Genomic DNA, 60,948 nt, shown 5'->3' with positions numbered 1-60,948 from the left:
CTGCCTGCTTTATTGGTTTTTTACACTTCAATACCAATACGTTTTACAAGCATTTAAAATAATAAACGTTGGGAAGGATAGGGCAATTATTGGAGCAGGGTATAATAGATTTTTTTAGATGTTTGTGTTACTTTTCCTTTAAAATGCCTGGGAATTCCATACCACTCAGAAAAGTCCAGCTGCTTTAAATTTAATTCTACTAGATGCTGTATATCATGACCTATCTCAGTGACAATTTTTTTCCAAAAATAATGTTAATGCATTAACTAAAATTCCCTTCTTTTTGCTTTGTGTACAAAAATCAGACACTTTGAATATTTTTATTTTTATTTTATAATTAAAATTAGTTTTTGTTATCAAAATATTGTACAGATTTTCATTTGGAATATGGATAAAAATACAGCTGTGTGAACAAAATAACAGCACACAATAGCTGATAACGTTTACACTGTTCTTTCTCACTGCAGTTTGGTGAACAAGGAGAATTTAACAAAACAACAAAAATTTCAAAAGCAGTTACAGCAAAAGGGCCATATCATCAAAAATCCATAATGTTACAATTATGTATAGGCAGCCGGTGCCTATATACAAATGGGTTAGTGGATGATTCATTAAGGAAAAGGATTAAGCAGCATGTTCCTTCCCTGGTTATTGAACATTAAACTAATCCAAAAACGTATGGCAGTGCTGCTTACTATAATACAAAACATTTTAAGCTGAAGTTAATATAGTTAATTGGAGCAAGTGAAAAATTCTAGCGGAATGTACAAATTCTTAATATTGCAGTGTTTGAGTGTTACTGTAGCATATCTTCCTAAGCTCCTCAGATACCAGTACCAGACTGGTCCATTATAATACTTTATTATGCTATAACAAAAAAAGCCATACAAGTATGAAAGGTCATGTTAAGGAATACAGCGTAGCTAAATGAATACATTTCAGCAGCGTAGCCAGTCATTTTTGACATTTCCAACCTTTACAATCTTCACACTTTTGTCTTCAACTTGAAAGTAATACCAGTCTTTGAAAAAGTAGCTGTACCCTGTGAAATGAAAAGAATATATATTACAAATGCATGACAGTTCTAAATACGTACATTCAGTTCTTTACACTTGTGTGTATACTTTTACCATATATACTCGAGTATAAGCCGAGTTTTTCAGCACCCAAAATGTGCTGGAAAAGTAACCCTCTGTTTATACTCGAGTCCCTCCAACTAACACCCTCTGCTACATGATTCCCTGTGTGCTCCGCTGCTTCCTGGTTCCTTGCCCCGCCCCCCAGCGTGACATCACATGCTCCCTGCTCTCAGCTCCGGTGTCTGTGTCTGAGGGGGAGGGAGAGCCTTTACAAGCAGGCAGGAATGGAACTGTTTGAAGCAGGCAGGCAACGGAACATCAAGCCTGCATGCTATTGAGTTGAGGAGGGAGGGAGAGGGAGGGAGCTCCTTAAAGTAAACCTCAAGCTGAATCCTCTCAGTTTATAATGTGCTCCTTTTGATAGACAGGTTGTGGAACAAGGCATTAATGAGTGATTACTTCTCCAGGTGACCCTGCTAGAGGAGGCAGTAGGAGGGAGCCTGGCATCTCGCATACTCATTCCCTGCACGTATTTGTTCAGTAAGATTGATAAATCCTAATTTTATTGGAATTTATGTTGATTATTGAAACTTAGAAGCTGCTGCATTTCCCATCCTAGGCTTATACTCGAGTCAATAGGTTTTTCCAATTTTCTTAGGTAAAATTAGGTACCTCGGCTTATACTCGAGTATATACAGTATTTATACAATGCTACTTATGTATGCAGCACTGTACAGCAGAACATTACATAAATAGAACAGTTAGAAAACCAACATTTTTCATATTCACTTTCAGTGGATAATCATAGGCTAACAACTGACAATATTTTTTCAAGTGCGAGCTGTGTGAGCTCTAATTTCGCAGTTTGATAAATCAACCCCTAACTGTTAAACACACATATTTCGTTTTTTTGTGGTGGGACATTAACTGCCATGGGTATCCACACAACAAAATATAAATAATAAAAAAATGATTTATACCAGAAACGTATTTTATTTTAGGGAAAAAAATTCAACTGATTTGGAAAACCTCATGTCTCCCAAACGTGCCAATACCAGATATGTATAGTTTTATGGATATTTCTGACTTCTATAGATCAAAAACTCCCAGCAGTAAATTACCACATTTTCAAAGCATTACAGCAGAATACGGCATACTTTAGATTCCAAAACCAAAAATACTGGAACTTTAGGTTTACCCCAGGAAACCATATATTTTTGAAAAGTACACATTCTGCCGAATCAGAAATGGGTAACTATGTCTTTCAACTCCTAAGTACCAAACAACAATGCTTTCCTGAATTTAGCAATTTCTATAAAAAAATTATGAAAATTCTAAAAAATCGCCTCAAAGCTTCCACTTTCAAGCATCGTATCTCCCACATAACATTAGGTACCAAGAGAAAATATCCTAAATATGAAAGCCAAGGGTCCACAGAACAGTTTGATGCCCATTGTGCATAGGATCATTAAAGTATTTGGAATTTAGAGACCCCAAAAGGAAGCTAGTGCATACAAATTGCCCCTGAGATCTCTTTAGCTACTGAAGGGGCCCCTCGGCAATCGCGCCCCAGGCACTTAAAGGGGCACTTAAAGGGTTAATACATTTTTAATATGTTTGACCCAGGCAGTGTTTTTTTGTTTTTCTTTTTCCCTAATGGTGTCAAGGGGAATTTTTGTTCCTATATTAGGCAAGTGGGAAACAGATTCAGATTTTTTTTGCATGACTGAATCAATTAGAAGTAGCAAGGTGTTTTACCATGTTAGGCATAGATCGAAAACAAAAACCATATAGAGTAGGTAATACCTTTTTTCTGATTTAGTGGATTATAAAAACCTTGCTTTGGTGACTAAGTAACCAATAAAAGTAAAAGGGGTCTTGCTTAAAAACAAGTTTAAATATAAAAAGTACCCAAAACCTGACCAACAATTAAACTCTTAAGGTGGCCATACACGTTTCGAAACGAGGTTTTGTACGATATAATCTGTGCGTGTATGGCCATATTTAATTTTAATTTTTATTTGGTTGTATGTGCAAAAAATATATTTTCTGTACACTTTTAAAACTGTGTTCAAAAATTATATTTCATGCAGATTTTTTGTGTGCTAGGTGTCTAGGTCAGAATAAGTGCTAAAATATGTGTTCTCATACAACATTCTTTGTGCACATCATAGTTTTTAACCACAACATTTGTGTGCAATAAGTGCATGGGAGCAAGGCTTGGAACGGACATTATTGACTGGCTAAGATTAAATATCAAATTGGAAGTACTATGTTTAAAAAATACTAATGGAACATATTGCACCAATTTTTCCACCTCAATAAAGTGTTATAAAGAAATAAAGTGCTTACCACTTCCGGTTTGATCCAGCACAGCATCTAAATTATCTGGTACACCATTCCATGCATCTGCAATTAATTTGGGGAAACCAATGTCCATTTTCTTTTTTACTTCATTATATCTAAAAGAACATATGTAAGATAATAAGAATTCACAGTCTCAACAAAATGTTATTTTACAAGTCAATTTGTATTGAATGTACAAAGTAACAAATAAGTCCTTATGCAGCGTCTTTCGTAATTAATAAGTGCTCCTTAAGAGATTACAGACCCCAAGCTGGCTGTAAACAATTATTCAGGTGTGCCTGAAGAAGGCTGTTAAGCCGAAACATGTAGTGCTACGATGTTTCCACAAATAAACAAAACTGTTATAAAGCATAAAGATATGATGTGCTCTCAGGGTCATTGGTCTACGCATTTCTAATTGTACTGAATGTATATTGCCCTTTAATGTAAAGTATATACTAAGGATGCACTGAATGTAGGATTCGGTTCAGGATTTGGCCAAGATTCGTCCTTTTTCAGCAAGATTAGGATTCAAACTAATCCACGCCTGGCCAAACTGAATTAAAATCCTTAAAATCACTAAACTTTTTGTCACATAAACATGTAAGTTGAAAATTTTAACCCTTACGTATCCTAATTTATATATGCAAATTAGGATTTGGTTTGGTTTTCGACCGAATCTTTTACAAAGGATTCGGGGTTTGCCCGAGTCTGAAACTAGTGGATTCGGTGCATCCCTAGTACATGCAGGCATGGGATCCATTATCAGTAAACCCGTTATCCTGAAGCTCCAAATTACAGCATGGCCATCTCACATAGACTCCAATTTGATAAAAAATAAATATTTTTTTTTTAATTATTTCCTTTTTTCTCTGTATTAATAAAACAGTATTTTGCACTTGATCTTAACTAAGATAGAGACATAGCAAGGAGATTGCAGATATACGGTGGGTTAAGGGCTCTGGCACACGGGGAGATTAGTCGCCAGCGACAAATCTCCCTTGTCACGGGCGACTAATCTCCCCGAACTACCATCCCACCGGTGAACATGTAAGTCGCCGGTGGGATGGTACACGCTGCACAGGCGATTTCGGCAAATCGCCAAAGTTGCCTCGCAAGGCAACTTCGGCAATTTGCCGAAATCGCGCCGCCGCGTGTGCCATCCCACCGGCGACTTACATGTTCACCGGTGGGATGGCAGGTGATGGCAACTCGGGGAGATTAATCGCCCGCGAACAGGGAGTTTTGTCGCGGGCGACTAATCTTCCCGTGTGCCAGAGCCCTAATAGCTATTTGAGTCAAGGTTTGTTTAGTTGTGCTGCCTGTTGATTAGATTATTCTGTAACAGCATTGCTAGGGTTAAGACTTGTTAATAATTGGTAATGAATCAGAAGTAAAACTCAAAAGCAGGAAAATAAGATACGTACATACACATATATGAAACTAACTGCAGATTATGAGACTTTTGTAGCTATGAGTATTTGGCTTGTCCAAAAAGTCTACTCTTACAGGTATTAATGGATTCAGCTATCAAAACATTACATGATTTCATAACCTCACTGCCCTCACTGTGAAAAACCATTTCTATTGTTTCAAATAAAAGTTTCTTCTTAAAGTCATACAATATGGCTTTTATTTATTTGGTCTTTCCTATGAGAAAAAATAAATACCCTACTATCTGTCTATAATAAATTTATAATGAGTATTCATGTCCCCTGACAATTGCTTTGTATGCAGAAAAAAACAACCTCAAAGTTACAGATATAGGAGTTGCAGATTGTTGATTATTTCTACATGTTGCCAGTTTTTTTCCTTCAGAAAAATTTTATTGATCCAATGGATTGAACATCACATTATTCTGGGGAAGTGCAAAAACTTTGGCTGAAAACTCATTTACAAGCCAAATCAGGTAGTGGTCAGCCTATTTTTCTTTTGCTTTTTCTTTTTTATTGCAAAGCAAAAATATGGTACACATTGAGGAATATTTATTAAAGAATGAACTTTCACTTTCACTTATTGATAAATCCTTTAAAAATAAATAGAGAGGGACAGAATTTCACTATAGTGGACTGTGGTAAGCTCTAACTTCACTCTTTGATAAATATACCCCATTGTATTTGTGCAAACTTACCTCCAGAACTTGTCCCCAGTAAAGAAGTATGTCTTTTTGTTTTTGCTCCAGTTGAATGCAGCATCAACACGATCAACATCAGGAGGTAGTCCTAAACTGGTCAACTTTTTCGGGTATCCTCTTTCCAAAGTGCTTGATAAGTAGACCCAATACTCATTACCTGGAGACAATATAAAACAGTTAATACTTTAATTAAAACCAAGCAAGGAAAACATTTTGTGGTTAAAATGTTTAACAAGTGACAATTACTGAGTGACAAGTTACTGAAATCAGAGGCCAGTGGGACAGCGAGAAAGTCGTTTTGTCTCCAATATATCATATATATATATATATATATCATATATATATATATATATATAGAAAAAGGCTGAGGCACACACTTATAGGGAAAACAACCTGGGTGCAAATCAGATAAACAATGTAAATATGTAAAAAATGCTGATGCACACCAGGAAAATTTTATCAAAAAAAAGATACTTAGTTTATTTAGATCGACGTTTCGGTCCTCACCTCTCCCGGGTGAGGACCGAAACGTCGATCTAAATAAACTAAGTATCTTTTTTTTGATAAAATTTTCCTGGTGTGCATCAGCATTTTTTACATATATATATTATATTATATTATAATATATATATATGTAACCCTATTTTGGCTACTGTTGTACTTTAAACACGCAATCACCTGCGTGTGGCGCTACAGGAGCCCTGAGCCCCCGCTTATTTATTTATGGGGGACAGGTATGATATAAATGAATGGCGTGCCTCCACCCAGGGTAGGTATAGGTAGAACTATATGTCTCCTCCCTGGGAAATTTCTATGAGGTCCTCCTTGGACCCAGACTCCCGGTCCTCCTTGGACCCGGACTCCCAGCAACTCCCGGTACCTTGCCCCTCCCTTGGGGTAGCTGCTTACCAGGCAGTTGAGGATCCTCAGTATATGAACAGCCAAGACACCGGTTAAAATGGTGAACCAGATGAACTTGTTTATTGTTGATGCAGGCAGAACACTTCAGAGGATGTCACACAGACGGCTCAAGTCACACACTCTCTCTTTGGGCTACCCCCGGTACTCCCGCCGGATGATTCCACCTAGGAACTCACCCCGGTCCACGCATAGGGCCCCTTCACTGGGAACACTCCCAGGTGCTGACTTGGCTCCTCTTACTACACACTACAGGACCTGAACTCCAGCCATGAGTGCTGGGGGGTCTTAACCCCTCACTCTCCTGTTGGGGCTTTCTCTGCCCGTTCTCTCTAGCCTGCCTGTCACTCCTAGAGTGACCTGTTACAGTACCGCCTGTACTAGAACACTAGCCTGTTGTTGACCTCCTTACAGAGGGGTCCCAGGCATAAAGACCTGCTGAACATGGGAGTAATTTTCTTTTATACTTTTAGCACAGCGACATCTAGTGGTTGCTGTTAACTTGCAGGGAAACTCCCTTTTCACACATAAACAGCTAGGACCACCTTTAGGTATCCAAATCTCATAAGGCCACCCTCATGGTGCCTGTCTTAAGGGAACTAATCCTGAAGGGGCCCAATTCTTTGGGGTCCCTACATATATATATATATATATATATATATATATATATATATATATATATATACATACAGTGGCTTGCAAAAGTATTCGGCCCCCTTGAACTTTTCCACATTTTGTCACATTACAGCCACAAACATGAATCAATTTTATTGGAATTCCACGTGAAAGACCAATACAAAGTTGTGTACACGTGAGAAGTAGAACAAAAATCATACATGATTTCAAACATTTTTTACAAATAAATAACTGCAAAGTGGGGTGTGCGTAATTATTCAGCCCCCTTTGGTCTGAGTGCAGTCAGTTGCCCATAGACATTGCCTGATGAGTGCTAATGACTAAATAGAGTGCACCTGTGTGTAATCTAATGTCAGTACAAATACAGCTGCTCTGTGACGGCCTCAGAGGTTGTCTAAGAGAATATTGGGAGCAACAACACCATGAAGTCCAAAGAACACACCAGACAGGTCAGGGATAAAGTTATTGAGAAATTTAAAGCAGGCTTAGGCTACAAAAAGATTTCCAAAGCCTTGAACATCCCACGGAGCACTGTTCAAGCGATCATTCAGAAATGGAAGGAGTATGGCAGAACTGTAAACCTACCAAGACAAGGCCGTCCACCTAAACTCACAGGCCGAACAAGGAGAGCGCTGATCAGAGATCTACAGCTCAGGTGGGGGAATCTGTCCATAGGACAACTATTAGTCGTGCACTGCACAAAGTTGGCCTTTATGGAAGAGTGGCAAGAAGAAAGCCATTGTTAACAGAAAACCATAAGAAGTCCCGTTTGCAGTTTGCCACAAGCCATGTGGGGGGACACAGCAAATATGTGGAAGAAGGTGCTCTGGTCAGATGAGACCAAAATGGAACTTTTTAGCCAAAATGCAAAACGCTATGTGTGGGGGAAAACTAACACTGCACATCACTCTGAACACACCATCCCCACTGTCAAATATGGTGGTGGCAGCATCATGCTCTGGGGGTGCTTCTCTTCAGCAGGTACAGGGAAGCTGGTCAGAGTTGATGGGAAGATGGATGGAGCCAAAAACAGGGCAATCTTGGAAGAAAACCTCTTGGAGTCTGCAAAAGACTTGAGACTGGGGCAGAGGTTCACCTTCCAGCAGGACAACGACCCTAAACATAAAGCCAGGGCAACAATGGAATGGTTTAAAACAAAACATATCCATGTGTTAGAATGGCCCAGTCAAAGTCCAGATCTAAATCCAATCGAGAATCTGTGGCAAGATCTGAAAATTGCTGTTCTCAAACGCTGTCCATCTAATCTGACTGAGCTGGAGCTATTTTGCAAAGAAGAATGGGCAAGGATTTCAGTCTCTAGATGTGCAAAGCTGGTAGAGACATACCCTAAAAGCCTGGCAGCTGTAATTGCAGCAAAAGGTGGTTCTACAAAGTATTGACTCAGGGGGCTGAATAATTACGCACACCCCACTTTGCAGTTATTTATTTGTAAAAAATGTTTGGAATCATGTATGATTTTCCTTCCACTTCTCACGTGTACACCACTTTGTATTGGTCTTTCACGTGGAATTCCAATAAAATTGATTCATGTTTGTGGCTGTAATGTGACAAAATGTGGAAAAGTTCAAGGGGGCCAAATACTTTTGCAAGCCACTGTATTTATATAATATAATATCTGCTTATTGATATGGTCATAGTGACATAGTAATCGTGAAAACTCTCATTCTTAAGGAGGTCAGTCTGCATTGGTTGGATGCTTTAATACTTGGGTATTGCACTAGTGTAAGGGCTACAAACATCGCTATCAGAATAACAGCTATTCATTTCTGTCAGTCAACATATACTAGCAAGCAGATGGTTTTCTCCTGGGTTTTCTCGTTGTTTTCCTCACACATATTAAATTGAGGCATGGTCAGTGGGTTATTGGCTTTTTGTAACCTTTTTTTCCCCCATAATCATTCTTTTATTTGACTATTAACTCTTCCTCTTTTAAGGGCAGTTTTCAGTGGAATAACCACACTTGTACTATTATTTAGTTACTTGTTTAAGGGATACATTTTGCCTAGTTTGGGATAGATAGGAAGGGAGGAACGCCATGTGCTTCGATGTGGGGCTTGTAGTAATTCTACTAACAAATATCAGCATGTTTTTCTTGGTCCCATGACAAATTATACTGCTTTTGTATTTTTTTTGAATATTGCATAATACTGTGTAATGTTAGATATCAAAACATGTTCTCTGCTTTCTTGGAAAGTGCAGGGAATGAATGATAAGAAGAGAAAAGAATAGAAGAGAAAACTACCTCCTGATCATACTTAGATGCTTAATGCCTACATAGTATTGCTGCAAGAAACCCACTTAACATGCAGCAAAATTCTTTCTTTTAAGAGGACATGGATAGGTTTTTCACTGCACATCTTCATCCTATGTGGGAGGTGTTTCAATGCTTATTCAGAAAACCACAAATTTTCAGGTTTTACAATCTGACTCTCTAGAGACATCTATGTCCTACCCCCCTATATAGAAAAATGGCTAATTATATTGCTAATTTCCCACAGGCCCAGATAATCCCTGTCAGAGATTTTAACGAAGTGTTAAATGACAAAGTTCCGGGACTCCTGTAGCTTGCCCCTCTAATCTTCTAGGTTTGATAACTGATATGGCACTCCGCTTTATTTGCTTTTAACCACCTTCCTCCAGGTCAAGTACTGGGCTCTGATGATATTCCATTTAAAATATACCAGTGTTTTCATAAAGATCTGTCTCCTAAATTTAAGGACACAATACTTTGATGTGTGAAGCCACTATTTTCTTTCTGATTAAACCTGGTAAAGATCATATGAATTGTGAGGCATATCGACCTATTTCATTGCTCACCTCTGACAAAATATTAGCTAAGTTATTAGCTCTGTAATGTATAATGCACTTGGTGCATGAAGACCTAACTGACTTTATGCCTAGTAATTATACTGCCATTTGTAGGCTATACACCAGTCTTAGCCTTACACATGTCTGTGCTGGCCAAAGGATTATTGTTGCCTTCGATATAGCCAAGGCATTTGATACAGGGGAGTGGCATTATCTTTGGCATGTTTTAAAGAATGTAAGCTTTGAACCCAAGTTAGCTCTACTTAATCCCTAAAGCCTGTATTTGAGTCAAAAATGTAGCATCAGTCTCCTTTCTCCTACAACAGGGTACCAGGCAAGTTGGTCTGCTGTCATCCATTTTATTTGCTATAGCTATGGAGCCCTTTGCTTAACTGAATGGACACATACTGGGATAAAGGGATTTCAATTAGAAGATACGGTAGAACATATTAAATGAAACATTATGTTAAAATAAAATAAATGGAAGACTTATTATTATATACTGTATATTTACCTATATAGTATTTTACTCTAGTTGACTCTTGAATGAGATGTATATAGCATGTGTGCTAGTTTGTATTACCTGCAAAGAAAACAGTCTTCTCTTCTTGAGGTTCTTCATAAACAGCATCAATCTTATCAGGTAGCTCAGGCCAGAAAGTAGCAACAAGTAGAGGTCCTGTTGGTTTATTTCTTGGGTTTGGAGTGCGCCATATAAATCTGAAAAAAATGTCCCCCATGACTGATATAAAATGGTGACAAATAAATTCTTGTGGGTCAGGAAGCACCCAAAGGAATTAACTTTTTCCTCTTCTAAGGCAAAATAGAGCCATCTTCAGAAGGAATTTTCAAGTTTCTCTTGATCAACTACTATTTAGGAAGGATTTTTTTCAGCCTCTACTGCTGTGATTATGCTGAGTTTGCTCTTAACAGCAATAGATACAACATGTTCAAAACAGCAATGCAAGATGTTTTGTTTAGCTATTTTTACCTGTCTTTGAAAAAGAATGTTTCCCCTCTTATTTGAGACATGGCATCAAGTACAACATCTTTAGAGCACAGATCTGGTGTGACAGGGCCCATTGTAGGGACAGGTCCAGGACGTGGTTTTTCCTTGGATCCCTGACCTAGAAAAAACATAGATATTGTGAATGGAAAAATTATACTTTATGGTAACATATGTTACTAATTAAATTAGTGTGTATATTATTAGAAATCATATTAAAATATAAATGATTTTTTTCCCTTTACAAACTTTGAATTAAAGCTTAATACTAATAATGAGCACAAGACACAAGATAATAACAGATCACCTGCCATAAAAAAGGAAATGACAAGGCTGCATATATATATTGTGTGCAAATGTTGCAGTTTACAGATTTGGTTTGTAACCTGCAAGTCCCCATGCAAAACATTTTGATTTCTATTCTAATACATTTTAATATTTAAATAATGTTTAATTTGTCTAGTTTTTTATGATTTTTGACCTACTATCCAAGGCAAAAGAGGCACTTGCCTAGGGTGCAATGCTGGGTGTGCCAGACAGGTACCTCTCCTCTCTACCCCTGGTCTGCAAGCAGGGGTGAGATTGCTAGGTGGGTTGCCAGTTGGCTTGGCCCACCCCTGCTTTTACCTTTCCATTTCTCTTTTTTGCCTTCAACCTGAAATTCTATATGGTTATCATAGTAGCTGACCCTGACAACAACATAAACACAGATCAAGGAGGGGATTTATTAACATTTGGATTTTTGTGGTTTTATATTTTTTTTTTTCGAAAAATTTTGTGTGAAAAATTTAAATTTGTTGCACAAAAAATGTGACTTTTTCGTATTGTCACATAAAAGCCAGTGTCAAAAAACCCCAAAAACCTCAAATACAGTAACTACAAAGCAAAGAAAGATCTTCCAGTTGTAAAAGGGACATTTGCCATTGACTTCTATATGATCTTGATAGGTTTAAGCTGGTGTATTTTTGCATTCGGAATTGTCGAGGTTTTGTGGCATAATGAATTGTTTTTATTTATCTAGGTCATGATACACAATATCTAGTAGAAATAAGTCTACAGCAACTGGAACTTTCTGAGTATTATTGAAACCGTTTCATATCTGAGTGGATTCTTCAGTTCAACTGATTGGTAGAGAATTCACTACTACTGAACAGAAAAAGCCACCGTAATGGATTAACCGTGCATTCATGCAAATAAAATAATTTTTTTTTATAATTAAAATGTATTATTAATTTTTAACATATTAATCCACATCCATTTAACTTTTAAATACATAAATATTTAGAGAGCTTATGTTATTCTGAAAAAAACAATTAATACATTTCCTAGGTAAATTAAATTTATTTATTGTGGGTTCCCAGGAAAGCGTAAGCACAAAATATTGTACAACTCTTTTTTACTGGAACATGCTGTTTAAAATTATTTGTGCTGGAAAAATAGTGTAACAAGCAATGCACCATAAATGGCGAATTAAGGAAGTTGTGTATTTTATTACACCAACCGTATGGGGAATTTACACAGTTATTTTATACCATTACATATATGGTGTAACATATTCAAGTCAAGGGGAAACATTTTGGAGGTAAGCAAGTTTCTGCCGTAAAAATGCCATAAAAAAAAGTGATTTACTTCACTGGAAGATTACAGGATTTTACAACAAAACTATATGCACAGTTTGATAAATTCTCCATTATTACATGATGATGCCTGGAGATCAGACAGTAATGTATGTGTTTTGGTCACTATTTTTTAACATGGCATGATAAACAGACTCTGGCTTATTCTAATAATATTCTGTACATCCCTAATGTTTTAACTTTATTAAATGTCCCATATTATTCAGCAGCATCTCTTTCAGGAACCTGAACATTCATTGCTGTATTCATTGTTGCTATGTTATTTATTTTTTATCTTCTTAATTTGCTTACTGAGGAACAAAAAAAATAGTACACCTAACTTTTGGAAAGGAAGTCCATAATGGACAAAATAAGAACAAAGTTATTTTTGCTGATACTTACCATAAAGTTCTTGAATCCCCGTAATATCATCTTGTGAAAGCCGAAAGTTTTTTATGAATGTATAAATTGGAGCCATTAATGCTCCAGGATCTTGAGAGTGCTCTAGCCCTAGAGCATGCCCAAATTCATGAGCAGCTACTAGGAAAAGACTGTAACCTAAAGCAAATGGGGAAATTTAATGTTATTTTTGGAATAATATCTCAGGAGAAGGAAGGGAGATTCAAACGGAAAAAGTTTTTTATTAACAAAATAGACTGTGTAGATGTGATGCAAACCACTGTCAATGAGTCGTCCGTTGAGCATGGCGAGTTGGCTTTGGTGGTCCAGTATCACTATAAATTGCCCGAAATACTTTCTGTACTTGAGAAATTCTGGCCTATCCTTACACATGATCCTTTTCTAAAAAATAATTTACCAAAACATTTACCTGTAATATGTAAGAAAAATAAGACTTTAAGAGATATCCTAACGCCCACTGTATTAAAACTACATAGAAAAAACTCTACGTTTGAAGGAGAATCTATTCTAAATTATTTTTCCAGTATCTCGAAGGGAATAGATAGGACAGACAACATGACCTCTAGGGGATGGCATAGATGCGGTAACTGCTCCCAATGTAATTATTGTCCGAAGAAGATTGTAAGCATTAATTACTATAATTCAGAGAAAAAATATCCTATTAAGGGCCATATTTCTTGTTGGTCTCAGTATGTGGTCTATGTAATAGAATGTAGTTGTAACAGAAAATATGTAGGACGCACTATAAGATCTTTTCGCACTAGACTGTATGAACACATTCGGAAAATCAGATTAGGATCTACAGAAATACCACTATATAGGCACTTCAGAGATGTACATACATCAGATGTTAGACACCTTAAGGCCTGGGCGATTGAACATATAGAAGTGGATTATCGAGGGGGAGATAGACTTATGGCCCTAGATAGAAGGGAATCTTTTTGGATGTTCTCACTGAACACTTTTGAACCGATAGGTTTTAATGAAAATTGGAACGTAAAATCCTTTTTAAGTTAACCACTAGATGGCAGCATCACTTGGGGACTAGTGAGGTAACCCCTGGGGATAGCTATGAGAACCGCTTTTAAACTTCAATATTAGGTGTTGCAAAGATTATTGTATATGTTTTTATATGTTGATATAGCAATATATTTATCGGATACAGTTTGGTACCTTTGTTTAGGCAGTCTCATTAATGGTTACGATGGGTAGCTCTATCTGTTGTAATCAATATTTATTATGAGTTATTTTTGATATTGCTGTTGACATTTTTTCTTTGAAGGTAGATCATCTAACCTTGTGGGGCTGTATCATTTTATTTAGTTAGTATTTATAAGTTTATAGGTCAATTTGTAGGGTTTATGATTAGTAGTTTTTAGGTTTACCACCCAAGGGTTAACATTTGTAGCAGGAGAGGGGGGCAGGTCCATGTAATACTGAGGGGTATATAAATGAGAGGCGATCCCTGTGATTGATTAATCCATGATTAAGCGCAGGTGCGCGAAACGCGTCGGATTTTGTAACCTAGGAGGACCCGTAGCTCGATCCTTGGCTCACTGTAGTGACGATCCTTGGCTCACTGTAGTGACGTCATCATCAGGAGCGCAACGGCGTTGCGCCGCGTGTAGGAGCGCGATCCTCCGGAAGGCTTGTAACTCACTGTGACCTGAGTAAGTTCCCGGCCGGGACAGAGGGTGTCACTTTGTTTATTTCTAAGCGTGGGGGATTTTCTCTTTACCTATTATATACACCAGCTCGTAAGTGGTGTTTGTGTGTAAAACATATAGCAATTGGTAACGCTATTTATTACTCCATACACCAGGAGTCTGGTTATTTATTAGAACACTTATCCTCAGACCACTACTTTTTCTGGCTTCTCCTACCTATTGGGTGGTATTCTTGGGAGTTAGTTCCCTATGGGGGTTATCTATACCTTCTAATTACTACATCCGGGGACTAGATATTATAGCAGTTTGTTTTTACTCTTTTGTTATGGATTAGGATATTGGTGTGGTTACCCTATTATATTGAACTTACTATTTGTAATTTTAGTAAGGATTATATCCCTCGATTATCTATATTTCTCCTTTTATGAATTTTTAGACCCACATTCACTCTAGGGTCCCAAATTGTATAATATATCTCTGATTATATTTTTATGTATTTATGTATTGATGTACTTTATTTTTAATGCCAAGATGTATTTCTATATATGAATGTTTTCTATTTCAATTAATTAATAAATAATCATTGGTTTAATTTATCACATTTATTTGATTCGAGCGCCGCCTCTGTGTTTAAACATTTAAACAATTATTTTTGGGTAATGTCATATGAGAGTACTGTTAATGCAAATAATTGCACTGGGTATGTGCTTACTCCACTGCTTCATCTGTTGTAATATATATATTAATTTTTATAAATAGCATTTTTTACAGTATAGCCCTGTGAAAAATGTTCTAGGAAGGAAAGAATGATTATGTAAATAAGTGACCCTGCAATCTGAATCTGAAAAAAGTTGTTTGAATGATTTCTTTATTGACAATTTCTAAAAGAAATAATCAGAAAGTCATAAACTTACAAATCTTAAGTTCCGTAGCCTCAAGGATATCAAAATCAGGGGAATTTGAGGCAAAAGGTTCAAATAGGCCAATAGCATTAATGTCAGAAGCACTAATGAACATTCTTCAGGACTTCATTCCTGAATTATTTCTAGGTGCTTGACAAAATACCACATTCAAAACAGATGTTCCTTAATTGTTTTACACCAATAAACTTATTCATGTTTACTTCATGCCTTAAAAAAATATATAAAGGCCCATTATTGTTGTAACATGATACCAATTATTAGCTAACTAAGTGATGTAAACAAATCAAGTATCCAATATTTAAATTAGGTATTATGGGGCATATTTTCTTCTTGTTTAACTTAGTTATACATCTTTAGTAGCGATTAGTGATTTTTTTTCGGCAGGCATGGATTTGTAGGCAAATTCTGCATTTCAACATCAGCAATTTTTTTCGCTAAACTGTGGCAAAAATTTGCAGTGAAAAAAATTTGCCTAAAATGCACATGTAAAAAAAAAAGCTGTGCACATTTCACAAATTTTTTCCATTTCACAAATTTTTGGCCAAAACGGGACAGATTCACTCATCAGTTATCTTAAGGTACAGGTATGCTCAGGAATGCTTGGATCTGCATGCTTTAAGTTTACTAAGAAATCATTTAAACATTAAAAAGGATTGTTTTGCATCCAATAAGGATTCATTATATCTTAGTTGGGATCAAGTATAGATACTGTTTTACTATTGCAGAGAAAAAGGAAATAATTTCTAAAAATTAGAACAATTTTTTTAAAATGGAGTCTATGGGAGATGGTCTTCTGTATCCTATACCTGTACTTCATCTTGGTTTCTTTGTCTCTGCTTTGTGTTCATAAATTTGGTCATTACAGAGAAAGGTTTATTATGTGAACCCTAACCAAAGATTGCTTCCATTGATGGTTTTCCATATACTGGAAAACCTGTGATTACTCTTATGCCTCACTTCCACATATAAAAAGGCTTCTACCAGACCACAGCTGCACGGTAGATGTATGATTTGTTGTTGAAATGTTCAGTTGTTACATTATACTGTACCAGATGCATAGATTTGTCTTTGTTAGTCATATCAAACATATTGTATATTCATAAAAGAAAAAAAACATCTGAAGAGTACTGTGTGTCACTGCACTCTAAGCACAACATTAATTGTTGATAACAAACCTCAAGACCAAATTAATTCAGCTTTTACTGCAATAAAATAATATTTTATATTTAGTTAATTTGGTCTTTCTTCATGGAAAGCTATACAAATATTTTTGAGTAAGCAGTATAGCATTTTATTTACTCGTAATCCCAAGAATTTATTTGCACTTCTTATAAATACCTTGATCAGGACAGAACCCCCACTTGCGATCATCATCATAGTTACTGCTTGAAGCACACCATAGTTTCCCATCACTGCGGCCAGAGCTAGTGCATGAGTCGTACTTGTTTCCCAGAAAGGTGAAAGGAAAGACACATGGTGAACCCTCAGAATTTCCTCCAACAGTGGATAAAGCTAACCAACAGAGAATGGGACAAACAGACTTAGAAGAGACTTGCAACCACAAGAATTTAAAATATTAGTTACAAAATACAAAATAATAAATTTTATCATTAAGTTTATATTTCTTTTATTTACATAAAGGGGCAGATTTACTAAAACTCTAACATATTTCATATTTTTAAAAATTCGACTAAAACTCATTTCCACTAATGGTCGGATTCAGTTTCTTAGCCGATGCATAGTAATTTTCCCGTGGCTTTTAGTGATAAAAAATCCGAATCTGGAAAAAAAATCTGACAGTTAGTAAATGGCCCCCATAGAGTATATATTTAAATTACTCATTAATTTCTTCAATCCTCTGATTTAGTTTCAGGCACTCTCTGTTATACACAAGTTCTATTGAATGCCGAGTAAGCTCATTTCTGGGTAAGAACAACAGGCTATGGGCTACTCTCTGCTCTATAGTAATTAGCAAATGAACAAAACAATTTGCTGTGAGTGTTATTCCTGCCACTTCTCCAGGGAAAAAAAGTTGTCCAAAAGCCCAATTTGTGGATGTATTAAAATATTTTAAAATATGAAGTTAAACAGAAAAAACACTTCAATAGGGTAAGAAGGGCTAAATGGGGCCGAAGAGCCCTAAACAATGCAAGACATGCAGTGAAAACCTTCATCAAACAGAAGGTGCTCACCACTACTTTGAAACCAAAATTGAAAGGCTTTAAATCTCACTTAAAAACTATAGGAAGAGAAAGGCAAATTACAATTCCCTTTCATAACCCTGCAGCCAGCTATGCATATAAAAGCTCAGAAAGCCTGGAAAATCATAAATTAGGCCCCAGAGTTCATTCTGGTAACTGTGTTTTATCACTTTTTAAAAAGGCATCCAACCCTCTCTTGAAGCTATATTATTTATTTGCCAGTATAAGGTGTTTCTGTCTTGAACATGATGTAAGTCTTAATATAAAGAAAGACGAACAATGAGAATACTTGTTTGACATGATGTTGTGCCCACAACAGCCATGTTTAACTTTGAGCCTAACCAATGTCAACATAAGTCCTACCATATCTTACTGCATATCTTCACAGTACTCCAAATCCAGATGGCTGTACCTTCCTTTAGGAAATGGAAGGATTGAAAAAATGTTGGACAGGCCAGGTCAGGACCACTTTAGAAAAAGAGTGATAATTTTGTCAGGTAAAGTCAGGGCCAAGATATAAAGCAAAGTAACACTAGCGAAGGTAAAAAAAAATATATACCTGGGGTCATATATCAGTAACTCAGACTGAGGTTTAGGTATAAAGTAGTAGTACAGATTACAATTGTATACACAAGCTCTATGTGTATGTATCCTTATCCTTTTTGAGTAGAATGAATAACATCCATTCCACCCAGCTGGTAGGTCAATTTGGTTACTTCCTGGATCACATAAAATTGCAATATACCTGTTTCTGGACAGAAGCCATACAGCTTATCTTTGTCGTAGTCTTCTGTAGTAGCACACCACCTGTAGCCATCTGTTCGCCCTTCAGTGGTGCAGCTGTCAAATGTGCTGCCTTGAAACTTAAAAGGGAATTTGCAGGGCTTCCCTTCTGCATTACCAGCTAAGGTAAATAGCACTGCAGTAAAAAGAAGAATTATATGGCATTAGGCAAGTAAAAAGTAGTTTTAAAGAAACAGTTTGAGAGTCTTTTAAAAAGGCCAGTTAATATTGATGAAAACATGGCTGGCCTTTAGGGTGTTCAGCACATGAAACTGTTTCTGGCACCATAAGGAAAGGGGACATAGGGATAGCTTTTAACTTTTTACATGAACTCTTGAAACACACAAAATAGTCAAAATATTGATTGTATTATATCATCCTCTATGCATACACAGAAATGTAGGAGGTTACTTTAAATACTTTTAAATAGGGATATACTAACCGTAGGGCTAGGTCTCAGTTTTGAAACAAACACCCCACAAACATGTTTTAAAGCTTGCTCCACGGGTCCTCTTTGTTGCATGAGCCAACCAGTAGTACGTGTACCTATTCATGAGTTAATGTCTGCATCTGCACGTGCACGTACATCAGTGACTGCGTATGAGTCAGTAACTTCTGTGTGACTCTGACCTTGTGTGTGGAGATTTAATAAAATGTATTATTCACAAGCACAGCTGCTGGATGTGAGTGCCATCTGTTACATACTATTTATGCTATGACCTTGCTTGAACTAATCTTGCCTCAGACCTTCTATCTGACTCTGATCTTGCTTGAATTCTGCTGGGTCCATTTGCCTGGCCCTGATATTACTGAAAGCAGCCTGCGCTGACCTTAGCCTGTCTCAGGATTTATCACCCTCCTGTTTCCCATTACTACACTCGGGCAGAATAACTAATCCACGAATCCGAGTCCCGAAAGGGAAACAATCGTACTGGAAACGAAAATCTTTTCGTTGCAGTCACGATTTTTCGTATTTGTCGCAACTTTTTCGTCGGCGATGAAAAAGTCGCGGAAAATATACGAAAAAGTTGCGACGGCGACGAAAAAATCGGGGAACATACGAAAAAGTCGCGACAGCGACGAAAAAATACTGATCATTACGAAAAAACGCATTTGGACGCCTTCGGACAGTTCGTGGATTAGTAAATCTCCCCCTCTCATCCTCTGATGTTGTTGCGTTTGTGATGTAGTGCATGAAATACTCTTCAAATCTTGAGCTCTGCCCATCGGGTAACGTGTGACACACACACCCATTTAACAAAAAACACACTTCACTTATTAATCTCCACTTCCATCAGATAACTTGTAACACATGCTCATTTAACTCAAAACATTTTTTCCATAGTTTATATAACAATCAGTGCTGTCACATGAAAACCAGGACAGTTGAGAGGTAAGCAAGTAATTATGGAACATGGCATCTACAGGGGGTAGGACTTGGAAAGCAGCAAAGCAAAAGAACCATGGGCAGAAGTGCAAAAAAGAGCCAAAGAGTCCCTTCTGAAATAAAAGGCAGGCACCAAGAGCATTTTTAAAACAGAGGGTATTTACATACCATATGCTACACACATAGCACTGCCTTAAAACCATAATTAAAGCTTTAACCTTCACTTAGTGATACTGACACCAGAAATTACTGTTTTTTAAAACATATCATAACATTGTCTTCTGATCCCCCATGTTCCGCAAAAAAGTCAGGTTTAGGAACTTTATATAACACTTACAAAAGCAAACCTGTCAGTGAAAAATAATTAACACAACCTATAGGTAACTTTTGATCTACATTAATAATTTGAAAAGTATTTTTTTTGTGTTGTTGTGGCCAATTATGCATCTGGAACCACTGGTTTAATAGCTGGTTAAATAACAATTATGTATAAGAGATTTAATTTTGAATCTCAGATATTGCACCCACTGAGCAAATGAAGGTTGAGAAATAATCAATACCCCCCAGTCTTTCTTGGGCACCAGGAAGGTTTCAGCCTTCAAACTTTGTCTATTATGCAAGGACCTTGATTGGAAAGCTCAACCTTACTCCTGTTGGAGATTTTAAAGTTGCTGGTTCTGTGTCAGCAATCCTGATTTTTTTTTTTAAGGTTCTGATCTTATTATTGCCTTGTGACTGCCAAATGGATTTGTATCTTTTGGAAGCTGTGTTCTAACTGTGTTCTTTTGAATTTGCATTCTCTGGTGTTCAATGACCTTTTCTGAAATTACTTTTTGTTTATTTTGTCTTGAGTTGGGCAGGAAAGCCCCTTTTTACCCATTTACATCTAGTATAGTCTGTTTTGGTCTCAAGACAAATATTACAGAAGGAGATTAGCTTATTTTTGTGCTTTGGCAAATATAATCAATGTGGTTTTCTTTAGAGCTGGACAAATATTTCTAAGATCCTTTTTCTTGCTGACTGAGTCACTTTTTTCTGAGGTTTCTCTTTTCTCTAAACCGTGATTCCTTCAGTTGATAAGCACCATAATATGGGTGGGTAACACAGTAGATTTCAGCTTTTTGAGATGCCTTTTTCATTGCTGCACTACAGAATAATGTAATTTTTTTCAATTTTGCAAACTTCCTTTCTGCTCCTTTCTGCTCCCTAAAGAGACCCCATAATACTTGTCATCATTTAATGCTGAATGGGTGATCCTGTAGCCAACTAAATTAGTAAGACAACATAATTCCTAAACGCTATTGCAAAAAGCAAAAAAGGACATTTCTATAATAAAACAGAGATAATGGGTGGAAAAACAGAATTAGTAAATGGCTGTCACAGGGAGATACAGTCTTCACAAGATTTAAGCCAGTTAATTTTAGAGTATTTTTCAACACATTTAACCACAAAATATTTCCTTTGTAGAAATAATGAATAAGAAGGATAAGTTGAAGGATTTTATTCCCTAAAAAAACAATACACTCTATGGTACATATGTCCCCTCTTTGCAAAAAACACAGTTAAGTAGTACTTACACTCATGTGGACAGAAGCCGTATTTCCCATCCTTGTCAAAATCATATGTAGTAGAGCACCAAAGGAAGCCATCTGACCGACCTGAATCAGTACAGCTGTTGTATTCCTTATCATTAAACATGAAAGGGAACTTACAGAACTCCCCATCTGCATTCCCATACTTTACTTTCACAACTGAAAATGAAAATAAAAAACCATAGTCATGTAACAATACCCAGCATAGCAGTACCCAAAATATACACATAGTATAAATCAACTGCTCAGTCAATACGCAACAGGAAAACCAGAAAACCTGAAACCATAATATAATACCATATAATAAATATATCCAAAAGCTGATAGTAATATTGTTCATGAATTACATTTTCAAAAATCTCTGAATTACCATGGGGGCAATATATAACAAAGGTGTGCAACAGAGTGCCATGTAGGCTTGTATAACTTTAGCATTATATAGCAGAATTAACCCATTTATACCATTATTTCAGAGAGACTGTGACTGAACACTTCGTAAAGAACAAACCAGAGATCCACGAAGGTCCTGCAGGAACATATTTCATTCAACTTCATACCAGGCCCTAAATTGATGAAGTGCAAAAAAACCTCATTGGCTTATTTAACTTTCTACAATTGGGCAGGTCCATGATTAGGGGGGCAGATTTAAGGGCTCTGAAATGGAAAAGTGCAATATATATCAGATTGGCCAGGGTGTTACATTATGGGCATTTTAGCATAATCTGGCTGATTAGGGCATATCCAGCATGAAAGGGCACTTTTTATTTTTCTTTACATTGGGCACAATTTTGCTTGTTGGCAGGGCCTACCAACCAGGGCATCCAGATGACCAGTGGACTAATAATTAGGGTTCCCTGGATGAGGGCCCAACTTATTTAATAGTATGCAGAGCTGTCAACCCCCCCCCCCCCCAGCTTTTTCTTCAGGAGTTACTCAAATTAGGTAGCTCTCTCCCTTTTTCCTGTCCCCCAGATCCATTCTCACTATTTTTCCTGCAGTGAAATTCAGGTAACATTTTTTGGCTTCAGGTGTGATTTTGCGCATGCCCAAAAAAGATGCTCTGGTTGGGTAACTATTAAACACTCAAGCACAGCACTGTGGTATGGATTTCTTTCCTATGAAAATATTGTGAGAAGAACTGACCTGTAAGACCTATGCATTGGTTAGAAGACCAAAACAATGTAACCAGCAAGTAAGGAACCAGTTTATCTGAGCAAATTACCTCTGTACCTTTATTGCTGACTACTTAGCAAACTTCAAATGAAGAGAATCTGTACTACAATTTGCAGGAGCTTGCACATTCATTAAAACTTTAACTGGAAAATTTTACATATGGGGCCAAATAAAGAACACCTATCAATCCCATTTTAAAATACTTACCCTGGATAGTTAATTACTAATAAGAGTGGATAAGGTTTTAAGATGTAATTACTATCAAGCCAGCTGTGTTGTATGAGCTAATATTATCATTGTCCTGTCTTGCACCATGTTTATTTTAAAGGACTACTGTGGTGACTTAAAGGAAAAGTAACACTAACATTTTTTAAGTAAAAAAGCTATTCTACCCTGCACCAATAACTGCCCTATCCTGCAAACCACTTACCGTATATACTCGAGTATAAGCTGAGTTTTTCAGCACTAAAAATGTGCAGAAAAAGTAACCCTTGGCTTATACTCGAGTATATGGATTTGCAGATGTAATGTGCTCGTTGTGCCTAAACCCCCCCCCCTCCCGTGGCCGGACGTGTGTGCGTGCGTACCTGCGCGTGCGTTACATCTGCAAATCCCTTTTACGTCATAACACACAGATACGTAGCAGACACTGTCCGACCAAGTTCTGGCTTCAAATATTGGTAGCACAAAGGTAAAAAGTGAGGTACCAAGATGGAAGGCCAGTTAAGCATAACTATAACTTTTCAAAATTTGTATCACAACTCCCCCACCTTTCCAACTAATCTACATAACATTACACAGCTAATTAATTAACAGTCAAAATGTAATGCTTCTAGTGCAATTATTATTACTGCTAAATTATTGGAGAAAACTCTTTCCTAATTATTATTGCAGGGTTAACCAATGACGTTACAGATTTGTCAACATTTTGATTTGACAAATCCGGACAGGAATTTGAAGTTAAATTGTGAAGCAATCAGCCAATCGCTGATCGCCACAGCATAATCCTGCCATCTATCATCATAATCATGGCCAAAAATATCACAACACCTGCCCTCTTCATCTGCCCTGCCCCCTGCCCGGACTCCCGAACCACAAAAGGTGGCAACCCATAACTTAGTATGCACAATTAGGATAAAATTATAGTAGTACAACACAGCGCCTACTTCAAAATTCAGCTACAGGGATAGCAGTTTTGATTTACAAGGAGCCAGCCTGAAATGGGTTTGTGCATAAGTTTAGCATTGGAATCAGTGCCCATTAGTGTGCAATACTGCTATCACATAGCACACCATAATGTGACGTGCCATAATGGGACGCGCACACAGCACTAATATGATGGGAGCGCACACAGCACTAATACGATAAAAGCGCACACAGCAGGATGGGAGCACACACAGCAGGATGGCAAGTACTTGATAATTAGTATGGCAGCTTCCTTAGCCTTCCCAAACTTGCTTTTGTCTGCTTCTGTAGCATTTTTCTTTCCCTAAAGTTATCTATTATTTATTTATCTGTTATTTATTTGATTATTGAAACTTAGCAGTAGCGGCTGCATTTCCCACCCTAGGCTTATACTCAAGTCAATAAGTTTTTCCAGTTTTCTTATATTCGGATCAGCTTATACTCGAGTATATAGGGTAGTATTTTAAATGCTTTAATAGAAAATACCTGCTAAAACTTGGCTTCCTGTCAATTGAACTACAGCGATACGGCAAAGGAAGGAGCAGCAACCACTATGCGACGATCGATTGATTGAGCCTAGCCTTCTTTCTGTATAGGAAGGAGTCAGGCTAGGCTCGATCAATCGATCGTCGCATAGTGGATGCTGCACCTTCCTTTGCCATATCGCCGTAGTTCAATTGACAGGAAGGCAAGTATTTTCTATTAAAGCATTTAAAATACTAAGTGGTTTGCAGGATAGGGCAGTTATTGGTGCAGGGTAGAATAGCTTTTTTACTTAAAAAAAATTAGTGTTACATTTCCTTTAAGGGTGAAGACACACAGAGTTACTAGTAGCAGCGACTTTTCCAAGGCTACTAAATGCCAGAAAAAAAACCCTGCCATAGACAGTACTGAGAATGGCCTCTGCTAAACCACATGTAGAGACTGTTATCCGTAAATGATCAGCACATTTTAGTAGCCACGACAATTAGCTGCTAATAATAGCATCCGTAAGTCTAAAAATACAAATTTCTCAAAGCCCACTGGAAATAGAAAAAAATGTAAAAGTCAAAAATGCTCAGCGAAGCACCAAGACTAAGTTTATATTTGCGGGCATTGATCCCTTTAAACAACTACCAACTGAATGGTTAATCACTGTGCTATTTGGCCATTCATATCACATAAAAGGAGTTTACTATTAAGTAAACTTTTTAGTTCTAGAAAGAATATTCTTGCAGCATGAAGCATGTTTTTGTTTTCATCTTTCTTTCATCTGTTCTTTGACTTCAGCTTATTCTGCTTTTTTCTTCTTCTTCTTCCACTTCTTTTTATTCTTAGCGCCCCCCATTTTCTAAACGTTACTCCTCCTACAGTTTTAGGGGTACAACACACAAACTCCCCACACTTCTTTGCCCTACAGCGGAGCAGGTTGCTTGTGCTTTTCTAAGCGATTGCGCCCCCCATTGTTTTGTGGCACCGCTCTGAACACCCCAATTTTCCCATTGACTTTGACAGGGAAGATTTTAAAACTGCTGCCATGTTTACAGCTTTGAAGCTACACCCCCCAAACTTGAATAACATAATCATGGGGTCACCCCAAATGAAACAGCGACTTTGTTGGATGACCCCAAAGTGGGAGGGGCCAACAACAGCCCTTAAAATTTTATGCATTGACTTCAATGGGTTTGCTTTGAAGCTACACCCCCCAAACTTGAATCACATAGTCATGGGGTCAGCCTGAATGAAAATATGATGATTGTTGGATGCCCAAAAGTGGGCAGAGCTGTGAACAGCCAATCAGGTTTTACCTATTGACTTGGCGGAAATTCAACCTGCTGCCATTCTCAAAATAATAACACCAGGGTCCCCAAACTATGCAGAGTTAGGCACCAGTAACTGCGGTTCAAGGTTAGAAAAAGTGGGCGGAGCCACCAACAGCCAATCAAATTTTACCTATATAGGTATATATATACAATAGGTAAAATCAGATTTTACCTATTGACTTGGGGGAAATCCAACCTGCTGCCATTCTCACAGTAATAATGCCGGGGTCCCCAAACTTTGCAGAGTTAGGCACCAGGTCACTGCGGTTCAAGGTTAGGAAAAAGTGGGCGGGGCCACCAATAGCCAATCAGGGTTTACCTTTGACTTTTAATGGGTAAATTCAACCTGCTGCCATTCTTACAGTATTAACCCCAGGGTCCCAAACTTTTCACAGTTGGTCACTAGGGGACTGCAGTTTTAGTTTTGAAAAAGTGGGCGGAGCCACCAACAGCCAATCAGATTTCTCCTATTGAATTTTATTGTTTTGATGCCAGGGTTCCCAAACTTTGCACAGTCAGTCACTGGGTGACTATGTTACAAGTTTAGAAAAGTGGGTGGGGTAAAAAACAGCCAATTAGATTTAACCTATAGACTTCATATGTTTAAATTTAAACTGCTGCCATTCATTAAATATTAATACTAAGGTCTCCAAATTTTCAGAGCTGGTCACCAGGTAACTGCATTCAGAGTTAGAAAAACAGCCAATCAGATTTTAACTATTGATTTTCAATGGGGAAATTCAGCCTGCTGCCATTCTTACAGTATTAGCACCAGGGTCCTAGGGGACTGCATTTTTAGGTTTTAAAAAGTGGATGGAGCCACCAACAGCCAATCAGACTTGAACTATTGATTTTTTCTGCCTTTCTCACACTATTTATGTCAGGGTTTCCAAACGTTACACAATCAGTCGCTGGCTGACTACATATTCAGCTGGGCTGAGCCAATCCATTTCCACCCATTACATTTCATTGGTCTATATTTAAACTGATGCCGTTATTTAATTTAAGTATTAATTCCAGGGTTGTTAAACTTTCCAGAGTTACTCACTGGGTATTTGCCATTCAAAGTTCGAAAAAAAAGTAGGCGGAGCCACCAACAGCCAATCACATATCACTTATTTATTTCAGTGGTGAAGTGTAAAATGCTGCCAGTCACACAATTTTTATGCAAAGTGTTTTTTGCAAAGTTGGTCACGGGGGGACTGCACTTCAAAAAATAGGAAAAGTGGGTTGGGCCACTAACAGCCAATCAGATTTCATCCTTTGAATTTTATTTGTTTAAATTTAAAATGCTGTTATTCTCACACTATTTATGCCAGGGTGTCCACTGTTTGTCACTGGGTGACTTCGACTCAAGGTTAGAAAAAGTGGGCGGAGCAACCAACCACCAATCACAATTTACCTATTGACTTTTATTGGTTTAACTTTAAACTGCTGCGATTCTTTAACTATTAATCCTAGGGTCCCTAAACTTTGCAGCCACCAACCGCCAATCAGATGTCACTTGTTGACTTTCAGTGGGGAAATATAAATTGCTGCCATTGAGACACTATTAAAACCAGGGTCCCCAAACTTTGCACAGTGGTTTTTACTATATAACTGTGGTCCAAGGTTATAAAAAGTGGGCAGAGCCAACAAAAGATCAGATTTCAACCCAACATGAAGTTTGTTCTCAAACTTCCCTTTCTAGTTCATCTTCGTCTTAGCGTCCCCCCATTTTCTAAACGCTACTCCTCCTATAGTTTTAGGGGTACAACACCCAAACTCTCCACACTTCTTCTCCCTATAGCGGAGCAAGTTGCTTGTGCTTTTCTAAGCGATCCCCCCCCCCGTCTTTTTGTGGTGCCACTCCGAACCCCCCAATTGTTCCATTGACTTTGACAGGGAAGAGTTTTAAACTGCCGCCACACTTACAGCTTTGAAGCTACATCACCCAAACTTGAATAACATAATAATGGGGTCACCCCGAATGAAACAGCGACATTTGTTGGATGACCCCAAAGTGGGAGGGGCCAACAACAGCCAATCAAATTTCACCTCTTGACTTTTATGGGGAAATAGAAACTGCTGCCAATCTTACAGCTTTGAGGCTTCACTCACCAAACTTGAATTACATAGTCATGGGGTCAGCTTGAATGAAAATATGATGATTGTTGGATGCCCAAAATTGGGCGGAGCTGTTAACAGCCAATCAGATTTTACCTATTGACTTGGTGGAAATTCAGCCTGCTGCCATTCTCACAGTAATAACATCAGGGTCCCCAAACTTTGCAGAGTTAGGCACCAGGTAACTGTGATTCAAGGTTAGAAAAAGTGGGTGTACCCGCCAATCAGATTTTACCAAGTCTGGATAAATGAAGTCAACAATAATTATACATTTATAACCATCTAAATTCACAATCCAATCATATGTCTCATCCCACTGGGTCTCAGCAATACCAGTGATATCCTAATTTTTTATGCCTGCATTTTGCTTGACAAGCTCCATGCATATGCATTCAGACCATGGCTACTACTGTTTGAAAAAGGATCATGAAGTTATATTAAGACATATCCATATAACAACTCCCTTGTGGATACCACAGCAACACCCAGAACATAAGTAAACATATTAGGGATAATATCATAACTATTTCCAAAGGCTAACAAACCCCCAGATAAAACCCCACTAGGCTCATCTCACACAGGCAGGGCAGACAGAGTACAGCACACACATGCAGCATAGGGCAGGCAGAGGATGGCACACACAAGTAGAGTAGGGCAGGCAGAGAGTGCCACACACAGTCAGAGTAGGGCAGGCAGAATATGGCACTCACAGGCAGAGTAGGTCAGGCAATGTATGGCACACACAGGCAGTGTAGGGCAGGCAAAGTATGGAACACACAGGTAGCATAGGGCAGGACGAGTATGGCACACACAGGCAGCATAGAGCAGGACGAGTATGGCACACACAGGCAGCATAGGGCAGGCAGAGTATGGCACACACAGGCAGCATAGGGCAGGCAGAGTGTGGCACACACAGGCAGTGTAGGGCAGGCAATGTATGGCACACACAGGCAGAGTACAGAACACACATGCAGCATAGGGCAGGCAGAGTTTGAAACACACAGGCATTGTAGGGAAGGTAGAGTATGATACACACAAGCACAGTAGAGCAGGCACAGGCAGGGCAGAGTAGGACAGGAAACAGGGAAACCAATCATGACCACGAAATTAGCCAATCAGAACAACTCTAAGATTAACAGTATGTTTTGTACTGTGTACACACAGGCATTGTAGGGCAGGCAGAGTATGAAACACACAGGTAGCATAGGCTAGGCAGAGTATGGCGCACACACAGGCAGGCAGCGTATGGCACACACAAGTAGAGTAGGGCAGGAAGAGTATGGCACACAGACAGCATAGGGTGGCAGGTGGAGTACAACACACACAGGCAGCATAGGGCAGGCATAGTATGGCACACACAGATAGTGTTGGGAAGGTAGTGTATGGTACACACAAGCAGGGTAGAGCAGGCACAGGCAGGGTAGAGTAGGGCAGAAGACAGGGAGACCAATCAGGACCACAGAATTATCCAATCAGAACCACTCTAAGATGTATGTTGTGTACAGTGACACAGTGTTGGTGTCACTCCAACAGTCTGTCTGAGGTGTGAACAAGTAAACAATGCAGGCACTTACAGTCTCAGGTGTCAAAAGTGATGGGTCTGACAAGTGTGAATGCTGCAGGGTCTGGCAGGTGTAAACACTGCAAGGATTTACAGCCTGAATCTGAGGTTTTAAAGCAGGGGACAGTTATTCTCATTACTGATACCTAGCAATGAGCGTTTTTTTCACCAGGCATCAATTCGCAGTGAATTTCCGCATTTCGCCATTGGTGAAACTTCTTCAAAAATTCACAGCGGAAAAATTAGTCGTGCATCAAAAAATATGGTAGTGTCAAAATATGATGCGGGCGACAAAAAAACCACACGGACAACAACAAAAAAATGCACGGGCGACAAAAAAGTCACAAGACAAATGTGTTTTGTGGATTTTTCACTGTTACTCGAATTTTCGCAAATTTTCCGACGAAGCGAAACAGGACAGATTCGCTCATCACTACTGATACCATTTACAGCTTACACAAAGGTAACCAGCCTTTAATAGGAGGCCACAACAGGGGGAGCCGTGGGCTGACAGTTGAACCGCACTGCTATAGATTATAGACAGATTTCATCTGTGTTCCTCTTCCATGTCCCTTATCCCGTGTCCTTATCTACACTAGCATCTTTGGCGCTGGTAAAATGTAAAGATTATATTGGTGGACCTTTTCTTAATCTTAGACCGTTGATTCTTGAACTCATGTTCTAAGGTCTTGCATCTAATGTTATTTTTGTCATTTCTGCAAATATGTACCAACCAGCTGGTTCCCTGGCAGCAGAACCACAATCTGCCTAGGTGTAATCCTGATCTCCTCCACTGCTATAGAGGTTGGTCTTCCAAATAAAAAAAAGATCAGCCCCATCAAGAACTGGCATTCCTGCATTCACAAACTTATATTCCTCATGGAATCTGTCAAACCTGTTGTAATGCACAATTCCAGGACCAGCCGCTGCCTGGAAATGCAATTGTTTAATTGCATTTCCAAGAGGTTGCATACTATTTGTTTCTGGGTAAATTTAAGGGATACACAACATCCGGTAAGGGGTCTTCTGTAATTAGTGTTAGGGTAAACAGTGTTAAACATTTTTGTGTACTGTCAACCTGTGCCTCTAAACACAGTGATGTTTTTTTCATTAATTTTTATTATCTATAGTAATATATCTTACGGATTCCTGAAAGATCATAGAAATGGAGAAAGATAAGCCAAATGGAAATACAATAACCCAACATTGCTTTTGTTTCTCCATAGAGTACTGCATTGATATTTGGAACAGATTGGCCTTCTCCTAGGCCTTACCTTGGCCTTCTCCTAATGTCCAAAGCTCATCATCGTCAAAATGCGAGTCTCCTCCAACACCTGATCCAGGTGCAAATGCATGAGCCAGAAGTCCATCTTTGCCATCAAATGGATATCCATCACCATGTTCTATAGAACAGAAAAACACAAGCTCCAATGAAAAGATGTCTGCAAATTCACATCAGTCATTACAGGTGACCAGATTACCTTGAACTTGTGCGTTTTGACATATAACACCTATGCTCCCCACCAGTTTATTTAGATAAATTGCATGCAGTGTCCTATTGATGCAGGGGAACCCTGGAGCTACTGCTACTTTGATGCTGTTTTTCAGCACAATTTTGTCCAAATCACACTGAAGTGCAATTGTGAGCATATTAGTGCAACTGACAAAGTACAACTACCCCTGGCAGACACAATCATGCTGGTGTTATGGGGAAAATTGTGTATTGTTAGTAAAAAGAAATGGCAACTTGTGCTCAAAATTGCACTTTACACTTTGCACTTGTGGCCCTGAATGAGCCCTTTTATTTTTATTTCATATAAGATGATACCCCATCGTCCAAAATTGATCATGATATCTGCTTCTCCATCATGAATTCGGGTAAACTCCAGTGGTGTGACATCACTCCAAACTTTAAAAGCACGTGCAAAAGCATCATCAACTGTTTCAGAATCCAAATCTGTTGTGTATCCAATAATCCTAGGAATTAAAAATAAAATAAGCAAAGCAGAATTATTAAATACAAATCTATGTTAACAGATATATATATAGGAAAGAAAAAAACTTGCCTGTATGTCAGCTGATTTTTGTCCCATTTGGGTTTTCTGGGGAAGAAGTTGTAGTTGGCTACATCAGGGTTTCCACATCTTGGCTTTTTCATGGTTTCAATGGTATTTTGATCAAACTCCCCAGTTTCAGTAAGACCAAAGAATTTTTGCATTTTCTTAAGGGCATCCTTAAGAACCATCATGTGACATTTATCCTTAGGGCAGCCATAAAATTGATTTAGGTATTGCTGTAAAAAAAAATTCAGTAAGTAAGACCAAATATATTTTTACAGAACAACATTCTGTCTGGTATGTATCTAACTTGAACTTTCTATCCTATATATACCTTGACATATGGTGGCTTACCAATCTTATGATCATAATTTTGTAACTAAAAACCCCTGTTTTTTTGTAAATACATGCACTAGCATAGATAATTTAGGGGGGGCCAGGGAATGTGCATTGATCAATCCTCCTCTCCTTTTTGTATGCTTGTAGTTAATTTGGCCAGATCAGTCGCACCATTGTATTTGTATACTTTTTTTAGCCTTGGAGTGCTCCCACAACCCCACCTATGTGTATATATATATAGATATATATATAAAAAATAGAAATAGTGCTGCACTTACAGGGACTCGATACAAAAGAAAAAGGTGTTTTTATTGAAAAAAATGGATTTTATTTCAATAAAAACACTTTTTCTTTTGTATCAAGTCCCTGTGTGTGCGGCACTCTTTCTATAATATTTTTGTTTTTGACCTGCACCAAGGGCATTTGGACTTGTATAGGGTGTGTGTGCTCCTCCCTGTGTACTATATATATTTAATTGTTAATTGTGCGATCCACAGTGAATAAAGAGAAAATATTGATGTGACCTGGTGCTGGTCCTGTATGTATTTACATGTTTTGACCTAGCACCCAAACTAGTTTAGAGTGCGGACACACAATTTGACTTTATATATATATATATATTTATAAATATAGTTTTTTGGTGCCTACTGGACACCATTGCAGCATGAGAAGCTTTATGCTCATATGCTAAACACAGGAAAAACAAAAACTAGCTTTAACTAAGCAGAAAAAAGACACGCAGAAACTGCTGGGATATACATTAGTTAGCTTCAAGAAGGTTTGGAATGGTTTTTTTAGCAAGTGAGGGAATACAGGGTTATTAAAAATAGCTCTTATTACAAGTTGATCCAGGGACTTGTCCGATTGCCATCTTGGAGCCAGAAAGGAATTTTTTCCCTCTTTGAGGTGAATTGGAGAAACTTCAGAAGGGTTTTTTTGCCTTCCTCTGGATCAACAATTTGGCAGGTTTCATGAAGATGTAAAAGGCTGAACTTGATAGACGTGTGTCTTATTTCAAGCTAACCTATTATGTTATTATGTATTTGATTCTGTTCAGTGACTGACACGAAAGAATCATATTGATGTATCAAATTAAATATCCCCGTGAAGTGTGTGCTCCATATATTTATTGCCCCTAGTATGTAGAGGGCATATGAACCTAGAAGGTAGAATGTTTTCAAGGCTTACAGGCTTACTTAGATTAGATATCTAAAATGTTAAAAATGTTTTAAAAAAAAAAAAATGTTTAAAAACCTATGGCTTTCCCATTCTTTTCCTAATCACTTTTTCTAATGTTAGGCACCCCCCAGTGATTGTAATTGCTCACCTTATACCCTTGTCTGGTGCCCCTGTTAGGAGAAAACTGCACCAGGAGCACCAACCTGGAGTAAGGTAAGCAATTACAATCACTAAGGGGGTGCACAACATTTTGACACCCAGAGATTTTACCTTTTCTTCTCCTTGGATAGTTTTGCATTTTTGGAACAATAAGAGATGTGTACCCATTTTTTATTTCAATGTGTCAGGCATAAAAAGGCATATTCACTATTTTTATTTTGGGGTCTGTACTCTACATGCTAGATACTTTGGAGATGCTATGCTTGGCATCAAACCCCTGCCATTTATATATATATGATATTGTATTTAGGTAGTTAATGACATGGAAAATAAGACACTATAAAATCCAATCTTTGAGATATCTGTCAAAGATTTAATTAAAATCAATTAATAAAGCAAAATGTAAATAGGAAATTAAACAAGAAATATATTTTGCTGTAGTAAATATAAGTCGTGACATTTGTATGCAGAAGGAATATTTCATTTTGGCATGCCACAGTGTTGTATTATCTACTATATATACTGGACATCAAACTTTTCAGAAGACCCCTGGCATTCTTAATAATAATGTTTTGTCTTGGTATCTAATGGCATGTGGGAGATAAAATGCTGTAAAATGCAAGCATTTGCAACATTTCATAAAAACCACTACATTTAGCAAATGACTTCCATGATCTGTATGCACTGTATTGATGTTGAAGTCACAACCTGCAACCTTGCAACTTTGGTAATCTTTTTCATGTATATTCAAGTTTAAAGAAAGCAAGAGGGGGGTAGAGGGTGAAAACAGTCTTATAACATACATCAGCAACTTAACAAGTTTACATCTATACACTACATAGCAGTATTTTGAATCCTGAAATCTAATATTCCTTCATTTCTGGGCTAGGGCCTGTGTTTCTAAGTTTGGGGAAGTGGAAGTTCCATTTATGTGAGAGAGGCCTTATTTTTCCTGGCCTGTATAAGGGTGAGCCATGATTCCCATATATTCCAGTAATCTTTACATTTATTGTGTATTACATGAGTTATTTTCTCTAATTTTCTTACTTCTTCTACTAAGGTAATGTATTTGAAATGCAGTGGAGGCTGAGAAGACCTTCACCATGTGGGTCTTTGCAGTGTGAAGAAGGTGTAAAGTAGGTAAATCAGGTAATGTAGTATTTTTTCGCTTGTTCACTTTGGAGTTAAGTTAAGTATGATGGGAAGACCAATATTCTGAGACAATTTTGAAATTTTTTTTTTTAGTTTTTTAATGATTCCAGTTTTTGTTTAGCAGCTCTCCAGTTTAGAATTTCAGCAACTAACTGGTTGCTAGGGTACAAATTCCTTAGCAACCAGGGAGTGGTTATAATGAGAGAATGCAATATGAATAGGCGAAAATCTAAATAAAAAAAAAGTAATAAAAAGAAAGAAACAACAGTAAAATTGTAGCCTTACAGAGCAACCATTTTTGGCTTCTGGGGTCAGTGACCCCCATTTGAAAGCTGGAGAGGAAAGCAAATAATTTAAAAACTATAAAAAAATAAGGAAGACCTATTGAAAAATTGCTTAGAATTGGCCATTCTATAAGATACTAAATGTTAACTTAACGGTGAACCACCCCTTTAACAGTTATTTTAGTACTTTTCCAATTTGGATTAGAGTTATTAGTAAAGTACCACTACTGTCTGTCATTTGTGGCCCTTTGCTTTAATTTCTTTATAAATGACCATGAGGTTGGCATTGTAATAGCTGACGATACTAAATTGTGCAAAACCATAACTTTCATGGAGGTTGTTGCCAATTTGTGGAGAGATTTGACTCAACTGGAGAAATGGGCAGCAATTGTCAAATGCAAGGTTCTACACATTGGCAGAAATATGAACATAAATGCTAGTTATACACTAAATTATAGCTCCTTAATTGAGAAGGATTTGTGGATTTTTGTGGATAACAAAGTGTGTAACTCCAGCCACAGTCAATAAATGGCTACTAAAGCAAATAAAGTACTCTCTTATATAAAAAAGAGCAGGACGCACCTTGAATATGCAGTGCATTTTTTGAGTACGTAAGATAAATATTAATGAGTTGCAGTTTACTTTAGAGGACATTATAGACTGATAGCAGGGAATCTTTTTTCCCATGGAAAACAAAGCCACCCCTTTTAACCTGAGGAGCTGAAATTTTATTTGAGCGGAAGTTTTTCACAGTGGGGGCAATACAGTTGTTGAATAATCTTCTGGGTGATGTTGTGATGGCATATTCTATTAATCCATTTAAGAGTGGCTTGGATGAACAAACATAATATCCAAGCCTAATAGGTTCATAGGATTTACAGTTAGTTTAGTATAGGTAATGGTATATATTGTTTATATATATATTATATATAATAGTGTATAGATAGGTCTTTATATGTCTGTGTATAAATATGCAATGGGGTTCATTTGCAAGGGTTAAACCTGACGGACTGTTTTCAACTATGTACCAAGACCAATAGGCTTTATTTTCTACTTTATCATAAAACGCAATTACATTTGATTGACATTATCTGTCCCTCATACATTCATTTATATTACTATTTGTAATGTCATTCCCAGAAAATAATCTTGAATATGATCCTTTAAAGAGATTTTGTCGTGATTTTATGGTGTACTTATTTCTAAATTACACTGTTTACATAGCAAATAATTCTCTCTACCATTTAAAATTTTATTCTCGAACCAAAAAATGTATTTTTTTAGTTGTAAAATTGGTGTGTAGACACAATTTCAGTGTATTGTGCCTGAGTCTGAGCTTTTCGTAAGAGCCAGTGCTACACATTAGAACTGCTTTCAGATAACCTATTGTTTCTCCTTCTCCCACGTAACTGAAGGAGTCCCAAGCCGGACTTGGATTTCTTACTATTAAGTGCTATTGTGATCTATACTGGGAGCTGCTATCTTGCTACATTCCCATTGTTCTGCTGATCGGCTGCTGGAGGGAAAGGGAGGGGATGATCTCACTCTAACTTTCAGCTCAGCAGTAAAGTGTGACTGAAGTTTATCAGAGCACAGGTCACATGGCTGTAGCACCCTCGGAAATGAGGAATATGGCTAGCCTCATGTGAAATGTCAAAATTAAATATAAAAAAATCTGTGTTTTTGAAAAATGGATTTCAATGCAAGATTCTGCTGGAGAAGCTCTACTAACTAAAGCATTTAAAAAAATGCTTGCCCACCATAGGTGTCAACTTATAGACCTATAATTGCCTATAATTGCCATCATATTACTTTTTTTTATATATTAGGATCACATCATCTTTTATTCAATCCCATACGTACAATAGCTATATCCATAAAAATAGTGGTAAGTAATATCACATGTGCTTACTGATTTTGCTTGTGTCACATGACTGACTAAAAGAAATGTATTACTAAAAAGAATCCTCTTTTTCTAAAAAATAAAAATATGGAATCTTATATCCTTTTACACAAATAATAATAAGTAACTAAATTAGTACCTTGTACATGCTGGTAACCAAGCAATCCTACTTGTTTAATTTAAAGGTTAAATGTTGATTAGAAGATTTCAGGTATGATGATCCAAATAATAAAAAAGAAAATTCTAGTTCTCCTGCATTCTCCATAATTGATCCCACACCACTATTAAAAGCTAAATCAGAGTTCCATTATCAATAACCACCCAAGAATCCACCATAACAAGTTTTGTTTTGTGCACTGTGTGAGCAGAATAGATTGTCCGCTAAGATTTGCTTGGATAAAGAATGATGCTGTTGTTATATTATGCTGGGCTATGTTTCATTAAAGAAGTACAGGAGCAACAAAACATTAGAAAAGATCAGATTTTGTTTCCTGCAGTAAACCAAGTATCTCAGCAACAAAAAAACATTTGGGGACTGATTTATTAACTATAAACTTCCTAAAACATGGTAATCCTTGTATTTTGATTAAAAAAATGACAAAAACCCATCCCAGTAAAAAAAAAAGGTCAGAAAGAAAAACTTTTGTTTTTTTCTGTTCAGCCCAGTCCTCTTGAAAATTAATGAAACAACCCCCTAGTTTATACAAATGATCTCTGTCCCTTGACTCTAACATACCCCTATGCTTATCTGTATTATAATTATAATGATATGTAGGCTGAAAGCACAGTAAAACTCCATTCAACAAACAATCCAACAAAGAAACTTTCTGTTCTTTTAGTATTTTTTTACCTTACAACAAAAAAGTAGCTGAATTATCCATTGGTACATGGATATTACAACTGTACAATGAAAGAGCCAACTTACCGCAGCAAATTCAACGTCTGACTTTGGAGATTTGTCTCCTGGAAACTTTATAATAGGAGATGGTGCAGAAGAAACATAATAAAATGTACTGAGACTTTTGAAAATGAAGACTAAAACATGAACATTAATAGTCCGCATGATGCAGCCTGAGTATCTGCCGAAAACCTTTATGGGTCTGTTCTAATAGATAAATGGACTGTTCATTCCAGTTGTCTGTATTGCAGTTTCTTTGTATGGAGAGCTATCCAGATGTACATTCTGCTGCTACCGCAAGAGGAAGTCTGGAAACATGAGAAGGGGAGAGGCCAGATGCTGCTGCCAAGTCTGTTTAACTCAAAGCTTGCTGGCAAAATCTGACATTCCTGTAAGGGAACTGCTGCCCCACCTCCACTTTCTTCACAAGTGGATAGTCTGAGTTGATTCAGAATAGCAGTACTTGTAATCAAAGACACTAAAACTATAAACTGGTTTCAGTGTTTGAATCTATTCATTAATTAATTTCTAAGGGACAAAACAGGCACACTATGGAAGCGTTATTCAATTTTAATTTTTATATTCACAGTTTTTCACATATGTAATGTAAATATTTGTGAGTGATTGTACAGAAAAAAACAAGAACATTGTATATTATGGGAAGTAGTAAGAAGCCAACAAAAGTCCTGGCATGGAACAAAAACTGTAGTGCTGTGTTAGCCAGTAGCAAAAATAATAAATAAAACCTACCTGTACTCACCTACAACCCACAGCTGAACATTATGAGAAAAATAGTCAGAGACCTGCAACCCATGCTCCATACAGATACCAGACTAAAGGAAATATTCTCTGATCTACCTCTATCCTGTGCAAAGATCAAATTGCAATACAAAATACATACCGATACACAAAAATTCGACACCATTTGAGACTGCTATTCTTGTGCTTCCTCCAAAGTGTTGTACATGATCATATGTACTAAGTGCTCTACAGGATGAATGTATATTGGACAAATAAGACAAAAACTTTGCACAAGGATGAACCATCACCAACATGAGATCAATACCAAAGTGTGCGATACACCAGTGGGAACACTTCTGCAATTAAAGGAACAGTAACACCAAAAAATTTATATATTTAAAAGAAATTAAACTATAATGTACTTCTGCCCTGCACTGGTACAAGTTGTGTATTTGCCTCAGAAACATTACAAGAGTTTATATAAACCCTGCTGTGTAGCCATGGGGGCAGCCATTCAAAAGAAGAAAAGGCACAGGTTATATAGCAGCTAACAGATAAACCCTGTAGAATACAATGGTGTCTTATCTGTTATCTGCTATGTAAACTGTGCCTTTTCTCCTTTTTTCCAGCTTGAATGGCTGCCCCCATGGCTACACAGCAGCGTATTTATATAAACAATAGTAGTGTTCCTGACGCGAACACACCAGTTTTACCATTGCAGGGCAACAGTACGTTATAGTAACATAGTAAGTTGGGTTGAAAAAAAGACATGCGTCCATCAAGTTCAACCATAATGCCTATATATAACCTGCCTAACTACTAGTTGATCCAGAGGAAGGCAAAAAAAACCCATCTGAAGCCTCTCTAATTTGCCGCAGAGGGGAAAAAATTCCTTCCTGACTCCAAGATGGCAATCGGACCAGTCCCTGGATCAACTAGTACTAAGAGCTATCTCCCATAACCCTGTATTCCCTCACTTGCTAAGAATCCATCCAGCCCCTTCTTAAAGTTATATAATGTATCAGCCAGCACGACTGATTCGGGGAGGGAATTCCAGAACTTCACAGCTCTCACTGTAAAAAATCCTTTCCGAATATTTAAATGGAACCTCCCTTCTTCATAGTTACATAGTTACATAGGGTTGAAAAAAGACCAGTGTCCATCAAGTTCAACCCATCCAAGTAAACCCAGCACACCCAACCCACACCTACCAATCTATACACTCACATACATAAACTATAAATACAACCACTAGTACTAACTGTAGATATTAGTATCACAATAGCCTTGGATATTCTGATTGATCAAGAACTCATCCAGGCCCCTCTTAAAGGCATTAACAGAATCTGCCATTACCACATCACTAGGAAGGGCATTCCATAACCTCACTGCCCTCACCGTGAAAAACCACCTACGCTGCTTCAAATGGAAGCTCCTTTCCTCTAACTAAAGGGGTGACCTCTGGTGCGTTGATTGTTTTTATGGGAAAAAAGAACATCCCCCAACTGCCTATAATCCCCTCTAATGTACTTGTACAGAGTAATCATGTCCCCTCGCAAGCGCCTCTTTTCCAGAGAAAACAACCCCAACCTCGACAGTCTCACCTCATAGCTTAAATCTTCCATCCCCTTAACCAGTTTAGTTGCACGTCTTTGCACTTTCTCCAGCTCATTAATATCCTTCTTAAGGACTGGAGCCCAAAACTGCACTGCATACTCAAGGTGAGGCCTTACCAGGGACCTATAAAGGGGCAAAATTATGTTCTCATCCCTTGAGTCAATGCCCTTTTTTATACAAGACAGCACTTTATTTGCTTTAGTAGCCACAGAATGACACTGCCTGGCATTAGACAACTTGTTATCAACAAAAACCCCTAGATCCTTCTCCATTAAGGAAACCCCCAACACACTACCATTCAGTAGATAGTTTGCGTTTATATTATTTCTACCAAAGTGCATAACTTTGCACTTATCAACATTGAACCTCATTTTCCAGTTTGCTGCCCAGTTATCTAATTTTGTCAAATCGCTCTGCAAAGCAGCAGCATCCTGCATGGAACTTATAGTTTTGCACAATTTAGTGTCATCAGCAAAAATAGAAACAGTACTGTCTATGCCCACCTCCAGGTCATTAATAAACAAGTTAAAAAGCAAAGGCCCAAGGACTGACCCCTGCGGTACTCCACTAACCACACTGGTCCAATTAGAAAATGTTCCATTTACAACCACTCTTTGTACTCTATCCTTCAGCAAGTTCTCTATCCAATTACAAATATTATGTTCTAGGCCAATATTCCTTAATTTGATCATTAACCTTCTGTGAGGTACTGTATCAAACGCTTTAGCAAAGTCCAAGTAGATGACATCAACTGCCATTCCAGCATCAAGGTTCCTGCTCACCTCCTCATAAAAGGCAACTAAATTAGTCTGGCAAGATCTGTTACGCATAAAACCATGCTGGCACAAACTAATAGTATTGTGAACTGCAATGTATTCAAGTACCCTATCCCTTATTACCCCTTCCAAAAGTTTTCCTACTACTGATGTCAGACTAACAGGCCTATAGTTTTCAGGCTGAGAACGGGATCCCTTTTTAAATAACGGCACCACATTAGCAATCCGCCAGTCTCTTGGCACCATGCCAGACCTCAATGAATCCTGAAAAATGATGTGAAGAGGTTTGGCAATCACAGCGCTCAGCTCATATAATACCCTGGGATGAATCCCATCCGGCCCTGGACCTTTGTTTACCTTTACATGTTCAAGTCTCTTTTGAATTTCCTCCCGAGTGACCCATGCGCCCGTAGCTAAATTACTAGAACTGGGCATATTACAAGGGAAGCCTTCATTATCTGGCTCCTCAGATGTATAGACAGATGAAAAATAAGAGTTCAAAATTTCAGCTTTTTCCCTGTTCTCATCAACCAACTTACCCCCCCCGTGATAATAAAGTTCCCACCCCTTCTTGCTTCATTTTTTTACTATTCACATAATTAAAAAATAATTTAGGATTCTTTTTACTCCTAGCAGCAATATCCCTTTCCATTTCTATTTTAGCTTGCTTGATAGCTTTTTTGCATGCTTTATTTGCTTCCTTGTACCTGATGAAAGTTTCTGCTGTCCCAGCTAACTTGAATGCCCTAAAAGCACGTTTTTTCTTACCAACCTCTACAATAACACTTTTATTCAGCCATAAAGGTTTTGCTTTGCGATGCCTCTCCTTGCTTACAAGGGGGATATACTGTTGTGTATACCTACAAAGCAATGTTTTAAAGATGTTCAATTTTCCTTCTGTGTCTAACCCCATGAAAAGCCTTTCCCAGTTGACACATTGCAGAGATGCCCTTATACTGGCAAAGTCTGCACATCTAAAATTAAGCGTATTAGTTACTCCCTTATAGCGCTGTCTCTGCAGAATTATCTCAAAGGAGACCATGTTGTGATCACTGTTCCCCAAATGCTCACCCACACAAATGTTAGAGATGAGTTCATTATTATTAGAAATCACCAGGTCCAAAATAGCGTCATTCCTAGTGGGTTCTTGAACCGCCTGAAATAAAAAGTTGTCATTTAGCATATTTACAAACCTACTAGCTTTTTCTGACTTAGCCACCCCATTACTCCAGTCAATGTCCGGATAATTAAAGTCCCCCATAACAACAACTTGACCCAGTTTTGAAGCCTCCTCCATTTGCAACAATAGCTGGGCCTCATCCCCCTCATCTATACGGGGTGGTTTATAGCATACACCAATGATCATTTTCTTTGTGACCTTCAGCCCTACTGAAATTTCTACCCAAAGAGATTCTAAACGGAGTGGGTGCCCTCGTGTCCATTGGAAGGACCTACTGGTAAATAAAACATTAGAAAGGTTATTATATGATCCCTTTATATATTTATACATAGTTATCATGTCACCTCTTAAGCGCCTCTTCTCCAGTGTAAACAGACCCAACTTGGCCAGTCTTTCTTCATAACTGAGACTTTCCATACCCTTTACCAGCTTAGTTGCCCTTCTCTGGACCCTCTCTAACTCAATAATGTTATATTTCAATTAATTTAAAACACTTGAATTTTTTGGTGTTACTGTTCCTTTAAAACCATAGGCTTCAGGACATGAAGGTGTTATTTCTAAAAGGGAAATTTAAAACTGAATGAGAAAGAAAGATTTAAGAATTCAAATGTATGGAGTTAATTAACACATTAAGACAGGGCCTTAATTTGGGGTCAGGTTTCATGTCACACTATGGGACCTGACTGAATCCAGACACCTGGACTATTTATAACCCATCCTAATAAACTATTTACTTTTACTATATTCAAAAGTTATCTCTGTCTATCTGTAACTTCCTAATTTATTGCTCATGAACACTTATCTCTGATCTAACAGCAGGGTCGGACTGGGCCACCGGGACACCAGGAAAAAACCCGGTGGGCCCTACAGGACGCTCCACCAATCCTCCGGTCTCCCACCCCATACGCGCTAGAGGGCCCCTGCGGGGAGGTGTGTGAGGGTCGCGACGGGGGCCATTGGGGGGTGCAGGGGCCCCTGAGTCAGAAGCCCTGGTGGGCCCTGCATCCCCAGTCCGACACCCTGTTTAACAGTATATATGTTGTGTCATTCAAGCTTTAATTTTTATTTTGTCTGATGAATGGGCCTTAAAGCTCCAAAAGTTTGCAATGTATTTTTTTTTGTTAGCCAATATAGGTATCATTTCTACAATACTTATGTATTTGTGTTTTTTTTTCGTGCGGGTCAGACTTGGACAGTACAGTCTTCCCATGCTCCTGAAGTTTCCCCTGTACTGAAAAGAGGGGATTGAATTTTGTTTGTTCCCACATATGCGTAACTCTGCCAGCTACTAGAGATATGCAATAACACTGCTTTGCAGAACATCTTACTTGCGCATTCACAATACAAAATCTCAAATACACATGTATAGAAAAGGGGGGGGGGAATCTAGTGTACCTATACAGTGATTATAAGTAATTATAAATGCTCACCTCCAGGGTAGTGCCCCTGTTAGCTGAAAACTGCACCTGTTCAGATTGTTTTGTAAAGCAGCGTGTCTCAATCTATTCAGCTTCTTACTTCCTTGTGTTGGTTGCATATTTTTTTTTCTTTATGATGTCACTAATTGCATGTGTTATATAAAGTTGCTAAAGTTTGTTACTTATGCCTATGATTAAGTGCGCTCATGCACGAAAGGCGTTAGGCCTTGTTCTTTTAAATAAACAAATTAAATTGAATTTTTAATTGACTCCGGATGGTCCTTGTGTACGATTTTAGCTATTTCTTTCTGCATTCTTAGTTGCACATGTGCAGTAGAGTAAAAGTTAAACTTTAAGCAAATCTTTAAGCCAGCTTTTTCACTCTACTGCATATGCGCTGGACAAGGGCCGCTGAGAAATGAAGAAGTAGTAGATTTGTGATGTGGTGCTTGTACAAAAATACCCCAGGGCAGGTAGAGTTTTAAGCAAACAGGAGCACTGGCCCCAGTGGTATCAGATATCATTATCATTTGACTTCCAAAAGTGATTTTAATTTTCCTTGTTCTTTAATGATGGTATTTGCTTCCTAAACCTCAAATACCTGCAATCCTGCATAAAGAGTGAATAAAGAGAAATAAACTGAGAGGGGGATACTGAGGAGTAATTTAATTACTTCAGGATGTAATGTTCAGTTGAATATATTAGTGAGATGAAAGTTATATTTTAATTTTCGCAATAGTTGCACTTTTGCACTTTGTCATAATTAGGAATGATTGCAATCCATTTCATATGGTATTGCTTATTAGCAGTTAAATGCTAAATTGTTACCTGGGCCTGGAGCAGAACGGAAAGGTAAAAGACTACCAGTGCACAGATTAAGAAAGGAGGCTGTATACTAATCTAATTATCTGCCTTCCATGGACCAAACGTGGATTAGTTTTAATTTTCTTTTTTTATGTATTTAACTCAAAAAAGTAACACAAAGCAGATTTATTATGATGAAAACAATAAGAAAAAGTAAATTCAACTAGTCCTAGTTATTGAACTTGTGGTGAACAAGGCAGTATACGGTCGCTTATAAAGTTAGCAGCAGGCATAACAATACATAGCAAAAATAAGTAGGGGGAGACCTGCCCTATTAAACAGCTTCTGACAAATGGGAAAAAGTAAATACCCTTCCAACTTAACTTGAGGCATAACAATGACTAATATTTTACATAAGACATATTAGAGTGCATAGTAGCATATACCACATGGGTTTTATGGCTTTGGAAGTGTATGGAAAGAAAGGCTCTTTGACAAAACACTGTAAAGCGCATACCCTTTAAAATGTAGTTATTTGAAGCAAGGGGAAGAGGTTACAGCTGCCTTTTAAGTAGCCTCTGACAAATGAAGTGGAGTAAATGGCTTTAATATTTATTACAAAGCATAATAGTTCCTAGTAGCACCCATGCACCCACCACATGGCCTTTATGACCCCAGTTACAATGACTTTTTAATCTTTTTTAGAGGAGGAGGAACTTTAAAAGAAAGTGGTCCATTTTTTCTGACAAACTCTAATACAAAGGGATTGTCAATACAGAAGTAAAAAAAAAAAAAAAAAGAAATCACCAGTTGTGTATTAAAAAACAAAATAACTTTTTAGTCTATAAAGCAATTATATTTCTTTTTTAAGAAATTCATGTGTCGCAGTAAATTTCCCCCACCTTGCTTCTCAATACCAGACTAACTCTATGTGTATCACTCTAACAATGTATCAAAAGTTGTTTTGAAGACCCACTCAGCCATTAGTTGCCAAATGCTATATCACATATTAGGTAAAATATAAATGTAAATCAGAAATATGCAGCAATGAATTTACTTGAGCTGATAAGAGCACATTCTTAGCAATAAATGCACAATTTTTATCCGCACACAAACACAAGAACAAACTTCATGTTGGTTTGAAAAATGTGAAGTCACTGAGAGTCACTTTTTCTAACTTTGGACCACAGTCATATAGTAAAAACCAATGTGCAAAGTTTGGGGACCCTGGTTTTAATAGTGTCTGAATGGCAGCAATTTAAATTTCCCCACTGAAAGTCAACAAGTGACATCTGATTGGCGGTTGGTGGCGCCTCCCACTTTTTCTACCCTGGAACTGCAGTTACCCAGTGACTAAGGACCCTGGGATTAATAGTTAAAGAAAGGCAGCAGTTTAAATTTAAACTATTAAAAGTTATTAGGTAAAATGTAATTGGTGGTTGGTGAGTGTGCCCACTTTTTCTAACCTTGAATTAAAGTCACCCAGTGACAAACAGTGGGCACCCTGGCATAAATAGTGTGAGAATGACAGCATTTTAAATTTAAACCAATAAAATTCAATGAATGAAATCTGATTGGCTGTTAGTGGCCCAACCCACTTTTCCTATTTTTGAACTGCAGTCCCCCAGTGACTAACTCTGCAAAGTTTGGGGACTCAGGCATAAAAATTGTGGAACTGACAGCATTGTGCACTTCACAATAGCTGAAATGTGATTGGCTGTTAATGGCTCCGCTCACTTTTTCTAACTTTGAACCGCAAATACCCAGTGACTAACTTTGGAAAGTTTAACAACCCTGGAATTAATACTTAAATAGTGGCATCAGTTTAAATAAACCAATGAAGTTTAATGGGTGGAAATGGATTCGCTGTTGGTGGCTCCACTCACTTTTTCTAACCCTGAATACGTGGTCAACCAGTGACTGGGAACCCTGACATAAATAGTGTGAGAAAGGCAGCACTTTTTAATTTTTTAAAAATCAATATGTGAAGTCTAAAAATGCAGTCCCCTAGTGACCCTGGTGTTAATACTAGGGAGAATGGCAGCAGGTTGAATTTCCCCATTGAAAATCAATAGGTAAAATCTGATTGGCTGTTGGTGGCTGCACCCACTTTTTTTTAACTCTGAACCACAGTTACCAGGTGACTAGCTCTGCAAAGTTTGGGCACCTTAGTATTATTATTTATAGAATGGCAGCAGTTTAAATCTAAAGTATGAAGTCTACAGGTGAAATCTGATTGGCTGTTGTTGGAATGTAGTCACCCAGGGACAAACTGTGCAAAGTTTGGGGACCCTGACATTAACGTGAGAATGGCAGCAGTTAAAATTTCCCCACTGAAAACAATGAAAGAAATGTGATTGGAGTACGTAGTCACCCAGTGACTGACTGTGTAGTGTTTGGGAACCCTGGCATCAAACCAATAAAATTCAATAGGTGAAATCTCCACCCACTTTTCAAAACTAAAACTGCAGTCCCCTAGTGACCAACTGTGAAAAGTTTGGGAACCCTGGTGTTATTACTGTGAGAATGGCAGCAGGTTGAATTTCCCCATTGGAAGTCAATAGGTAAAATCTGATTGGATGTTGGTGACTCCGCCCACTTTTAACTATCCTTGATCCGAGTTACCTGGTGTGTAACTCTGCAAAGTTTGGGGACCCTGGCGTTATTACTGTGAGAATGGCAGCAGGTTGAATTTCCACCAAGTCAGCAATCATCATATTTTCATTCAGGCTGAACCCATGACTACGTGATTCAAGTTTGGGGAGTGTAGTCTCAAAGCTGTAAAATTGGCAGCAGTTTCAATTTCCCCATTAAAGTCATCCAACAAATGTTGTTGTTTCATTCGGGGTGACCCCCATGATTGTGGGTCAGAAAAAATCAGGTGTAGCTTCAAAACTGTAAGAGTAGCAGCAGTTTGAAAACTTTCCTTGTCAAAGTCAATGGGAAATTTGGGGGGTTCGGAGTGACACCACAAAAAGACACAAGCACAAGCAACCTGCTCCACTATAGGGTAAAGACTGTAAAACTGTAGGAGGAGTAGCATTTAGAAAATGGGGGGCGCTAAGAATAATAAGAAGCAAAAATTGGAAGAATAAGCTCTAGTAGAAGAACAGTATGTTGGGTTGAAAAATAATAGAATTGCTGTAATTAGTTGCTATAGGTAACTGAGATGCTGCAATTACATACCTGCACTAGTTAATAAAGCGTCATATAGAAAACATACAATGAAGCATATACAGAACAATGGAAATGTACCTAAATGACCCTGTAAACAGCAAAATCAGTACATCTAAACATAAGAAGAACATTTGTAACAATTAAAAGCAGCATAAAAAGTACATCTGTTTCTGACTATTCTAGCATGTGATAACCATCCATGACATTCCAAAACAGCAAAAGTAGGCTTTATATTTTTCTCTATCCCAATATGTAAAGACTGTCTGTGTCTCTCTTTATCCCAGCATAGGAAAACAATCAGTAATGCACCAGACCAACATAAGATGTACAATTCTGGTAAACCACCATAACACAGCACAATGCTATACTCATAACATACTCAAAATGCATTATGGACATATATATTATCAGCGATGTAACATATAATTCAGTAGATTATTTGGCACAAATATTAACTTAAATATGTTGTACAGGTTTGGGATCCGTTATCCGGAAACACGTTATTCAGAAAGTTCCAAATTACAGAAAGGCTGCCACCAATAGACTCCATTCTAAGCAAATAATTCTAATTTTTGAAAATGATTTCCTTTTTCTCTGTAATCCCAACTACAATATAATCAATCCTTACTGAAGGCAAAACAATCCTATCGGGTTTATTCAACATTTAAATGATTTTTTTAGCAGACTTAAGGTATGAAGATCCAGAATACCTTATCCGGAAAACTCCAGGTCCCGAGCATTCTGGTAATAGGTCCCATATCTGTACATATATATTCACTGTTGTTGGCATTCTGCCACCGCACATTTACACTCTCTATTGATTAATAAAAAAATTATAACATGTTAGCATTAATAACATATAAGAAGAGTTTGATTAGTAAAACAAAGTAATCAAACATCATTAGCTATGTACATAGTGGTAGACTGACCAAAAATGTGTGTTTCCTTTTAAGTTCTCCATAGTGGGCATTGTAAGTTTTAAGGGAGATGTTGCTAAACAGAAAATGTTTTCTCTGTTTAACCCTCTAAATGCCACAGAACATAGAACTACATTCTGTGGATAAAATGACCCAAGTGCCACAGATTGTAGATTCTACGTTCTGCAGCACTTCTGGGTTTGGGAGCAGAGCAGTGGCTTTTAAAGCCGGTCCTTCACTCCCCGCTCATTCATCAGCCCCTAGGCAACGAGCAGAGGCAGGGAACAAGTGGCCCCTGAGGCACGATCACCCAGGGACCCCATAGGAAATGACAGGCATGTGGTTACTATGTGCCTGATGGCCCCATAGGAAACGACAGGTACATGGTTACTATGAACATGACGTGTCTTAGTCCCTGCCTCCCTCCCAGCACGACCACTCACTGGATAAAAAAGAAGAGGGCCTCTTCTGGTTCCTGGGTCTCTTCTGCCTCCTCCTCCAGATGCTTGTCCCCAGGTTAGTGTCACATACACACACACACTTTTTACACTAATACACTCTTATAGTTATCTTTCTTTTTTTGCCTGAAAAGTTTTTTTATTGCCATTGCAGATAGAAACCACACTGCACAATACCTTTTGTACATTATTTTGGTGCTTATATTACATGGTGATTTTGGTGCATTTTTGGTAGTTTTATTGCATTTTTAGCCATTTTATTGCATTTTCAGATCATAGGTGATGTTTGCTTGATTTTGTCCGTAAAACTAATTTGACCAACCCAAAATACTCAAACTGTGATTCTGACTGCAGATTTCACTAGGCAAAAAAAACCCCATTGATTTTAGTGTTTTTTTTGGATTTTAGTGATTTTATTGCATTTTGCATTGTTCTTTGTTGCTTGTCTTTGCCCATGAATATTTTGTCCGATATATATGTATTTGGGTGCCTTTGTACACCACATAGTTTGGTAAATCTATGCATATTAGGCATCAAATTGTTCAGTAGACCCCTGACGTTCATATTTAGAATGTTTTTTTGTTGATATGTTAAATGTGGGGTACATAATGGGGTAAAATGCAAGCTTTGTGACACTTTTCAGAAATGTCATTAGCATTGCTTTGTAGTTCGGTAGTTTGCAGTAGAAAGTAGTAGTAGTAGTTTGCAGTAGTTTGCAGTATTTACTCATTGTTTTGTCAGAATGTGTTCCTTCAGAAAATATTTGGTTTTTAGGATTTCTGTAATGTTAGGGGTTATAATGCAGCATCCAGAGCATCAGACGTGAAAATGCACTATTTTTATTTGGGTGCCTCTATACGTAACATAGTTTGGTAAATGTATGCATACTGGGCATCAAACTGTCCAGTAGGCCTGTGGTGTTCATATTTAGAGTGTTTTATGTTGTTACGTTACAAAATGTGGGATATAGAAGATGGTAAAATGCAAGCTTTGAGACAATTTTCAGAAATTACATAAAGATTACTACATTTAGCTTTGCTGTTTGCTGCGTTGCCATACAAAGACATATTTACCCATTTTACATTCAGCAGAACATTTTCTGAATATGAGGTTTTCTGGGTAAACTTACTTATTTCCCACTTTCCACATATATTTCTACAACCAAAAAATACACCACCTGATTTATATTCCATGAAATATGTATGCATTAACTTTCTTTTGGGGTCTCAAAATGCCAGATACTTTGTTGATCCTATGTATAATGGGCATCAAACTGTTCATTGGACCCCTGGCTTTCATAATATTCATCTGAACGTGTGCTTTCCAAAAATATATGGTTTTGGGGGTAAATGTATTTTTTTTTGTTTTTACTCCACAGAAAACGTGTTGAATTTTCTAAAGTGATCTTCAGGGCAATTTGTATGCACTAACTTCTTTTTGGGGTCTCTTAATACCAGATACTTTGGTAATCCTATGCACAATGGGCATCAAACTGTTCAATGGACCCTTGGCTTTCATATTTAGGATGTTTTTTCTTGGTACCTAATATTATGTGGGAGATATGGTACTTGAAAGTGGAAGCTTTGAGGCGATTTTTTAGAATTTTCGTAATTTCTTATAGAAACTGCCTAATTCAGAAAAGCATTGCTGTTTGGTACTTAGGAGTTAAAAGACATGGTTACCTGTTTCGGATTCGGCAGAATGTGTACTTTTCAAAAATATTTGGTTTCTTGGGGTATACCTAATGTTCCAGGATTTTTGGCTTTAGAATCTGAAGTATGACGTATTCTGCTGTAGTGCTATGAAAATTTAGTAATTTACTGCTGGGAGTTTTTGATCTATAGTCAGAAATCTCCATAAACTATACATCAGGTATTGGCATGGTTGGGAGACATGAGGCTTTTTGAATCAGTTATCCATAAAATAAAATATGTTTCTTGTATAAATCCCTATATAATGAAAAATATAATTTTTTATATATTTTTTTTTTGTATTTAGAGCTCTAACTCTTGTTCCAGAAGTGGAAATACACAAAATCTCAGCCAGATTTGGAAAGCTCAAGTTCTCCTGAAAAAAAACTCTATATAGTTTTCCTAGCTAAACTAAACATCCCCCCCAGTAAATTCCCCTAAAATGAAAGAGCGCAGAATGTTTACAAAAAGTCTGGCACTGAGGGGAACCAAAATGTGAAATTCTGCTGGCACTTAAAGGGTTAAAGGTTTTAAAGAAATTCCAGTAGTCCAGCTCACATATTTGAGCTCACTTTCCACAGGAAGGCTGTGGAAAGGTATGTAATGGTATGGAGAATGCTAGGAAACTCTCTCAGAGCAGGGCACAGAGCATGAAGGCTACCTGCCTGTGTAAAGACCTCCCAGAAGGGCTGGTGGTGCTGCCTGCCACAGCAAGGAGCAAAGGGAGCCTTAACAAGTGAGTAACAATTACTGAGGTACAGAGAAAGCCAGGAGGCTCAGAAATTCCCCCAAGAATTATTGGGAGAACAGGGGTGACCCCAACCATTGGTGTGTTTTTCGCTGGTAGTCCACAAGGGGCCCAGTTTAGTGAGGGAACTCATCAAATGTGTGAAGGTAGTGCCCAGAGGGCAGTATTTATATTTATGATTTGTGTTTTGTATGCTGAATTGGCCACCCCTGTGTTAAATAAACTTTATGTGTTAAATGAAGAACGTGTCTGTTGTGGATCCTGCAAGTTTACAACATTTACCACATATTAAGTATGCTTGTTATCAGTATCAAGAACAGCACACACCTATATGTCATCTTGGTAGGTACTATAGTCAAAAACTAATTAATGAAAAGCAAATAATTTTAATTAAATGCAAACACATCATTAGCCTGCTTGGAATGCACATTCCACAACAACAGTAATAACTAATAACAGTGGTTATAAATAAAACAGTACCTTGTACTTGATCATATAACGAAGCTGAATGAAACTAACATTTTGTGACTTTTTCGTATTTTTTGCAATTTTTTCGTCGCCGTCGCGACTTCTTTGCGAATTGTCGCGTCTTTTTCGTATTGAGCGCTCGTAAACGGCGGGCAAACCTTTCCAAATTTGCATGATTTTGGAAGCCTCCCATAGGACTCAGTGGCACTCTGCAGCTCCAACCTGGCCCAAGGAAAGTCACGATACTGAAGCTTGAATGAATCCGAAACTTTTGTACTTGGCGCGACAGTATGATTAATTTGCAACGGCAACGAAAAAGTCACAACAGTTCGCGAAAAAGTCGCAATGGCGTTGAAAAAAATCGCAAAAATACAGATCATCACAAAAAAACGCATTCGGACGCTTTGCGGACGTTCGTGGATTAGTAAATGTCCCCCTTAGTTTTCAGAAGGAGCCAGCACTACACAATGGAATTGCTTTCAGATAAGCTACTGTTTCTTCTACTCAGTATACTTTCAATAGGACCCAAGTTGCATAATAGCATATCTACCACTAGATGTGTGCACCATTTTTCTTTTTTTTTACCTCTATAATGCTGAAATCTTCACCAGCCTTCAGGGAACCTGCTTTCTCTCATTGTATTTAATGTATTTGGGGCTGAAGTTCCCATTGCTTCTCACTATATTAAATGTATTTGTGGTGCCACTGCCCTCTGTCTCTCTCTGTCTCTCTCTGTATTCAATGTATTTTGGGTGCCACTACTTCTGCCCCTCACTGCTATCTTGTTTCCTGCCCATTTCTGCTGATTGGCAGCTGGGGGGGGGGGAGGTAAAGGGTGACTGAGGTTTATCAGAGCACAAGTTACATGGCAATGGCACCCTGGAAAATGAAGATCATGGCTAGCCCCCAAAAATGTAAAAATTAAATAATGAAAAAAAAATTGTTTGTGCTTAAAAAAACGGATTTCAATGCAGGATTCTGCTGGAGAACATGTTTTCCTATGACAGTATACCTTTAAAATACAATGCTGAAAGCTGCACTTCAAAAAAGGATTAAAAGAAGTGTTAAAAGTCAAAGTGATTTTAAAAGTTCTTGTTAAGATTTTTTTATCTTTTGATCCACACGTTTGCACACGTCTTAGTTTATATAACAAAAGATTGCCTGCTGTGACTCTGAAGCAGGGCATGAAAATCATCTTTTCACCCTTTGTAAACTAGAATTAGACATCAGTTATCTAAACAGCTTGCCTATTACTTTAGTACAGGCCAACTTCAGGTTCTGCATCACAGAAATATAAATGTGTGTGACATGAAAATCTGTATAATTAAAGTCCTTTTCAAATTAAACATAAAACCAAAATTAATTTTAATATTAACACATTCAAACCCATTATAAAAGGATTTAAAAATCCCAGCTGTCAATCACATACTGCCTGTCCCGCCCAAATGCCTTAGGCATAGAGGCAGGGCAGACAATTACTTAAACTCTTCATTCAGCACTCATATTCTCCCTACTTTCTCACCATCTAATTGTGTAGCCAGTGCATGGGCAAGGGCATACACAAGATTTTGGGTGATAACCAGACTATTGACTGAGTGAACTGAATCACACCACTGGCTAAACTCACTGAACCATACTACTGAGCTACCCTCAATGAGTAAGACTATTAAGCTATTCTCAATGAACAAAACTATGGACCTACTGTTACTGAACCACACTAATGATCTATACTCCAAGAATCTGACCAATGAGCTACACTCACTACAACAAACTTTTATATACACTTTCTGAACCAAAAATTGAGCTACGCTCACTAAAGCAGACTATTGAACTACAATTACTAAACTAGACTACTGACCTAAACTCATTAAACCAGACAACCGAGCTATACTCTATACAGCAGACCTTTGACTTCTTTACTTTGACACTACTGGAACAAGACCACTGAACCAGATAATTGACCTACACTCACTGAACCATACTACTGAGCTATACTAATTGCGCTTTACTACTATGCTACACTCAGTGAACTAGACTAAACCACACCACTAGCTACATTCAATAAACCAGACTACTGAGCTACCCTTAATAAACCACTGAGCTACACTCCATACAACAGGTCATTGACTTACACTCAGATTATTGAGGTATACTCAATGAACAAGACCACTGACCTGTACTCACCATCCCAGAAGACTGAGCTACACTCACTGGACCAGACCATAGAGTTACACTTTAGTGATTAAAACTATTCAGCCATACTCACTAAACCAGACCATTGAGCAGCCATAAAGCTTGCCTTAATAACAGTGGCCACAAAATAGCAGCTGCCTGCTGGCTGTGATTGTGTATTCCCAAGATTTATATAGTATGTGAAATTAATTTTGCTTAACAAACATTATAAAAAAGAAATTCGAATTATTTCTTAGGGTGACAGGTCCCCTTAAAACAAGTGAAAAAGTGTACTTTGCTTACAAGTCAACCCTTGGGTATATGTAAAAGTGTAAACCACCCCAAAAAAAGAATAAAAGAGGTGTTATAGAAAAGATCCAGTTAAAAGGTCCAAATTAAAGACCTTCTTAAGTCACACCAGCTTCCAAAGAGGATCATTCTTCAATCATATCAAAAAGTATCAATCATATCAAGAGTATCAAAAGTCAAAAGGCTTATCACAACTTCCCAGGTTCCGATGTTGATTGTCTCCCAAGGTACAGGTGTGGGGGTACAGTATGTACTCACAATGGAATGAAGTTGGAGTGAAATTTCAATGAAACTCACTAGTAACTTTAACCAGACATCACCCCAGATGCCTCAGGAAGATTGAATTCTAAAACTATATTTCGCTAACTATACCCAAGGGAGAGTGCATTGTGGAATTACATCTCACTAACTGCAAATACCCACATAAGACTGCACTGTGGGACTACATCTCATCAACTATATCCCAGTGACACTGCATAGTAAAATTACAACTCACCAATTGCGAGTACATATCTCCACACCTGTACCTCGGGGTTAAATCAACATCAAGACCTAGGAAGTGTTGTGATGAGCCTTTTGATTTCTGATGCTCTATGGTTGAAGACTAATCACCTTTAGAGGAGGCAGCAACCTGGTGTGACTTTAACAAGGACTTTTATATGGACCTTTTAATGGGATCTTTTTAAGAACTTTTATATATCACCTATTTTATACTTTTTTAGGGTGGTTTATCATTTACATTTGAAGATACTCTAATACACAAGAAGGCATATATCCATATATATATATATTTATATATTTAAGTTATTTTATGATATTCTGTTGTTTTCTAGTAGTAATGTATAACCTTTGCACCCCCTGTTTGTATGAACTCTTGGCATATGTCTTCAACTGAAGAGGTTGTAAAGGGTTGATTGGTGCATGGAACTCATGATCCACATGAAACTCAAAATACTACACTGCCTGGACAGTAATGGTGCTTAAGTGATGTTAGCTAAACATTGCGAGTGCAATCAATAGCCCCTAGGAAATTCAGAAAAGAAGCCAATATGGTAAAAGTTCAGCTTCTGATTCTTTCTCTTTGTCTGAGAAGAAATTATTCTCTGCAAGTATAGCAAAATCACAGTATCATTTCAGTCCTGCTAAAGGTGGACTGGCTCATGCTGATAAAACATGAAAACAACTGTTGAAAATTGGCATTGCTCAGGAAGTGTAAAAATGTGAGACATTTGTATTTGCAATTGTTAAATTGTACATGCTATTCATGACTTGCTTCTTAACTAACACATTAACTGAATCAAAAAGTATTAGATCCTCTATCCACAGCACAAAAAAACCAATTGCCTTCTAAAAAGAAAAACTGCCTGACCCTAGAGCTACTGTCCTCGCTAATGCCATATGTAGGGTATACAGATTTACTGCTGGTTAATAAGTAAGCATAATGTATCCTTGAGGCACTGTAATGCCAAGTGATGGATACCCTCAGTTTTAAATGTTTCCTATCTAGTCCCAGGACCACAAAAATTGTGAATAAACATATGTATAGTTGCGGTTTCTCACCATGACTATTGCTAGGCCTCAGAATTAATGCAGACAATTCAAATTTTGGGGGTTTTTGGGGCTCAAATTTCTTTTAGATGCTCAACATTGACCCTCCACACCCCTGACCATGATGTTTTTAAAGAATGAAAACAATATATAAACATTCTGTATTCCCTCTTTTCTACCTCTTCTTCCTGACCCACATTTCCCTCACTCTTTCCCCCTCTTTACTCCCCCCTCTCATACTCTGCCTTTCCCAGCTCACACTCATCAACTTATTCTCTTGTGCTTTTTATTCTCATAGTTCATTTTTTGTATCTCCTCCATTTTGTTCTTCTCCTTTATTAGTATCCTTTTAATTATATAGTGCTGATATTTTCTGCAGCTTTTTTCAGGTATTATACAGAATTTGCATCATTGCAGTAGAGCTTGCAATGTAAGGTCCCTATCACTCATATATACAGACTGTGGAGTTCCATCCTCTCTATGACTAAAGTCAGAAACAACAAGAAGTTCCACTTCTCTCCACTTGCTTCTGTGTCTCGACAGGCACTGCACCAGGCTGTGCGTAGACAGAGCAATTCTGGCTCAAAAATACATACTCACGTGGTTCCATGCCTAAAATCTGCTCCATATGTCTGCATGCAGGCCGACACAGTGCCTGTCAGTTGAGACACAGAAGCATCAGAACGGAATGGTTGTTTATCGGCCTGTGTAGCCTTAAGGTTGTCCACACCTTAATTTTAACCACCATTGCAGTCCTCTCCATCTTTTTACTTGATGTAACTACAACTGTACTTATTAATATAACCTCAGTACACATCAACCAGTGATAACGACTGTAATACATATACAAATGTTTGCCACTGCCACCCAAAAATACATGGCAAGCACCACCACCTGCCACCCACTGTGGCAAACCAAGAACAAATGTGTAAATTTTAAAGCCACTATATATATATATATATATATATATATATATATATACTATTTGGCTCAGATACTTTGTTTAATATTATGTTTATTTACAACCTAAAACAGACATATACAGTGGATAACCAGAAAAATAAACAGGCAGGGTGGGTGGGGGATTCCACTCCCTCATCAGGCAACAGAAATAAAGAAGTAGTGGCATGGGGAAACTTAAGAAGGGGAAAGGGGAGTGGCTACCAACTATGCTGTCAGGAAGAGGGGAAAAAACAAGCATGTTAACTCCATTATAGTTGTTAAGGGAATGTGTGTAGTAGTAACTGTTTGAAGTTCTTCCTTTTTTATACTCCTTTCTTCATTCTCTTACTCTTTATACTCTTTCAAAAGAATATCAATGAGAGTTAAAAGGGGCAGGGTAGACATGCCAGGAGGGAGTTCATGCAATGGTTGAACAGAACATGCTGTATATGCTAGGAACTGAGACTTGAGGGCACAGCAGGTCACTACTAGAGCGGGGCACAAAGACAAAGTGACCACTGTATAGAAATCTCTCAACAGCAATGAGCTAACTGAGGATTGGAGATGAATGTGGCAGATTCAGCTTTTAACTGTCAGTGTATCCAGAACATAACAAAACAGATTCAGTTTAGCTACTAACTAAGCCAAGCAAATAACCACAATCCAGAATTACTGCAGTTAAAGAAAAAAAAACATTTATTTTGGTTGTTTATTCTAAGCAAGCAAATGAGTGAAATTTAGACAAAAATTTGCCAAATGAATTGGACTCAATAGGTTAGTTACATGGGGTGAAGTGAACCCAGCACACAAACCTATACTGACCTATCTTTACACTCACATACATAAACCATATATACCAAAAAAAATACTAACCGTAGCTTTAAGTTAAGGTGTCCACTTAAGGTGCATATTTGAGCATATTTGAAAAGGTCTTCTTTATAGAAAAAGAAGGCTCCCACATCAGAACCATTGGGCATAGGCAAGTAGGTAAAAGTACTAAGTAGTAATAATTCTACAGATATTTTGTTGGCAAAGATACAAATCTGCAGAATGGAAGAGTTAACACACTTGAAAGAGAAAAGTATGGGACATCTGAATAGAGATGTAGCGAACTGTTTGCCGGCGAACTAATTCACGAGAACATCGGGTGTTCGCAAGTTCGCAAACTTTTAGCGATGTTCGCAATTTTGGGTTCGCCTTAGCTGGAGCCAAATTTTGACCTCTCACCCCAGAACCAGCAGATACATGGCAGCCAATCAGGCAGCTCTCCCTCCTGGACCACCCCCCCTGGACCACTCCCTTCCATATATAAACCGAAGCCCAGCAGCCATTTTACATTCTGTCTGTGTGTGCTTGAAGAGTTAGCATAGGGAGAGAGCTGTGCAGGGATTTGAGGGACAGTTTAGGTAGCTTTGCTGACTAGTAATCTACTTTCTACTGCTCTGTATGTAGCTGCTGTGGGCAGCTGTCCTGCTGATCTCATCTGCTGTAACCCAATAGTCCTTGTAAGGACTGCTTTTATTTTCTGATTACTGTTACTCTTCTTTTCATTGTGTACTGCAGCTCAGTCTGTGTGTGTTGGAGATAGACATAGTAGTGCACCAGCACCAACCACACATTCAAATATTTTTTTTTATTGGCATGTAGATGCCGGACGTTTTAAAGCAGTTTATTACACAAGTTTAGAAATGTAGTGTGATTTCTGCCCTTTAAACGCAACGCTGTGTCAACAATGTATTTTTCAGAGAAATTTTTGCACTTGATCCTCCTCCTGCATGCCACTGTCCAGGTCGTGGCACCCTTTAAACAACTTTAAAATCAGTTTTCTGGCCAGAAATGGCTTTTCTAGGTTTTAAAGTTCGCCTTCTCATTGAAGTCTATGGGGTTCTCAAAGTTCGCAAAAGTTCGCACTTTTTGGCGGAAGTTTTTTTTGTGAGGTACGCTACATCTCTACATCTGAAATGGTTATGGGCAAAAGAAAGAGGAAATAAGGCAAATCCATGCCTTGGGCACACACATATTAGCGGGTCAGTCAGTCCATCAGATGCAATAGTCATTAACACTGACAGTTTGTCTTACTCATACACTTGAATTTACACTGTAGCTAGTAAAAAACAGCTGCTGGTATCCACTAGCTTGTGTCTCTACACTAACAGGCACTGTGAAAACATACATTTTTATGCTAAAATCTGCTCTGTGTTTCTGTACCCAGGGCATTACAGTACTTAGTGCAAAGACATGAGCAAGTGGGTGGTGTGAGGCGCTCTGCCGGTCCGGGCCGATCCCCTGACCTGGACCGCGCCGGCCGGCTGACGCACGTTACTCACCCTCCTCGCTTTCGGCTGTCTGTCCTTCCGGGTTCGGGCCAACGCGCAACTGCGCATGCGTGGTTGCGCACATGAAGCTGGTTGACGCCATCTTGGTAAAGGTTTTCTGTTTGTTTCTATTACCTCATTTCCTTGCTGTTTTTGGTGCCAAAACCTGGCTATTTAAACTGATTTCTCATTCTCTCCTTGCCCAAGCTGGCTTCTGGTTATTTAACAGTACCTGCTCAAGCGTTTTGATTGTTGTTTCCGGTTTTGACCTTTGCCTGTACCCTGACTACGATTTCTGCTACCTGCCTCGACCTTTGCCTGTACCTCGACTACGATTCTTGCTACCTGCCTCGACCTTTGCCTGTACCCCGACTACGATTCTGCCTTTGCCTTGCCGGTACCTCGTATTTTCGTCTGAACTCTGAAAGTTTGCAGGACCCCAGCTTGGACCGCAGCAGAAAGTTCCGGGGCCCCAAAAGGGCGTCGGTGAAGACCGGGAAGGGCTGGGAGTTCCGGCTATACCGTAAGAGTCAGACTTTGCATTCAGCGGTCGCACACTGGTTCCTACCTAACTTGAACGTTATAGGTGGAGGCTGAGAAGCCACATGTGACACTAGCAAAAGAGGGACATATTTGCAATAGGGAGAATAAGCGCCAAATTATTTGGAGGAGATTCCTCATAGAGTGGTGGTGCTGAAGTCCTGCTAGTGGTGCAGGCATGATTTTTTTTGTTTGGGGAGGCTAAATACAGCTGTATACTCAAAAATTTGTTTCACAGTCAAATGGCACATGAATTCATTCAAGAAAGAGAAGGTCTTACCCGCACACCCTGGCACTCCAGTGAAGAGAAGCTTGGTGCACAAATGCTGGAGGTATGGGCATAGGCGGATTTTCAATAAGGCTAGGGGAGGCTAAGCCTCCCCAAACCTGCTTGGCACATTAAAAAAAAAAAAACCTCACTCCATTTCTGCACTGTCCTGGAAATCTTCTGTTCCCGCAAGCTCCGGTTCTGCTGTGCTTTGCTGCAGTTTTAATCCCACTCCCACAATGTTGTTTTTTGCACTTACTATTTTTTTTTATTTTTGTCATTGTTTTGTTAATTTCTAGTTAGTTACAGTGGGGCCAATGTTGTGTATCCGTGCCAGTGTTATAGTGCCAGGGCCTGAATATCTGCTATCAGTACCCACTGCTTCTCACTGCATATAATGTGCTGGTTTTGTAAATACACACTGCTTCTCACTGTATAGAATGTGCTGGTTTTTTAAATACAGACTGCATCTCACTGTATATAATGTGCTGGTTTTGTAAATACAGACTGCATCTCACTGTATATAATGTGCTGGTTTTGTAAATACAGACTGCGTCTCACTGTATATAGTCTGCCTGGGGTGTCAGTACCCACTGCCTTTCTTGCTTTAAAACATGAACACATCTAAAAGGGTGGTTCACTTTTAAGTTAACTTTTAATATGTTATAAAATGGCCTATTCCTAGCAACTTTGCAATTGGTCTTCCTAAATAATTTTTTTATAGTTCTTGAATAATTTGCCTTTCTCTTCTGCCTCTTTCCAGATTTCAAATGGGGGCCAAAAACTATTATTAATCCCCTCTCTTGTTTAAACCACTACCTGGTTGCTAGGGTAAATAAGACCCTAGCAACCAGATAGCTGCTAAATTACCAAATGGAGAGCTGCTGAACAAAAAGCTAAATAACTGAAAAACCATTAAAAATAAAAGTGAATTCAAAGGCCAACTACCCCTTTAAGCTAACTGATCACAAACACAAATGTTTGCAGATCCCCTCACAGAAGTGCATGTATGAATACATTTACATCCTAAGCATTTTATGGTAAAAAAAAAAAAAGCACTCCCATCCACACTTTTGTACAGAATCCTTGGAAGTCAGTGGGAGTGGCAAGAGGTAGTTGGGAGGTTAATTTTTTACACCAGCAGTGAATCCACTAAGTCTCACATTAGCTTTAGGTCAGTCTATGTCTGGCCCATCTTTAGCCTCCCCAAACAAAAAAGTCACCCTCCGCCTATGACTGTAAGGTAGCAGTTCTACATACTGAGAGACTGTGTTGGAGATGCTCTCTCAACTATGCTTTAAACCTGATAGACTTAGCGGGGGGTTACTGGTATACAAGTTCCTTTTCTACCTAAAAACTGGCACATGATTTCGCTTTGCTCTTTGGCATTGCCATACCAACCACAGAAAGATACTTTCTACGGATGTATAACTTTTTCCACTATGGGCTCTTTCTTCAGGCGTATAATGTCTCTGTTCTTCCTCTCCTATCTATTACAGCTCTGAGGTTTTCACAGGCACAATT

The 60,948-nt window shown here is 38.1% G+C and overlaps 1 protein-coding gene across 1 annotated transcript; it reads right to left on the bottom strand.

Moving 5' to 3' along the window:
- Positions 1-313: 313 nt before the first annotated feature.
- mmp2 (matrix metallopeptidase 2) lies at positions 314-37,527 on the bottom strand. Its single transcript, NM_001015789.1, is given in 13 exon segments — positions 314-1,042; positions 3,432-3,541; positions 5,557-5,716; positions 10,526-10,662; positions 10,934-11,069; positions 12,967-13,122; positions 16,913-17,086; positions 18,521-18,694; positions 21,523-21,696; positions 30,639-30,767; positions 31,193-31,341; positions 31,431-31,657; positions 37,363-37,527. Coding segments are annotated over 13 exon segments (1,968 nt in total). The 5' UTR covers positions 37,501-37,527; the 3' UTR covers positions 314-938.
- Positions 37,528-60,948: the final 23,421 nt, after the last annotated feature.

The sequence above is a fragment of the Xenopus tropicalis genome, chromosome 4 (assembly GCF_000004195.4).
Source record: "Xenopus tropicalis strain Nigerian chromosome 4, UCB_Xtro_10.0, whole genome shotgun sequence".
Lineage (NCBI taxonomy): Eukaryota > Metazoa > Chordata > Amphibia > Anura > Pipidae > Xenopus > Xenopus tropicalis.
This window is presented reverse-complemented; position numbering and strand designations above follow the sequence as displayed.